General features: G+C 42.8%; 2 protein-coding genes, 1 long non-coding RNA gene and 2 other non-coding genes across 14 annotated transcripts in view; all 5 read left to right on the top strand.

Moving 5' to 3' along the window:
- Positions 1-31,798, top strand: part of FKTN (fukutin) — a 75,398-nt gene extending 43,600 nt beyond the window's left edge. For all 9 annotated transcript variants that reach the window (XM_004462345.5, XM_004462344.5, XM_004462343.5 and 6 more), the window contains 4 exons: positions 3,581-3,710; positions 5,818-5,951; positions 7,413-7,540; positions 27,439-31,798. In XM_004462345.5, the coding sequence (XP_004462402.1) occupies positions 3,581-3,710; positions 5,818-5,951; positions 7,413-7,540; positions 27,439-27,652 (606 nt within the window). In that variant the 3' untranslated portion in view covers positions 27,653-31,798. The remainder of the gene's footprint in view (positions 1-3,580; positions 3,711-5,817; positions 5,952-7,412; positions 7,541-27,438) is intronic.
- On the top strand, positions 753-916 carry LOC111765090 (U1 spliceosomal RNA). The gene has a single exon (XR_002797528.2). It is a non-coding gene; the product is annotated as a U1 spliceosomal RNA (small nuclear RNA).
- A 16,807-nt stretch (positions 31,799-48,605) lies between the features above and the next one.
- Positions 48,606-55,367, top strand: LOC101424036 (uncharacterized). Of its 2 annotated transcripts, XR_011649502.1 has the most exons (4): positions 48,616-48,659; positions 53,826-53,899; positions 54,301-54,479; positions 55,208-55,367. It is a non-coding gene; the product is annotated as an uncharacterized protein (transcript). The 2 variants fall into 2 exon arrangements; XR_011649501.1 differs by lacking the exon at positions 53,826-53,899 and having other exon boundaries at positions 48,606-48,659.
- Positions 55,368-56,563: 1,196 nt separating this feature from the next.
- TAL2 (TAL bHLH transcription factor 2) lies at positions 56,564-56,890 on the top strand. The gene has a single exon (XM_071216539.1). It carries the CDS (start codon positions 56,564-56,566, stop codon positions 56,888-56,890), a length of 327 nt encoding a protein of 108 aa, XP_071072640.1.
- A 5-nt stretch (positions 56,891-56,895) lies between these two features.
- Positions 56,896-60,452, top strand: LOC139439524 (uncharacterized). The gene is made up of 2 exons (XR_011649503.1): positions 56,896-57,462; positions 58,769-60,452. It is a non-coding gene; the product is annotated as an uncharacterized lncRNA (long non-coding RNA).
- Positions 60,453-71,650: the final 11,198 nt, after the last annotated feature.

Here is a 71,650-nt window from a genome sequence, read left to right as displayed (position 1 = left end):
TAATCCATTCCTTCATTTCTTCCATATTTGGCCAGTGGGAATGCCTTCATGTTGGTTTTTGTGTCTTTTTGACATGTCTCTATCGTTTCTGGGGTAATGTCTTACTTCCTGAGGCAAGATGTTGAGGTTTATTTTACAATCTCTTTGTCCCAATCCTGGAATTAACCATTTCTACATGTCCTGGTTCCTTTTAGAATCAAGTATCTGAATGTCAGGTATGTTCATTGCAGTTTAGGTATTGCTCTCCACACAATGACAGGTAGGATGTGTCGTGTGTTTATGTGTATTTCTTTGTCTATATATTTATTGAAATCCCAGAATTCACTTCAATGTCTTTAGGTCCTATTAAACACCATAGGGATTCATTCTAAAGTTTACTTTTCCATATCTGTGGTCCCCTTCTCCCACTGACTCCCATTATCATATATTACTAATTTGTTCAATCTCCCTGTATGTTACTAATACTTTACCACTGCTGCTGTCCCCTGCCCCACGTGGATCCTCACCTGCTACAGGTCTGACAGGCCATCCCACGCCATCCCTCTACAGGGAAGCCTCTCTCGTTCTGCCCTGCCTCTAGGCTCTAGTACTCAATCGTTCAGGAAGGGAGGGAGAGTTAAAGGAGTAGTGCTCTCCTGTCTTTATCTACTTTTAATTCTCACAATCTCCCATGAAGAACAAAATTAGGATAATATGTATATTTTCCTGAACTTGATTTATTTCAGCATAAACTGTCAAAAAGTAATCAATGAATACTTACCTGGCAGGGGAGATACCATGATCAAGAAGGTGGTTTTCCCTGGGTGAGAATTATCCATTGCACTACAGATGTGCTGACCCCTGCGATTTTTCCAAATGTGGGAAACTTGACTGCATAATTTGTGGTAGTAGGGGACGTCATTTGCATTCTCCCCTGTTTAAAAAAATATATAATTCATGGGGAGCAGAAGTGGCTCAAGCAGTTGAGCACCTGCTTCCTATATGAGTGGTCCCTGGTTCAGTTCCTGGTGTCCCCTCAAAATAAGAAAAAAATAAACGAAAAAAACAACTTAGGGGAGCCTATGTGGCTCAGTTGTTGAGCGCTGGTTTCCCACATGCAGTTTCAATTCCTGGCCCCGGTACCACATGCAGGTTCAATTCCTGGCCCTGGTACCTCAAAAAAGAAAAAGGAATTCATGAGTTCCAGTGTTTTGAATTTTATTATAAACCAGAGGGTAATATGGGAATGTCTAGACACCTGGCCTGGGAATATCTAGACAGCTACATTCTTGTCCTCTTTCTTCCATTAATTTGTTCTGAGACCTTGAGCAAATTTCTGAACCTCAGTTTCCTCATCTATAAAATGAGTAGGTACTTTCTGTCATTCTATGATGTTGTAGGGGAAGGTTTTGTCCTTTTGGATTCCAGGGTTCCTCCTGAATTTGATGTTGTCATTTCTTGGATGAACAGGAAACCTTAAATGGACATGATATTTAAATTAGGACTTTGTCTTTTTCTAGAGGCTTGGTAACCTCAAAATTTATATAAGATCTTTATAAATGCAAAAAGTGTGTATGCTTAAATTTTAAAACTCAGTAACAGATATAGAATGAATATGTATAGGTGTATACATATATGCACCTTAACACAAGTAAGGGTCAGTTCTAAGAAATGGAATTTCTGAGAGTGTCATGGTAGGAAAAGTATGTTAGGGGTGGGCATATGCCCAGGCAGGGGGCAGGCTCTGGAAGATATCACTTTGGGGCCTGATGTTTTATGGAGCCCAAAGTCTCTATATCTGTTCATTTGATCCTTTACCTCACTTTGGGAAGTAAGATATGTATTCTTTAACAGATAAGGAAATTATGGCTTCAAGAAGTGGGTTACACAGTCATCAGTGGCTGAGTGTGAACTAAATTCTGCATCTTCAAACTTGTACCTGCAGGCTTTTCCCACTATAACATGGTGCTGGTGTTTGCCAAAGGATAAGAAGTTATAGCTCTGAAGAAAGGGATGTTTCCATCCAGAAGGGATCACATATAATTTGTATATTCTATAGAAGGCATCTTATCTTCAAAAACCTCATTTTTTTCGTAGGGGTACTTTTTGCTATAGTCCTCTAGGACTTATATTCCCTCCTGCAGTATTGTAAAAGAATGAAGGATTTTAGGAATCCTTCTAAAATCCTTAAGGAAGGGGCTTAGTCAATCATTTATTTACCCATTCATCAATTTGTATTCATCACGTACTAAGTACCACCAAGTACCATTCTAGACCTGTGGATGTAGTGATGGAGACATTCAATACCTGCCTTCAGGAAACCATCTTTATGGTCTAGTGGAGGAAATATAAATACAATCAACAATTGGAATTAGATATGATAAGAATTATAGTAAAAGTATGTTCTGGGGCAACTGTTTTCAGTTCGTTGAGGGAATGAACAGGTTATTTCATCGTTCTTTTTATGTCTAACATTAAACATATGTTGTTGCTCTGTAAACATTGAACTATTGAATAGGAGCACTGGGAGAAGAAACACATACAGCTTCTTGGGAAAATCCAGGAATGTTTCTCAGAGGGTGGAGCTGAGACCTAAAAGATTTTGTTAGTCAAGGGCAATCCAGGCAAAGGAAACAATATGTTTAAGGCAAAGAGGTTTGAAAAGTTGTGGTTTATTTGAGGAGTTGAAGTTACTGCTGGAATGTGAAATGCCAGGAGGAGAGAGATGAGGCTGGACCAGTAGTAAGGGGCCAGAACACAAATGTGTTTGTCTGCTCTGCCAAGAAGTTTAAGTCTGATCCCATAGTAGTGAGGCATCACTGAAGGATTTATGGTGTTTTCCTCATTTCCATAACACTAAGTAAAGAAAATTAGAAAAGCAAGAAGACTACAGGAAAATGATACTATTTGTATAGGACTTCGCAATTGGCAAGGCATTTTTCTCTCATCCATTATCTCAGTAAATCTTCCCCAGAGTCCTGCAAAGTATAATTATGATCCTTAAATTACAGTTGAGGAAACAAGTCTCAGAGAGGTTTGTTTAATATTTCATTCTCTCACTCATTCAGCATATCTTTAGGCAACCTTCTAGGTACTGGGATAATAGTGACAAATTAAACAGTCACTTTCCTCATGGCCTGTATTGGTGATATGTCCAGGATCATGTAGCTAAAAAGAAGGTGAACAAGGGTTGAATGCAGATAATCTGATTCAAAAATCCATGCGCTTTCTACCATACTAGACAGTCTCTAAAGACCACAAGTATAAATCAGTGAATGATGATGTCATTGAATGCATTTTGCTTCGGCTGTGTTTGTAGCTCTCATAATTAGTTCCCTTTCCCCCCTAACTTCCCAAACTGCTCAGTTGTGACATGGAGGAGGGGGCTGATAAATCTCACCCTTTGGAAATCCATTATGTTCCTTCCTTTTTAACTTGCCTCTTCTATAATCTATTCCTATGTTCATTTTTTTAAATGTGTGACTAACAAAAAACTATAAAGCTATAACACAGTTAATTTTCAAATTAATTCAGATGTTACAGAAATGTTTCAAGCAATTTAGATATGCATCTAATGGCTAACTATTAATGACATCTGCAGCAGTACCTTGATGATAACACTGTGGAAGCTATGACCTTTCGGAAGAGCGCAAAGGAACTATTGCATTTAGCAGCCAAAACGTTAAAAAAATTGAGAGTACGATTCTGGCTAAGCAGTGGAACTTGTCTAGGTAAAGTTCTTGTTACTTTACACTTGTCATTTTGTCTTTTAGGTTTTAGGGATGACTGCTTGAGATGAGAAAACATTGGTGATATTCAAAGTGTTGTATTTATAGACCTAATAAACAGTGCATGGAACAGTGATTTATTGATTTCTTTAAAGAAATTAATTTCAGAAACAGAAAATAAACAGCTAGGAAGGCCTTATTTGTGGTTACCAAAAATTCCAAGTAATGTATATAAAATTTATATTGGAACAGGAAGGCTACAGATAAGATTGAGTAATCCTTACATTATATTTTGAAAATTTTCTTTTCCCAAAGATTGTTACTGCTTTTAAAAAAAAAAAAACTATTCCATTTCTTTACTTACACATTTTGCAAATTGATTGCCTTTCACCAAAAGTTTCTAATGAGATGAAGATTGAAGGGAGTTTCATAAGATCTCCTACAACCCTTTTCCAGACCGTTGACAGTATCACTGATTGGACATCACTGCATTACCATGTTCTCTTATTTCTGAGATGGGAAAATATAGACTTTCCTAGAGTCCTTAGGCAAATTGCTGTTGAAAGAGAAATCTGAGAAAGATTTCTGCTTCTCCATCCAGTGTACCATTCATTAGATCAAACTTGTTTGGAATTTAGAATTAGAGTTTTAAATTTTGTTCTGTTTTTATTTGTTGCCTTTTGATTATAATTTTTAGTTGATTATAATTGTATTTGGTTTTTCTTGATTATAACCGTATTTGTATGAAAGTTAATTCAGCCCCTGCTTTTATAGAATGGCCATTTAATTTATTGTCCAACTCGGGATGCTTTTGAGAGTGAAAGAGAGTGCCATTAATAGTTATGTGATTTAACAGGCATAAACTGCGAATATATGGTTGATCCTTTCCATTAGACATTGTGGAGAGTTATTATGGTTCTTTCTGTGAAGGAGCTTATAGCTCGAGTAAGTCAAAAGAGAGTACATGTCACACATTTATGTGATGTATGCTTTAAAGTTTACCTTTTTAGAAGGGGATTGCTTTACAGAACATATCAAAACTATTTCTTAAAAAATATATATATATATACACACACATATATATATAATTCTTAATCATTTGCCATGGTTTGTTTTGAGTTCATAGCCCTATAGATTTCTTGAATTAAGGGGCATTTATCAAACACATTTATCAAAGTGAGTTGTATTAGATATTTAAGACTCTTTCTACTTTCAATAGTTGATGATTCTTCAGTAGATGTGGATTGCTTCAGCAAAATTAAGAGCTACTTATCTATAGGTTTTTCTCAAACTGGAGGGAACCCTATCTTAGGCATCTTTGAAATCTGCTGCTATGTTAAAATGAATTAAAAGATGTAGAAATTCCAGACAATATTGCCTGACACAGTAATGCCCATAGAGATAAAAACATTCATTTACTTTTTACTTTGAATGGAAGAATAATAGGAGCGATCCAGGAGCCCATAGAATTATGATGTAGATTTTATTTTTTTAGAACAATGTTCTAGCACCTAACTGGAAATAGATAAGTAGTAAATACCTAGAAATAATTTTTGACAATGTATTGAAAATTGAGGCTGAAATTGTTTTTCTTTTTTATATGACCCAGCAGACCAGAGCTGTTCAGTTATTGCATTCTATCAGTTACTGCTGAGGAAAGGAAGATTGGTCAAGCAAAAGAATTAAATCATGTTTCTTTAAACAAATCTTAAAGATAGCTTCTACCATTAGAGATTATGATTTAAAATTCTGAACAATAGCCAAATCTTTTCTTGTATAGCCTCATTAACATTATTAAAGCCAATGCTTTATTCAGAAATTAAAATATATATCATCAGTGTTTTTAAGGAAGATGAGTGCTTGGACCAGCAAAAAATAATATAATTAATTAATTAATTAATTAAAAATATATTCTTCAACAGGGGACTCTTATGACCACAGATAGTGTTTGAGTTTGGTATTTAATTTAAAAGTAGTAGTTTTGGTAATGCACCCTGTATCTAATCCTATGAAATGAAATCTGTTGTAAAAAAGATCATCTGTTATATTGACTAATTTTGTATAAATTTAAGTTAAAAAATTTTTTTTTTAATTTATTCTTTCCTTTTAGGATGGTATCGGCAGTGCAACATTATTCCTTATAGCAAAGATGTCGACCTAGGGATTTTCATACAAGATTACAAATCTGATATTGTTATAGCCTTTAAGGATGCAGGACTTCCACTCAAACACAAATTTGGGAAGGTCAGTAATAAAAATCTGCTTTATTTTATAATTAAGATTTCTTAAAAGTAAAGTTTATATTAAGTAACTCAGGGATAGTTAAGAATGTTTCATGAATCATTTAATCACTCGGTATTGGCCAGGATGAGTTCAACAGAAGCTTGTTACCACTATTTAAGGAAAACCTAGAAAATCAGACTTACTATTGACAATGAGGAGAGAAGGATTTTGGACTCTTGGAGATGAATGTATTGCCACCATTATAGGGAAAAATACAATAGTTTATATAATATGCAATTAATTTAGTGAGAATCATACCCATCCTCCCTGAAGTTATATTGTTTCTCATGAGTCATTTAATTTTATGTTTAGGCATAGGTTTCATTACCAACCTGAAATAATCCATTTATTGCTAAGGAGCAGAAATATAGAACCATTTCAGATAAATACTTGAATTTCTTGTTTATCCCACATTGTCCAAGGAAGACCATCCTAGGTCCAAGCAGTTTTCTCAGAGGTCAAGTAGGGACAGGTCATCATAGTCTGAATGAACTCTCAGTGTGCATCCATGGCCCCTTGTAATCATCTTGCTATTAATTTGTAACTTCCCAGGAAGCTGTTACCCTGAAAGCAAATGAATGTTTAGTTATTGGTAAAGTATTTCCCCCATCATAAATACTAGTTCTAGTATATTAAAAATCGCAGTAAAATATTTTTTTGAGATCAAAGTTAAAGCAGTGGAATTTTATTCATCAGGCACACATTTGTTGAATACTCCCTGGATTCCTACCACTGGGCTCCACACCTGGAACACAAAGGCGTGGAAATTACAGTCCTTACCCTTGAGGAGCTCCTTGCCTAATTGGGAGATAAAAACGCATGGGCAAACAATTATTATGTGATTAGTGCTGTAACAGATAAATGCACCAAGTCCAAAGGGAAGACAATTATTTTTAGGATAGGTTTCTTTAGGGAAATGCTCTCAGAATTTTTTTTTTTTCTAGCTTAATTTTTATTTTTTTTTCATTTATATAATTCAATGATTTATTGTATTTTTGTGTGTGTGTTCATATAATGTCACATTTACTTAAGTATTTGTTTAGTGATAGTGATGAGAGACATTTCCTGATAGTTTTATTTGGTTAATAAAGAGAATAATTTTTCTTTGGTTCTTTTCCTTCTTTAGTCAGGAAGGGGCTCTAGAGCAGAGTGTTTCTATTTTTACTGCAGAGTGATAATTTAAGTACTGTAAGTCACTTATTCTAGTTGCCAACATTTTTAAGAAGCAACATTTTATATGCATTTAAGAAAGAAATTAGACAGTGGTATGCTACTGATTGTAACATGCATCCTTATTTCTGAGGCATTCCAGCATTGAAAAAATGTGAAAAATGTAAAACATAGTCTTTTTCTTTTTTAAAAGAATTGTTTTTATTGAATTTCCTTTGTTTCAGTCTTTGAAGGTTTTCATCTTACCCTTAGGTAGAAGATAGCTTGGAACTATCCTTCCAGGGAAAAGACAATATAAAACTAGACATTTTTTTCTTCTATGAAGAGACTGACCACATGTGGAATGGAGGCACTCAGGCCAAAACGGGAAAAAAATATAGGTATGAATCAGATAAGTACTTATAAAAGAGGCTATAGAAATAACTTCAGAAGGTAGAAATAAGGAAGTAACTGAAAATAGGAGTAGAGGAAAAGGCTCTGTTAAGTCTCCACTTTTTGCTTATACTTTCTCAGTTTACCTATTAGAGTCCAGCTATTGCTGCCTATTGAGAACTGCCTGTAAGGACAGTCTGGGAGGAAGGAGTGTCCTGGCCTTGTCATTCCAAGGAATGTTAAGATTACAAGTCCTTGAGTCATCAGAAAACAAGGAATACAAAAATCAGGGCCAGAGCCTGAGCCAAGAAATGGATTGGTATTAGAGGAGTGGGGTCTTGATAATTCCATAAGGAATGAGAATGGTCAGTAAGATGGAGATAGTCAAGGTGAAGGGAAGTTTAAGTGGGAAAATTGGTATCGATTGGGGCTTAGGCCATGTATGTTGGGGAAGCTCTGGAATGTTCCTTTAATACGATGGATCCTTAAAGGATACTCATTGGGCTTAACAGCGACCATATGTTATCACATGTAAAATGATATCGATTGTAAGATGCACTGTTATTTTATGTTCAACTAAGAAAGGAAGAGCACTGCCAATTATAATTGTAAAACACAGGAATGGTTCACAGATGGAAAATTGGGGAGAAAAGTGTCCCAACTGATAAAATGTAATATGTTGGATTGGCATTTTTAATGTTTAGATTTTAATCTGTGACCTTTTGCTTTTATGAACATTAATCTCATTTATAACATTTAGGTAGTATCACTAATCTCATTAGGTGTTTGGGATGATTAAAGATGATGAATGTGTGTATGTGCATGCATGCTTGTGAAAAAAACTTTTCTTCCAGGCTCTTTTATTGTGTCAGGCACTGTTCTGTGTATTTTATATATATTAACACATTTAATTCTCACAACCACCTTAGGAGGTAGATATTCTGTGAGGCACTGAAAATTTAAGTAATTTGTTCAAGATCACGCAGTAAATAAGGGAAGAAGTCAGATAGACAGCATTCTATCTCTAGAGTTTCTGCCTGTAACCCCTGTTCCCTTCCTAATATGCCTGACAGTATGAAGCACTTAGCATGGTGCTTGGTACTTAGTAAGTTATCAGTAAATGGTGATTGTTATTATTATTTCATTAATATTTTATGATTATTAATGTCATTACCACTATTCCTGCCCTTGTAACTACAGTAGTCATGTGACTACCATGTGGATATAAATTTACCTCAGCAGCTACCTGAGATTGGAGTTTCTGTAGGTGAATGAATTTGAGCCATTGGACAAAATGAGGAGTATTCTTTGAACACAGAGGAAAAATACTAAACTCAGAGGTTTTCCCTGGGTACCTTCACACAACGCTCCTAGGATCCCTGAATCCTTATTTGAAGGCAGGGTACTTTCTCATATGGTTAAAATTGTTGGAGGTTTGAAAGTAATTCAGACCTTTTCCACAAAGTCATGAGGTATCCCCAAATTAACACTGATACCAGGGCATAGTCTTAATTTTATTTATTATAGAAATTATTTTTCTTTATGACAACAGACTCCTTCATGCTGGGTAAACTCTGATCATAAAACACTCAATTTAATGAGTGTATCATTGACAGTTTCATTCAAGCTAAGTGAGTGGGAGTGAGGGGTAATTGACTTTGAAATTGAACTACAGCTTATTCAAGATGTGGTAAAGATGCCAAATTTAATATATAATTTAGAGGCTTTAAAAAAAAACAACTCTAAGATAAAGTATAGCATAGAAATAACTGGCATGGAGCTAGCCTACTTGGATTTAAATCCCAGCTCCACATTTTACCAGCTCTATTACCTTGAGCAAATTACTTACCCTCTCTGTGCCTGTTTCCTCGACTTTAAAATGGCAATAATAGGGAAACAGACTTGGCCCAGTGGTTAGGGCGTCCGTCTACCACATGGGAGGCCCGCGGTTCAAACCCCGGGCCTCCTGGACCTGTGTGGAGCTGGCGCATGTGCAGTACTGATGCGCGCAAGGAGTGCCCTGCCACGCAGGGGTGTCCCCCGCGTAGGGGAGCCCCACGCGCAAGGAGTGCACCCCGTAAGGAGAGCCACCCAGCGTTAAAGAAAGTGCAGCCTGCCCAGGAATGGCGCCGCCCACACTTCCCGTGCTGCTGACAACAACAGAAATGGACAAAGAAACAAGACGCAGCAAATAGACACAGAGAACAGACAACCGAGGGAGGGAGGGGTTTTAAATAAATAAATAAATCTTTAAAATAAAAATAAAATGGCAATAATAATAGAAATTGCCACAGAGGCTTGTTTTAAGGAGTAAATATGTCAGTACATGAAACGGGCTTTGAACATTGTCTGGCATGCCCCAAGGCTCAGGAATTATTAGTTGCTATTATTACTCCTCCTACTACTAGTACAGCTCCTAATAGAAGTAGTAAAGAAAACTCTTCTTTAGTCTTATGAGAAATTTGTAAGTTAGAAACCTGTCTAATTATCTCAGTATTAAACTGCTCCATCTCTTCTTGGGGAACTCATGAGAGTGTCATCTTTTTTCTAAGAAAGTTATAACTTTTAGAACTACTGTTAGAATCTGGTTATTCTTAAATGTCCTTCTAAGGCTTGAACTTTATTCTTATTGACATGATCTGAAACCTGCAAACCTCAAAAGAACTGTTCATTTCCAACCACTACATTTCTGGATAGAAAAAGCTTCTTTCATCCTACTTTAACTGCTTTTTATAGTAGCAGCATTTGGGAAGTGTGAAGTGTTCTGATTATTTAACAAGAGAAATGAGCAGTGATAGAACTATCCAGACAGATGGTGTAAGTCCCAGATTTTCTATCATGTTACCATGACCTTAAAAGGCAGAGAAAAGAACAGGGGATGGCTGCACTGAGTAGATTCTTTGGAAGATTCCTCCAAACATATGCCATTTTTATTCTTTTCAGCATAATTTACTTTAAGGAACTGCAGAGCATTAGCTTTATATATTTCATCTAAGGGGGAAAATCCTTCAAAGCTAGCCTAAGGATCTTTTTATCTTTTTAGGATTCTATTTTTTCATTACATTACATGTATAGTGCATTCTGAGAAAAATTTAGTGATATCATGAAATGCTTACCATTTTTTAAAATGTTGAAGAGGAACTCAGGAAAGGAGAAAAAAGATTTTCCCCTTTCTAAACTTTATTCTGCATGCCTTAGAATGATGTCTCTGGTCCTAAGATTTAATAATAATTATAATATTAATAGGAATAATGAAGATATAGCTGCCAATGCATCTGCTTGATGTCAGGCACTCTGGTAGGTATTTTACATATATCACCTCGATCATCCTTGCACTATCCCTGGGGCTTGGGTATTTTCATCCCCAGTTATATGAGAAAATTGAGTTTCAGAGAAGTAAAGGAACTGGGATAATGAAAAAAATGTGGAAAAAAAGTTAACCGAAGGAACTATCAATGGAGTCACTTCATAACTATAATTCCAATGAAAAACTCAGTATACACTCTCATTCACTGTTGGTGATTGTATAAAAATTTGCACAATCTTTTAGGAAGGCAGTCTGGCAGTTAAATATCAAAACTCTTTAAGAGACTCATCATACTTCTTGTCTAAATAATTTCACTTCTGGGAATCTATTCAAGGAAATAATCCCTAATTTTTTTTCCCTTATATAAAAGTACTCACAGAGTATTTTTTAATCAAAACAAAACAAAACAAAAACAAAAACAAAAAAACTGGAAACAATCTAAAAGAAAAATAGTTAAGTAAACTTGTTATTAGACCTTTTTCCATATTCCTCCTAATTCTACCTAACAAACATTAAGCCGCACGTCCTTGCTGCTGTTTCCAGATAGAGTTGCTTTGGTACCTCAACTGTACACTATACATACCGTAATTACTGTACTGCTGAAGGAGTACTTTAAATTTGTGCATGGTCTAGAGACTAAGGGATCCCTCAGAGCAGAAACTAAGTTATATTCACATTAGTGTCCTTAGCACATAGCATTTCTAATTTTGTAGAAATGAAATGATAAATTATACAGAAACCACATTTGGAGGGAGTTCAGACCCACTGAGACTAATCCAAATTCTCTTGAAAACTATACAATAAGCAGGAACTAAAAATATCAGAAGGTATAAGGAACCTACTGTTAGCCCAAGGGGAAGAGTCACAGTGTGGTTTTTGGTAGATTCCCTATTAGAAGATGCAGAGGTAATTAAGGGCTGTTTTCATGGAAGAAGCATTAACAATAATAGATAGAAATCATGGTGACACTAATATCACGGATGGATCAGAACTCCGGCTCTGAAGTGACTTGGATCTAGGTTTGAGTCTTTACTTCTGCCTTAATTTCTTCATCAGTAAAATGAAGATGGCAATAATATCTCCTTTATAAACTTATGAGGTTTAAGTGAGATGATACATATAAAATCTACCACAGTAACTGACACATACAAAATATTTGATAAAAGTTAACTATTATTATTACCTCTCAAACTTCTGGCCTCTACCCATATCACTTGATTCAGATTGTGTTTTAGTTTGCCAAAAGCTGCCCAAAACAATATACCCAGAAATGGGTTGGCAGTTACAGTGGGGGTTTACTAGGTTGTAAGTTTATAGTGCCGAGGCCGAGGATCGTGTCCACGAAATCATCATGCAACCCTCTCTCTCTCTTTCTCTCCCCTAAGATGGGTTGTGGGCGATCCTGGACTCCTCTGTCACAAGGGAAGGCACATGGTGACACCTGTTCTGCTGTGTCTTCTTATTTTCTCTCCTCTGTGTCTCTTGTCCCATCATCTTGCTGCCCCAGCTCTCCGTGGCTTTCCCGTGCTGGGCGACATTCCCACGCAGGGCAGCACTCCAGCATGGGGTCAACACTCCATGTGGGCAAGCTTGCCCTCACTAGGAGACCCTGGGCATCAAACCCTGGACCTCCTGTATGGTAGACAGGAGCCCAATTGGTTGAGCCACATCCATTTCCCAAACTTAAATGTTGAGCTTGTTCTGACTTGCACTGACCAGCCATTCCCCTGCCTCCCCCTCCTCGGGACTCCCTATTCCTTGAGACACAATATTGGAATTAGGCCAATTAGTAACCCTACAATAGCCTCTAAGCTTTCAAGTGAAAGGAAGTGTCTTTCCTCTGACTTTAAATCAAAAGTCACGAGGAAGGCATGTTGAAAGCTGAGGTAGGCTGAAAGCTGGGCCTCTTGCACCAAACAGTTAAGCAGGTTGTGAGTACAAAGGAAAAGTTCTTGAAGGAAATTAAAACTACACAAATGAATAGACAAATGATAAGAAAGCGAAACAGCCTTATTGCTAATCTGGAGAAAGTTTTAGTGGTCTAGATAGAAGACCAAACCAGCCATAATATTACCATAAGCCAAAGCATGGTTCTCTCTTCAATTCTGTGAAGGCTGAGAGAGACAAGGAAGCTACAGAAGAAAAGTTTGGAGCTATCAGAAGTTGGCTTATGAGGTTTAAGGAAAGAAGTCTCCCTAACATAAAATGCAGCATAAAGCAGCAAGTGCTAATGTAGAAGCTACAGCAAGTTATTCAGATCTAGTTAAAACAATTGATTTTCAGTGTAGTTGAAACAACCCTCTGTTGGAGGGAGATGCCATCTAGGACTTTCATAGCTAGAGAGGAAAAGTCAATGCCTGGCTTCAAAGGACAGGCTGATTCTCTTGTTAGGGGCTAATGAAGCTGGTTACTTTTAAATTGAAGCCAATGCTCATTTACTGTTACAAAACTCATAGTGCCCTTAAGAATTATGCTGAATCTACTCTGCCTGTGTTCTGTAAATGGAACAACAAAGCCTAGATGGCAGCACTTCTGTTTACAACATGGTTTACTGTCTATTTTAAGTCCACTGTTGAGACCTACTGCTCAGAAAAAAAAGATTCCTTTGAAAAATAGTACTGCTCATTGACAATGTACCTGGTCACCCAAGAGCTCTGATGGAAATGTACGGTGATATTAATGTTGCTTTCATGCCTGCCAATACAGCATCCATTCTGCAGCCCATGGACCAAAGAGTCATTTTGACTTTCAAGTCTTATTATTTCAGAAATATATTTTATAAGGCTATAATAGCTGCCATAGATAGTACTTCTAATGAGTTTGGGCAACATAAATTGAAAACCTTTTGGGAAAGATTCACCATTCTAGATGTCATTAAGATCATTTGTGATTCATGGGGGAGGTCAAAATATCAACAGGAGTTTGGAAGAAGTTGATTCCAACCCTCATGGATGACTTTGAGGGGTTCAAGATTTAGTGGAGGAGGTAACTACAGATATGGTAGAAAGAGCAAGAGAACTAGAATTAGAAGTGGAGCCTAGAGATGTGACTGAATTGTTGCAATCTCATGATAAAACTTTAAGGATGAGGAGTTGCTTCTTATGGATGAGACTATTAAATAAATTTAGTTGATAAACCAGCAGCAGGACTTGAGAGGATTGACTCCAATTTTTTTTTTTTTGACTCCAACTTTGAAAGAGGTTCAAACTAACCTCCTCCTATGCTGTCAAACAGCTTAGCATGCTACAGAGAAATCTTTTGTAAAAGGAAGGGTCAATTGATATGCCAAACTTCATTATTGTCTTACTTTAAGAAATTGCCATAGCCACTCCAACCCTCAGCAGCCACCACCCTGATTAGTCACCAGACATCAACATCAAGGCAAGACCCTCCACCAGCAAAAAGGTTACAACTTTCTGAGAACTCAGATTATGGTTAACATTTTTGAGCAATAAAGTATATCTTAAGTAATGTATGTACATTGTTTGTTTAGACATAATGCTATTGCACACTTAATAGACTACAGTATATTATAAACATAACTTCTATATGCTCTAGGAAACAAAACATTTGCATGACTTGCTTTATTGCAGTATTTGCTTTATTGCAATATTCATTTTATTGCGGTAATCCGGAACTAAATCTGCATTATCTCCAAGGCATGACTGGATAAGCAACACCAGCTTCCTTTTAGATATTATTTGCATAATATAGCCTTTTCTGTCGTTTACTTTCAGCCTTTCTGTGTCCTAGTATTTAAGCTGCATTTCTTATAAGCAACATAGGTTACCTTTGTTTTGTTTTTTAATTCTGACAGTCTTTGTGCTTTACTTGGAGTGTGTTTACATCAAATGTAATTTGTTATGTTGGGGTTTAAATCTGCCATTTAACTGTTTGCATGTTTGTTGTTTTTCTAACTTACCTTGTTATTCTTTTTTCCTTACTGTTTTTTTAGTGGTTGTCCTGAAAATTACAATATGGATCCTCTAATATTAAAGTCTAATAAAAATTAGTTACAGGCCATTATATATCTTGCCATAACCTACAGAATTGGGTGGTAGAGAGTGTAAACTGCAATGTAAGCTATAATCCATGCTTAGTGGCAATGCTCCAAAATGTGTTCATCAATTGCAATGAATGTACCACACTAATGAAGGATGTTGTTAATGTGGAAAAATGTTGTTAATGTGGAAAATGTTCATCAATTGTAATAAATGTACCACGCTAATGAAGGATGTTGTTAATGTGGGAAAGTGTGGGAAAGGTAGGGAGTGGGACATATGGGAATCCCCTACACTTTTTATGTTACATTTATGTAATCTAAGTATCTTTTAAAAAAAAAAAAAGATAAAAAATAATTAGTATCCTTACCATTTCATAATGTGAACTCTACACTGTGTATTTTTTTCCATGTATTTTAAATTTCACAACTGAAGATTTTCACTGCTATTTTAAGTATTATTTATTTTGGTTTACCACATTTTTACTCTTTCCATTGTTCTCTGGTCTTTCCTGCATCTCCAGGTTTCCATCTAGTGCCATTTTCTTTTTATCTGGGATCATTTTTCTTCTGCCAGAAGGAAATATTTAATATTTCTTTTATTGCTGGTCTGCTAGAAGTGAATCCTCTTAAGTTTTTGTTATCTAAAAATGTCTTTAGGTCGGTGTACTGAATGAGTAATTGTACATTGGCAGTCATTTGCACTCAGCCCTTTGAAGGTCATTCTGTTATCTCTTGACTTTTGTTGTTTCTGTTGAAAAGGCAGCTTTCAGTCTATGAAGGCAATGTCTATTTTTTGCTCTTCATAAAAGCTTTGCCTTGTCTTTGGTGTTCATCAGTTCTACTAGGACATGCTTAAGTGTTGTTTTCTTACCTGTGACTTGATTTGAAATTTTTCAGCCATTGTCTTTTCAAATATTATTTCTGCCTAACTCCCACTAGATTGTTTTGCCTTTAGCCCCCAGCGAATTCTCAAAAGCTCTGCTTATCTTCTCACCCTATCAGCTACTTCTTTGGAAATTGGCAGGTGCTCTAGGTGGGAAGCTGCCTGAAATGCCAGGCATGCTTCTTTTTTTTTATTTCCTAGATGTTGATCCTGCAATTCTTCACTGCCTTCTTAGCTCTCAAGCCTGCCTTCAAGCAGGGTTGAAAACATTTTGTATAGCTTTTCTAGTTACTGTATGAGGGAGAGTTGGTTCAAATTTCTTGCTCCACTATTACCAGAAGCTGAAAGCCACAATCATGTCAGTTTTTTCCTTTTTTTTTAAAGATTTTTTATTTCTGTCCCCTTCCCCCACCCCCCACCCCCATTGTCTGTTCTCTGTGTCCATTTGCTGTGTGTTCTTCTGTGTCCGCTTGCATTCTTGTCATGTGGCACCTGGAATCTGTGCCTCTTTTTGTTGCGTCATCTTGCTGCATCAGCTCTCCGTGTGTGCGGCACCATTCCTGGGCAGACTGCACTTTTCTTGCACGGGGCAGCTCTCCTTATGGGGTGCACTCCTTGCGCATGGGATTCCCCTACGCAAGGGACACCCCTGCGTGGTACGGCACTCTTAGCATACATCAGCACTGCGCATGGGCGAGCTCACCACACAGGTCAGGAGGCCCTGGGTTTGAACCCTGGACCTCCCGTACGGTAGGTGGATGCTCTATCAGTTGAGCCAAATCCGCTTCCCCAAGTCAGTTTTTAATAATAAGAAGGCATGCAGGTAGATAAAGCCATGCAAATAGATAAAACAAAGTAAGTGAATCATGAGAAGAAATTAAATGACTTAATCCCATTTCAGTGACATGGGATGAATTATAACCTGAATTAGAAAGTGCTAAGTAGTATCACTTTCTCACCAATAATCCAGAAAATTATTACAGCCGAGTATTCTTGTGGCCTGCATGAACATAATGCTAAGGACAGAGTTTGCCCAACTTCTAAGTGGAGCAAGTTTCAGGATAGCAGGTGGGTATCTGAGACTATTGGCAAAAATAGAAGCTAAATCACAGATTCAGTGGATGTATTAAATATTAATGCCTAAACTCTTCTTGATAAAATTCTTCCTGGATTCAAAGAACTTTGGTGAGTCCTAAGCAAAGAAAAGGGTTCTCTTTATAATATTTGAAAGCTAAGAAATAGAGGTATTTGAGATAAATAGTAGTGGGAATCTCATGGATTGGATCTTTACTTTTTATTTGACTGTGCTGTTTGATAGGTAGGCATGTAAGTGAGCAATATTCCAATCCAGTAAATAAACAGAGGTTTATTTCTCAATGTCTTGTTTTTCCTTTAACTCTTTAAGGTTTACCAGTTGTACCATCCATTTAAATTTTCCTTGTCAGCACCTTTGTTCTACCCTTTTTTTCCCACTCATTTTTTTTTAATATACTTTTTTTTTTTTAGATACTTAGATTACATAAGTGTTACATTAAAAATGTAGGGGATTCCCATTTCCCATATGCCCCACTCCTTACTCCTCCCACACTTTCCCATATTAACAACATCCTTCATTGGTGTGGTACATTTGTTACAATTGATGTACACATATTGGAGCATTCCCACTAAGTGTGGATTATAGTTAATATTATAGTTTAATCTCTAATGTTAGAAAAACAATAAGTCTATAGTAGAATAACGGTACGTCTACTCTCGTCCATTGTTCATTCCCCAATCCTAAGGATTCTGCCACCCATATTTTTAAATTTTTAATTTGGGAATAATTTTAGATTTACAGAAAAGTTATAAAGATAATACAGTGTTCTCTTATACCCCTCATCCAATTTTCCCTAATCTGAATTTATTATGTTACCATGGCCAATTTGTCAAAACTAGATTGATGTGTTACATTTAACTAGACTTCATGCAAATTTCACCAGTTTTTCCACTAATGTCCTTTTTCTGTTCTAGGAGCCAATCTAGGATACCACATTGCTTGAAAACACCTTGCTTCTTGAAACTAGCTTTAGTCCAAGATCTTAAGCATGTCACTGGTAGTACCAGATTATCATACATCACCACCTGTCCAGATTCTGCCCATTCAAGGGCATTAAGTTGCCTCCTTTTTAAAGTCACTCCTCAGTACCTCTAGTTGGAAATAATCTGTTCCTCTGAATTTCCATTGATGTTTTTCTTTTTCTTTTCTCTCAGACGTTATTGGGTTGCTTTTGTGTATTTTTCTGTCCTTCTTGGGTAATAAATAGATAGACTCAGATCTGGTAAATCTGTCAGGTTGAGTGAAACCCGAGCCCTCCTTAAAACTAAAATTAGTCCCTCTTCTTGTGCTGAGTTTGTTTGCATGACATAGGGTGACACCAAATTAATGACCTGATCTACCCTGTTATCTTTGGAGAATTAAGGCCATAAAGTTAAGAGTTAGGTGTTGAAACCTCACTCATAGGTTCTTTCAGCTTCATAGATTGATACTATGATCCTATAGTTTTAACTATCAATAAACATTTGTCTTTTTAGTTCTTAGAGCTGTGATGCTAAAAAAGCAAATTTGAATAATTTATTTAAATGAGTTTATTTAAAACATTGCCTTCTCTAAAAAGTCTCACATTTCCTGCTCCTTGTACCTTTATATTTTGCAACATATAGATTATGTCGGAGGTCTCCTTAATTACACCTCCAAACCTCTAAGTGAATAGCAGTGCAAAACTGAGGGATTGAGAGAACTTTGAATGCATGTTAATATGTTAACTGTATACTTAGACAGTATACAGAAGTGGCAGTATTTATATAGTGAGCTTTGTTTCAGAAAAGATTGCCTTAGAATAAATAGCAAATCTTTCTTTTATGTGAAGTAACATATTTTTAAGACTGCCATTTATTTTCTTGTTTGAACATAATTCTATAAGATATATATATTTTTAATGTTTTTATTTATTTTTAAAAGATACACAGATCACACAAAATGTCACATTAAAAAAATATAGGGGATTCTCATGTGCCCCACTCCACAACCCCCACTTTTCTCACATCAACAACTTCTTTCATTAGTGTGGTGCATTCATTGCAATTGATGAATATATTTTGGAGCACTGCTACTCAGCATGGATTATAGTTTACATTGTAGTTTTCACTCTCCCAGTTGGTTGGATAGGTTATAGCAGGATATATAATGTCCTGCATCTATCCCTGCAGTCTTTCAGGACATCTCCAAGTCCCGAAAATGCCCGCATATTACACCTCTTTTTCCCTCTCCCTGCCTTCAGCAACTCCAGTGGCCACTGTCTCCATATCATTGATATCATTTCTACCATTTCTTTTTTTTTTTTTAAAGATTTATTTATTTATTTATTTCTCTCCCCTTCCCCCCCACCCCGGTTGTCTATTCTCTGTGTCTATTTGCTGCGTCTTCTTTGTCCTCTTCTGTTGTTGTCAGTGGCACAGGAATCTGTGATTCTTTTTGTTGCGTCATCTTGTTGTGTCATCTCTCTGTGCATGCGGCACCATTCCTGGGTAGGCTGCACTTTCTTTTGTGCTGGGTGGCTCTCTTTACGGGACGCACTCCTTACACATGGGGCTCCTCTACGCGGGGGACACCCCTGCATGGCATGGCACTCCTTGCGCACATCAGCACTGCGCGTGGGCCAGCTGCACACAGGTCAAGGAGGCCCGGGGTTTGAACCGCAGACCTCCCATGTGGTAGGCGGACGCCCTAACCACTGGGCCAAGTCCGCTGCCTTCTTCCATTTCTTGACTCACAATAATTCCATAGTAGAATACCAGTGAGTCCACTCTAGTCTACATTTTATTCCCAATCCTGAGGACTCTGGGATGGGGATGGCCACTCCACCATCTTAATTGAGAAGGGGCTTCGATCCCACCTGGCTGATGGACAGGACTCTCCTCCTTGCAGTTGTAGATTCTCTCAGTTCCTTGGTGTGGTGGTTGTCCATCATACCAAGGAACCACCTTGTTAGCTGTCCTGTGTGAGTCCAACAAACTGGAGAGTAGGTGTTGCAACTCCACTGAGGCTCAGGGCCCAGCTGGCACATGGACAGCCCAAAGATTCAAGTCTTCTGGATAAATACCCACCAACCTCAGCACCAACCACAGGTTCAATAAAAGGATCAGAAGAGGGTGTATAGAGAAGTCATATCTGAATCCAACGCCATCACACTTAGGAACACAAACTCCAAAGTAGGGCCTACCGGCAAGGTACCAAACTCTGGAGGCATCTGCCATGACTGTAGGACCTGGGTGTCTCCATAGCCCTCGGGAGCACCACTGCCTGAAGTAGTATCTACTTTGGCTGTCTATGGGATCCTGCTGAGATGTGCATAAGCATGACCCCTCTGATGACCTCCCGACTCATTTTGAAGTCCCTTAGCCATATACACTCATTTGTCTTTACTATTTCCCCCTTTTATTCAAGGTCTTTTTCCAGTTGCATCACCACCTGGTACTTCGTAGTAATCCCTTGGAGCCAGGGAGGCTCCTCCCCGGGAGTCATGTCTCATACTGGGGAAAAGGTAATGCATTTATATGCTGAATTTGGCTAGAGAGTGGCCACATTTGAGCAACATGGAGGCTCTCAGGAGGTAACTCTTAGGCATCCTGAAACTCTAGGACAAGTTGAAATTTCAAGCGCAAAAGGTTCATAAGCATAATCGTCAGTATCAAGGGCCCATCAGTGGACCATCCTTCTTCACTGGTCATTACCCCTGTACTTGTGCGATTGTTGCTGTTTCATTGAAGAATGCAGAGAGCTCCCCAGGATGGGAACCCAGCACTCCCTCAGTTGTCGCATGAATTTCTCCTCACTGTGGCAATACCCACAGAACATCCGAACATATCTATATACCCTAAATGCATGCCCAGGTGAACGCCCTCCCATGCATTCCCCCATCAATGACATTCCACACCAGTGCTCCTCCCCTCCCATAGTGGAACGCCTCTGTGATCCAAAACTTCTTAAAAAATATGATGTATTTTAAAAATGAAAAATATTTTTAAAAAATTTTTTGGCATTTTGCCTTTCATCTCTTTAATAACTGTTGTCCTTTATGTTCAGTGGTAATTTCTTCCTTGGTGTCTTACTTTTTTTTTTTGCTATGTCTTCAAAAAAGTTTTAGGTCACAGTAAAGTAACATACAGAATATAGAGGACTCCCATATACCCAGCATCCTCCCCCTTTTCCTCCCTTCCCTATTAATGATCTTTTTACATGTTGATGGTACATTTGTTACAACTGATGTACAAATATTGAAACATCGCTACTAAGCATGGTCAGTAGTTTACATTATGGTTTACATTTTAGATCATATACTTTTATAAATCTTTGGCAAAATTGAACACATCCTGTATCCATCATTGCAAGATCATGTAGAACATTTCCATTGCCCCCTAACTACCCCCTCTTCCATCTATTCTATTCTTCCCGCCCCCTCCCCTCAGGCCCACAACGACCACCAGGCTTCACTGCCTGAAGGACTAGATGCATAGATACTTGAAACAACGCTGAGGGCTTGACACACTAGTCTGTTCTCCCCTATTAGGAGCCACCCATGCTTTCAAGAGATACCCTCCCCTCTGAGAACATATTGGGCCTTCCCAGGATGGGAGGACAATACCTTCCTGTTCATTATATGGGTCTTCTCCACCCAGTAATATAATGCACTATGACAGGATGAGCATGCACGCACTCCCTAGAAGCCTGTCCCAGGTGCTCCCTGTGCTGAATGCCCCCTGCCACCCAGCACCTTAAACCAGTAGCCCTTCCTTGTCATATTGCCAAAAGAGTTTTCTCTACATTGTAGTTTCTACCAAGTACCCGCCAGTCCCCATGTTCACCTGCTCCCTTCCCCAAACCTCCCCCCAGTTCTGTGGAAATAAAAACTTACATACTCAAATGTTTATAGCAGCCTAATTCATACTAGTCAAATATTGGAAACAACCCAGATGTCCATCTTCGGATGACCAGATAAATTATGGTATATTCAGACAATGGAATACTACTCAAAAATAAAGAAAAATGCATTGTTGGTATACACAGTAAAATTTATGACTCTCCAAAATATGCTAAGTGAAAGAAGTTAGATAAGAACAGTACATAAGATTTAATTCCCTTTATTTGATCAGGCAAAACTGATCAAGAGGGAAATAAGAGCAGTGATTGCATAGGGCCAGGATGGGGGAAAAGATTGCATGACTGCAAGGGAGTGGTAGAAAGGCCATCTGTTTTTAGCTTGATTGTGGTGGTGGTGACATAGATAGATACATTTGCAAAACTCATCAAATGGTACATTAAAAATTGGGTGCACACAGCTGGGTTCATCTGACACCAGTTGCCACCGCCATGCTTCCCTAGAGCTACCCTAACCCGGTCAAAGTTGGACCTAAGGAAGTGGGGAAGTTGGTGCCACGTCTGCTCTGGCCCCCAAGATCAACTCCCTGGGTCTGTCTCTACAGAATATTGGTTATAACAGATTGAGGTATTACCTTCTGCCTCTTCCCTGATCAAAACCTTCAAGGAACTGCCCAGAGACAGAAGGAAGCAGAAAAACATTAAGTACAGTGAAACTTTCACTTTTGATGAGATTTTCAACATTGCTGGACAAATGTGGCACTGATCTTTAGCCACAGAACTCTCTGAAACCATTATTCTGGGGACTGCCTGGTCTGTGTGCTGCAAAGTTGATGGCTGCCATCCTCATGACACCAAATATGATAGCAATGGTGGTGCAATGGAATGCCCAGCTAGTTAAGAACTACAACAGAAAACATTCAATAAAAGATCATTTAACAAAAACATTTAAGAACAATAGGATCAGCCTAAAGAAAGCTAAGAAAATAAGAAAGGAAGCCAAGAAAGTAAATGAATGAAATAGAAAACAAACAGTATCAAAGATCAGCAAATCCAAATGCTGGTTCTTAAAAAAATAAATTAAAAATTAATAAACAGGGAAGCGGATTTGACTCAAGCGGTTGAGCTCCTACCTACCACGTAGGAGGTCCAGGGTTTGGTTTCCAGTGCCTTCTGGAGAAGACAAGACAACAAGCTACAATGATGTGCTGGCTTGATGGGCTGGCATGGTGAGGTGATGCAACAAGATGATGCAACAAGGAGACACAAAAAGGAAACAAAATGAGAGACAACAAAAAGCAGTGAGTGGAGATGGCTCAAGTAATTGAACACCTTCCCACATGGGAGGTCCCAGGTTCTGTTTCCTGTGCCTCCTAAAGAGAAGACAAGCAGACCCAGAGCACACAGCCAATGGACACAACACACAGTGAGCACAAACAATGGGGGGAATAAATTAAGAAAAACAACTAATAGACATCTGACAAGATAATTAAGAAAAAGAAAGAATAAAAGTAATATTCTGAATGAAAAGGGGGTCTCAAATACAGCCTGTTTAACAAACACTTGTATAATGTTTAGTATGTAACAGGTACTGTTCATTCCATTTGAAATATTAACTGATTTACAGCCATAAGAAGGAAGTAAAATCATTATCTCTGTTTTACAAATGAGGCACTGAGGTTTTGTCATTTATGCAACATCTCCTAGCTAGTAACTGACAGGCCAGCAGTCAAACCCAGGGTGTCTGGTTTTGCAGTTCTTGCACTTATCTGTGTTACGTTGACTCTGTCAGAACTCTAGGTTAATAAATGTGATAATTAGGTAAAATGTGAAAATGATACAGTTTTCTAGAAAAATGTAACACCAAAATCAACTAAACATGAGCTAGATAACCAATTCTCACTAAGGATACTGAATTAGTACTCAAATATCCTTCTTTCCCCCTCTTTTCCCTATCAAGAGATACCAAGTCCTAGAGAGTTTGCCTGGAAATTTCACCATGCCTTCATAGAATAAATTTCTACATTAAATAACCTATTTCAGAGATTAGGAAAAGAGAAAACTAAGCAACCCATTTTATGAGACTAATGGCAAAACTGGATATGGAGAGTACCAAAAAAGAGGGAAATTACAGTCAAATCACCAATGAATACAGATGAAAATACCCTAAATGAAACACAAGTGAATAGAATTTTATAGTGCATGTGTATAATAGTATAATTCTCCACATTAGAAGATTAAAGGGGGGAAAAACTTACATGACTATTTTGGTAGGTAACTTTAAAAACTTTTGATAAATCTCACAATTAACAATAATGATAAAAACCTTTGTGCAAACTTGAAATAGTAGAGATCTGGAATTTCTTCAGCCTAATAAAGAATATGTACCAGAAACCTGGAGTAAGCTATGACATTTAATGATGAAACTTTAGAAGCCTTTCCATTAAAATCAGAAGAAAAAAAAAAACACAAAAATACATAAGAATGACTGCTATCCCTGCTTATTTTACTAGTGGGCTTAGACAATGGAATAACACAAGAAAAACTAAGAGTTAAAAGAGAGACAAAATTGGTAACAAGAAATGACCATTTGTGCTATTTTGCAGGGAATTCTTGTGAAAGAATTGCTGTGTTGCTCCAGTTCCAAAATTTAATGCAGACTTAATGTTTGAAAAGGGAGAGTTCATTTGTCGTTGATGGAGTCTCTATCCCACCTAACCTAGCTAACTAATAATAAAAACAGAATATTCTTCTAGGGTGGTGGGCAGGCTTCCTTTTCATTTAGCAATTAGGTACATGGGTTCAACAATTAGGCTGATCAAAGTACTTTATCCAATCATCAATAACTGGTTTTGCAGATTTTAAGGATGTCTGTGAGGAAAAATTATCTAATCCTTTTTGACTACAGTTTTATACAAAATCAAAATAATTAAAAGTGATGTGGAATAGAAAATTAATGGAATGGATTTTTGTGATGACACCTTAGGAGTGCTTAAACTTAAATTCTGATTTAGGGTTTCCTTAATTTAAATCTGTTCACATGTTGGGCCTATCTCAGGGCCTTAAAAATGCAAATGGCTTAGCTGAACTTCATATAGCTCTAAAAGCCCAGGCAGTATTGCATATCATGGTGGCTTTTATTCTCAGTCTTTATTTGCTGGTAACCTGGATAGGGGATGTGGCATGTGCTGTTCTCTTGTCACTCACTGCCCCCTTCCTCTCCACAATCCCATTTTATAGTCAGTTTTCACATTTTATGGTTTGTTTATCTTTCTTCTTCTCTTAGGAAACTGGAATTTTCTTTTTGCTGAATGGAGTAAATGAAATATTTGGGGGGGGAAACGACCCACAAACTTTCAGAATGTTTTTGTTTAGGGACAAGAATTAACAGTTGAGTTAGATGGTCTTCAAGTTATTTTCACATTAAAAAAAAATGTTCTAAAAATGTTTAGGTTTATGGATCCATGTTCACATATTTTTGTTCATAAATTCTTCATTGTTCAAAACACTGCTTTTATAAAATTTGTAGTCTTCGCATCCACCCTATCTATCCTGGACCTATGACTTCTCCCTTTCAGTTCTTTGATGAGACTATCAAGGCTAGTATTTAAGAGAGAAAAGTTTCTTGAATGATGTTACTAAACTAACAGTGGTTTCTCCCTCATTTCAACCTCAGTATATCAACTGGATAGTATGGGACAGGTGGACATTCTGCTGACCAGCATCTCATTGGGAAGGGAGGGGGCTGATGATGGATGGATGTGTCTGGTGACAAAATAAGCAATTCCATGAATATGAGTGTACAGAGTAAAATTGGGAACAGCAGATGGTAGAGCTAAACTGTATCTTATTTCTTCCTCAGCTATGAGAGTTGCCTTGGCCGCCTATTCACAGAAGCCAGCTGGGCTTGTCCATTAACTGCCAGCACCTATTGGTTTGGGTAGAAGGGGCTTACTGCTTTCTTTAGAATTTGTTTAGTCTTTCATTTCTGGGTGTGACTTCATGTTCATCTGATGGTAAAACATGATATTCAAGAGCAGAATATTTGACACCTGAGAACATCCCAGTTAGATCCCACTTCCACAATATGATCACACTTTGACAACTCACTTTTCCTGTTCATTTTGTTCTATAATCCGATCTCTGCCATTGTCACTTCAAATCTCATCACTGAGTGTTCTTCCCATGTTGTGAAGAGAAGAAACATTTCTCAGAAAACACCAAAGTAGAATATAGGACTATAATGCAAACAAAGTAAATCTAACACACCTGTTTTAGCTTTCCTTTGTAACAGAATTTACTTGATCCAAACTACCTTCAAGTTCTGGTTTAATTTCTGAAACTCGCCTCTTAATCAAAATAGTTCTGCAGTGGATACAGTTAAGTTCTTTATAACTAATATCCTTGGGCTGGTTTAGAGATGTTCTGCAGTTATTTGAGTGAAAGGGAAAAAGACAGAAACTGTAGTTTCATGCAATGTGTGGACCGGGGCAAAGCCTAGGAATGCACTTTGGACTCCTGGTTGCTCTGTATCCTTGGGAAGTCCTAGTTGTGGCAGAAAATGAGATTCATCTTGACATGTGAGCTGTTTATTTTAGTGTGTTCTTTAGTTAGGTTCTTTTAGTAACAGTTTGAATTTGATGGGGATTTAATAATATGTAAACCTATTGGGAATAGTTAGAAACAAGTAGGTTTAGGACTGAGTACAAGAAGATAAGAGAAGGGGCAGGTGGTAAAGTGAAAGGCAGAGCAGGAAAAAGATGCGTTAGATTAGTTTTCCTTTAGGAGTTGATTGTGGAAGAGTAGTATACTCCAGCATTAGATCTCTATTCCTGCATCTTTGGGGGAGGGTTGTGTGAAAGGGGGCATGAAGTTTTACTTAGGAAACCAGCTTAAAGGGTCCTATGATGTTCATGTGCTCTGGTATGAAATTCTCACTATACTATTGCATGAGTTAGGAAAAGTGTTTGAGAAATGCCCTGGAAATTTCTTCCCAAGGTACCTGAGCTAAGTATATTATCAGAAGTCATCTGGGATCTCGGTGAAATCCAGGCCACAGGAATTAACATGACCTATCTCAAGGCAGGCCACTTTCAGAGAAAAGTCAACCATCACCATGATGGGTTCAGATCATCTAAAGGAGGGTTTCCTTTCTTTTCTCATTGCGGCACATCTCTTTTCATGTATTGAGTATGACAAGTGTTAAAAACGTAGTCAAAAGGAATATTGGTTCACTCAACTGAGATATTTAAGGAGTGACCACAGCCGAATCCACAGACTTTCCCAGGATTTTCAAGACTGTCAGTTTCCCTCCATTTTTGGGCAACTTTTTGCATTGACTGCATTTGTGGACAGGCTCTCCCTGATAATAGCAAAGATGGCCACCAGCTTCTGTCCTACCAGCTCAGAAATCTCAGCAAAAAGAGCACCTTTGCCTGGTAGTTTTCACAGAAATCCCAGGACTGGCCTTCATTAGCCTAACCTGGGGCTGTTCCCATCTCTGAACCGGTCACCCAACCACTATAACTTACTGACCAGGCCTGGGTCTTTTTGCCCATGTCAAAAACTTAGGAGTGGAGTCAGCCTCTTCAGAATCATATGAACTGGGAATGGGGGAGGATGATTCACCAAAGGAAAACTGGGGTGCTGTTAACATTAGAAGGGGGAAGTCAAACCAAGATGTCCACGTTATCTAGCCCCAAGGCTTTTTAGTGGAAGAGTTCTGTTCAACCTTGGATGCACTGGAACTTGCACTGTTGAAGCCTAACCCCTCTCCACCTTGCCTCTGTTTTGCCACAGGTACCTGTTTCCCAAGTTTACACTGTGCTGGACAGAGTTTTTAGACATGAAGGTTCATGTGCCCTGTGAAACCATCGAATATATTGAAGCCAACTATGGTAAGACCTGGAAGATTCCTGTGAAGACGTGGGACTGGAAGCACTCTCCCCCCAATGTGCAGCCCAATGGAATCTGGCCCATTTCTGAGTGGGATGAGGTTATCCAGTTATACTGAGACACTAGGTTGAAATGGGAGAGTTCCTCCCATTGGAAAAAGTAGATAGCAATTTGTCACATATCTGTGGGAATCAAAGAAAAATGACAAGCTTGAAGACACAGAAGGCGGCCCACCTCCTGAACCATCAGATTTATACTCTTGTTCCATTCAGCATTTATTGAGGAGTTGCTGAGTGCCTGTCTCCTTTTCCTCTCCCTTTGGTAGCACTCCAGTTTTACTTTGAGGGAAACACTCCCTCTCTCTGAAGAGTTCAGATGGAATGTGATATGTTCTTTAAGGATTTAAAATGTTAGGTAGTGTTTGAACTGGAAGAGGAACTAATCAGGCAAAACTGAGGAAGGCTATGCTAGTTGAAAAGAAGAACCTGTTCCTGTTCTCAGCATTTAAGCTGCTTGGTTCATGCCACTTTAAAATTGTGGAGGTCTGAGTTAATATTCAAGTGGTTAAACTTAAGGTGGCATCAAGAAAAGACGCTAGCATATTAGTTTACAAGCAACCTGATGTAGAGTTTATTTAGAGGTTAAGTCATTGTTAGGAGGAGGAAAGAGCTTATTTCTGGCCTTGTCAAAGATAGTGTGATGGTTAAGTTTCCATTACCAGATATTTTCACTGACCTCTGATGATCCTGTTGACAATTTGTTCAAGTGAGACCATGCTACAAGACATGATTTTGAAAGGGTTATGGTTTTCTCAAAGCTTATTTTTCTAATTTCATTCTTAACCACTCTGTTAAGTAAAAATATGAGCTAATCCTGTACATTTCATGTTTTTCTGAATTTACAATCCTGAGTGAACTGAAATGGCTCTGCCTCCCCCAGCTCTTCACAAGTCACTTTAATTGTATTTTCCAAGTAAGAGAGATAAAAGGAAACACAGGCAGGATAAATCCTGCTGCCTTTTTCCTTGTCCTGGAAAGGAAACTAAGTCTCATATGTTATCTAGACTGCTTAGGACTACTTTTGGGCCAGCTTGACAGATTTTTCCCTAAGACTCTGGAAATGGAAATGGAAATTAGAAGGTCTGAAGGAATGGGCTGACATTTTCCCTAAAACAAGGGAGAAATACCTTCTGACTTCATTTGGAATTTAAAAAATAACAACAGAAACCTTTGACAGATGATGTCCAACAGCCTTCCTCTCTTAAGATGAGCTTTCAACACAAAATCATTGGGTCATTTCATAAATAATAATCAGGTTTTCAAGAACTTTTATAGATTATCAGCAAACTTGTCCCAAACTGTCAGGCCATTGTAATCAGCTCTCTTTGCTAGAAAATCAGCGCATACAATTCACATCCAAATTCTAAATAGCTGGTCCTATTTTCATTTTTTATGTCAAAAAATAATAAATAATAAAAGTATTCCTGGGCAAAATCCACCCCACTAGCTGAGGATCATTTGCTTGTGTTCAGCTTCTAAAAATGCATATCTTGCACATTTCTACCTATTCCTATGAGAGCTCCACTGTTTGCCAGGGGATCTGTCTTATGCCATTCAAGTTAGAGCTCTTATCTGTCCTTGGAGTCCAAGGTTTTGGAGTGTTAAAAATCCAAGATATCTTGACCCTGTTGATAGAGGTTCCATATCCTTCCCTCCATAGACCACTGGCTGCTTCTTGTCTGTCTTCTAGCGTCACAGGCTTTAGCTCCTGGGTTCCACCCTAACTCAGAGTATGAAAACCTTTCCTGTACACACTGAAGGCCAGGCTTGCCTCCAGTACAGATTCAACCAAGCTTAATCCTCTGCTTCTTAACTGCTGCCCTTTGCTTGAGTGGCCACAGACCTTGGACCAGGTGAATCCATGATTAACACCTTATCAGATCGCTTTTCTTTTCTCACCTGAGTAATTAATGTGTTGGAAGTTAGGCCCCCAGGGATGTCACCAGAGAGATCCTGAGAGGCAAGATCCCCCTCAGTTGACATCCAGGTAGCATATGATCATGTCATCTGCAGATCAATATAGTTTTGCTTCTTCCTTTCTAATTTGGATGCCTTTTGTTTCTTTTCCTTGACTAATTTCACTGGCTGAAATTCTGGGGCAATGTTGAATAGCAGTTGTGAGCTCAGGTGTTCTTGACTTATTCCTGATCTTAGAGAGAGAGTTTTCATATTTTCACCCTTGAGTGTGAAGTGTTGGCTGTGGGTTTTTCACATATGCCCTTTATCATCCTCTTATTTTATAACTAAAGAAATAAGAAATGAGTAGGAGCCAGAATTTTAGATGACTTCTAGCCCAGTGATTATTTCATTATGTCCTGACACAGTATCTTTCATCCTGCTTGAGAGGCTTTGCAGAGAAGCCATGCAGCTCCTCGGTGGGACAAGTTTCAGGGAATTTCTGCCATTCCCTACTTAATATCTTTTAGCTCATGTTGAGAGCCTGAGGTGACAAAGTAGTCAAGGAGGAGTGTTTTCTTCTTGTCCAGAATCCTTAGGCACCTTCAAACCTTTATCTGAAAAATGCCTTATTCCCAAAAGATGAAGTAGTTCGTGTCTGGAGATAGCAATCAGGGCCTCTCTCTAGTTCCACCTTCTGGTAAATGAGCGATTCTTCCATCCTCAGTGTTATAAGTCCCCAGGGGAGATCGGCTCTTAAAACCTAGTAGAGAAAGTACCACATTCCCACTTCCTAACACATAGCCGTCAGCTCTAACAGCTTTAAGGACTGGAAAAACTCTAGTTACTGATCAATCAAAACAGTTTCTCTGAAGCAGTGTCCCAGCAGCTATTTCTGTCCTCCTCTTCATCCTCCGTCGTTAAGACCTGGGCTAGGTCGTCTCTACCTTCTCACTTAGGGAAAGTGGCCTGGTGCCGTGAACAGACCACAAGCTTTTGAGTAAGGCCCGAGTTTAAATCCTAGCTTCATCCTGTAGGATTTATGGTGGTGGACCTCTCAGCCTAAATTTCCATGTGAGCAAATTAGGGAAATGATGTATACTTCTAAGGGTTCTTAGAAGGACAAAATGAAGTGATTATAAAGGCCTGTGGTTTAAGTAAGCACTCAGTAAATGTTCTGTTTCTGAGTAGTCTTCAAATGGGATTAAACAAACTGTGGGTCAGGACACTCAGAAGGTTGCCTGGCTAAATTTACTTAAGAAAAAGAAAATTTAATTCTCTATCAGATCTTTGGACACCAAATTGTCTGCTACCCAGCTTCTTTGTCCCAAGCAATTCATCTCTGTATCTGTATCTTGATGTAGTGCCTAGTTCTGTCCTAGACTTCCCTTTCAGTGTTGTGGCTTTTCCTAGAAGTGAGTTCTCCGCTCCTTGTTAGTGAATCTGCCCAGCCAAAATCAGATATGTCATGATTTGGAGATTTGGAGAGGGAAAGAATCACTTGTGTCACTGATTTGTCTATGCCAATGAATATATCAGTGTTAATAAAGGAAAATTGAAAATACACCCACACCCCAATTTGTGTTTCTCTCTCATACATGGACAAGTTCATTTGCATACCTAATCAACCAGGCAAGAATCAGCAGGGTATATGTAATGCCATTTTAAGCTGTCCTGCATCAGAATGAAATCCTAATTATAGTTTATAAGTCAAGCAGACCAAATAAATGATGGTACCTTTTATACAGGACTAGTGCTAAAGTAGATAAGCATACTTTTTCTAACAAGAAATCTCTGTTTCTATCTTCATAGAACTTCTAACCTAAAATGTCCCCACCCTCAACCCAACCCACTACAGAGATTATGTACAGGCACATCAACCAGCCAAGCTGTGTATACTTCTGACTATCTCACAGTGGGATTGAAAGGGAGTATGAGAATTCAAAGTACTGTATTGTGTTCAATGAAATGAGATGCTATTTCATGCACCTTTTAAAAAATATATAAGATTTTGCAGCCTTTTGATGATTCATTCGGTGCATGGGGAATTGTTAGATGAAAATCATGTATAGCTATTTGAATCCATTCTACATCATAACTAGAAAAACATGTATATTAATTTTTTTTAAAGTAATGTTTTAAACATGAATAGATTTCAGTATATGCTTACCAGTTTACTATTTGGTTTTATCTTCAGGTATACAGACAGTTTGTGGTACTACTGAAAATATATTTAATATTATTTTGATCAGAATTTATAATATATAATCCAGTTTGAGGTGATGAATACAATTTTTCTAATCTCTTGAGATGTTCTGTGTTTATTTTCATAGCCACTAACATACATAAACAATCCAATAAAATCATAGTTTTGCCACCAGTACAATATTTCTAAATATTGAAGTCAAAGAACCCCATAAATATGCATTCATAGACTTGGGAATCCAAAGGTTCTCAGTGTTAAAGCCTGCCAGCCACAGACCACCACACAAAGTCCGATTTATTAGCTTGTGGCAGGAAGGAGAGCACCCACCATAGGGAACCATAGCATGGCTAGAAAGAAGGAACTAGGGAGGGTTTTTATAATTTTGAACTAAAGTTAGAATTAGTGAATAGTAGCTGTGGTGGAGTGGAAATAACACAGGACACCAAGGAAAAAATCATAGGTTGTTTAAATCCAATAGTATCTAAGCACGAATTATACACCATGACCAAGTGGGATTTATTCCAGGTATACAAGACTGGTTCAACATTCAAAAAATCAATCACTCTAATCCACCACACCAACATGCTAAAGAAGAAAAAATCATATGATTGTATCAATTAACACAGAAAATTAATTTGACAAAATCCAATCTCTCCATTCATGATAAAAAAAAAAAACCTCTCAGCAAGTTAAAAATAGAGGGGAATTACCTCAACTTGATAAAAAAAAAAAAAGCATCCTAAAACCTATATATTATAGTTATTGTTGAAAGACTGAATGCTTTCCCTCCAAGACTGGGAACAAGGCATGGATGTCTGTTCTCTAATTCTTCAACTAGAACGTCTAGCCACTGCAGTAAGGCAAGAAAAAGAAATAAAAGGCATATGGATTGAAAGGAAGATATAAAATTGTCTTTACTTGGAGGTAGCATGATTGTCTACATAGATAATATGAAAGAATATTTTTTTTAAAAAAAACAAAAACTAGAGCTAATAAGTATAAGTGAGTTCATAATGTCACAGTATACAAGATCAGTACTCAAAAATCAATTGCATTTCTGTATCTGGACAATGAACATATATATAGAAATAAGTTTGAAACACAGTGCCCTTTACAATCACTCCAAAGAAAATAAAGTACTTAGGTATATGCTTAACAAAATATGTATAGGATCTGTTTGCTGACAATGCTGATGAAAGAAAGCAAAGATGACCTAAATGAATAACTTCCTATGCTCATAGACTGGAAAACGCAACATAGTAAAGATGTCAGTTCCATCCAAATTGATCTATGGGCTTAATGCAATTCCTATCAAAATCTCAGCCAATTTTTTTAGACATTAACAAACTTGTTCTAAAATTATGGGGAAAGGCAAACTCTAGAATAGCGCAAACAATCTTGACGAAGAATAAAGCAGCAGGAAGATTCACAATCAGAATTTGTGCATATGAGTGTGTCCTCTCCTTTCAGTAGAAATCTCATCTGATCTCATAAGGTAGGTATTATTAGCCTTTGCTTTGCAGAGAAGCAAGCTGCAATTCAGAGGTCCCCCCGTCTTCTGACTTGAAATCCAGTGATCACTCTCTCTAGTTAATTGCTGATCTGAGAAAAATATTTTAAAATTGTATCTTGAAAGCTGCCTCTTGGAGGAATCACTCTACCCAATATTCAGGCTTGCTATATAGCTATAGTAGTCAAGACATAGTGGTACTAGGAGAGGAATACACACAATGGAGCAGAATAAAGAGCCCAGAAATAGATCTTCAGAAATAGGCTCAACTCATTTTTGACAAAGGTGTAAAAGCAATTCATGGAGGAAGGGTAGCATTTTCAACAAATGGTGTGGTAGCAATTAGACATCTATAGGCTATAAAGTGAACCTTGGTCTGAGCCTCACATTTATACAAAAATTAACTCAAAATGGATTGCGTACTTAAACATGTAAAAGTATGAAACTTTTAGGAAAAAAAGGAGAAACCCTTCAGGATTCAGACAAAGCATTCTTAAACCTGATCTGTAAAAAGAAAAATTGATAAATTGGACTTTATCAAATTTTAAAACTTGTGTTTTTTTTTAAACCTGCGATTTTATCTTGAGCAATCACTTTTTTTTAAAAGATTTATTTATTTATTTCTCTCCCCTTTCCCCCACCCCGGTTGTCTTTTCGCTGTGTCTATTTGCTGAGTCTTTGTCTACTTCTGTTGTCAGCGGCACGGGAATCTGTGTTTCTTTTTGTTGCGTCATCTTGTGTCAGCTCTCCGTGTGTGCGGTGCCATTCCTGGGCAGGCTGCACTTTCTTTCGCGCTGGGCGGCTCTCCTTACGGGGCGCACTCCTTGGGCATGGGGCTTCCCTACGCAGGGGACAACCCTGCGTGGCAGGGCACTCCTTGCGTGCATCAGCACTGCGCATGGGCCAGCTCCACACGGGTCAAGGAGGCCTGGGGTTTGAACCACGTACCTCCCACGTGGTAGATGGACGCCCTAACCACTGGGCCAAGTCTGATTCCCGAAAACTTGTGTTTTTTAAAAGCCCATGTGGGGAGCAGATGTGGCTCAAGTGGTTGAGCACCTGCTTCTCACTTGGGAGTTCCTGGGTTCAGTTCCTGGTGTCTCCTAAAGAAAAAAACAAAAGCAAACAAACGAAAATACCAACTCTGGGGAACCGGTGTGGCTCAGTGGTTGAGCACCACAGAAATGCAAACTGAAACCATGAGATAGTACTACATACCTATTAGAATGATTAAAATTTAAAATTTTTTTGGTAACACCAAATGCTGTTAGTTGTCTCTTTTATATGGTTTTCTTTTTAAATATGCACCATACACCTTTGTTTTTATGATGATTTTACTAGGGAGTGTCTTTAAACATTTTGCAAGCATTCATAATACTCTTTTTTTTTTTTAAAGATTTATTTATTTATTTCTCTCCCTTCCCCCCACCCACCACCCCAGTTGTATGTTCTCTGTGTCTGTTTGCTGCTTGGTCTTTGTCCGCTTCTGTTGTTGTCAACGGCATGGGAATCTGTTTCTTTTTGTTGCATCATCTTGTGTCAGCTCTCCATGTGTGCGGCACCATTCCTGGGCAGGCTGCACTTTCTTTCGCGCTGGGCGGCTCTCCTTACAGGGCACACTCCTTGCGCGTGGGGCTCCCCTAGGCAGGGGACACCCCAGCGTGGCAGGGCACTCCTTGCGCACATCAGCATTGCACGTGGGCCAGCTCCACACGGGTCAAGGAGGCCCGGGGTTTGAACCGCTGACCTCCCATGTGGTAGACGGACACCCTAACCACTGGGCTAAGTCCGCCACCTCATAATAACTCTTTATAATAAATTCAAAAGGGATCATTTTGTCTCGTTTCTTTGAAGATGGATTTTTAGCTTTTTTCTCCTTCCACATTTTAATTGATTTATTCTATAGATTTAATAACCTCTCTTGTAAAAATTTATTTCCTCATTTATTTTGCATGCTTGTGTCCTTTGTGCTTCAGTTTTCTCCAGTTAGATTTATTAGCAAAAACTCTTTAGTGACTACTGTGTTTATCTTAGGTCTCTGTAACCTTAATTAATTTCTTATTTATCACCTGTGTTTTTTCATCTTAAACTTCCAAATTAAAGATTGTTTTCTCTAACCTCAATATTTTGGAAACTTTTCTAGTAAATATTATAGGAAAAGTAATCGAGTGCCCAATTTCCTGAAGTTTTTATGGAAAGGCATTAAATGCCTTTCAGGCAAGTATCTTTGTAGAAGATACTCACGGTTGGAATATGGTGTTTGTTTTGGAGCCTTAACTGAGCAATCCTCTAATCCAGCCAGCATCCTGCTTAGTAGGAAAGCCAAGTTTCTGGCTTGTGGCCTCACAAACACTAAAAGCTGAAGGGGAGAGCTATGCCTTTAGGATGATGCCCTATGAATCCTCTCAGTCATAATTTGTCTGGAACCATCTTACCCCATATACTTGGGGGAGATCAGACAACATCTAGGGCAGCTCCATCCAATAGAACATTCTGTGATGGTGGAAATGACCTATAACTGTATAGTAGACCCTAACCATATGCAACTGTTGTGCACTTCAAATGTGGTGGGTGTAACTGGTTGTAATTTAAATAGCGTCATATGGGATATAGCATATTAGACTATGCAGCCTTAGAGGGTTTGATGGGTCCAGGAAGGGCTTTGGGGTTGTAGAGATCTGCACTCAAGTTCAGACTTTGCCACTTGATATTCTATTCTGATGTTTGTGTAGTTATTTATCCTCTGAGTTCCAGTTTTTTCCTAAGTAAAATGAGGCTAAAATTAAAACCTTCCTTTAAGTGTAATTATAAGAATTAGAGGAAATCTGTAGTACATGGTATATTGCCTACTTTGCTTAACATATAGCAGATGCTCAATGATAGTTACGGGAAATATTCATTTCATTTCCTTTTATTTATGTCTTGGGCATAAATTCTATAAACTTGTATTTTCCCAATAATCCCTTATAATTCTTCTGTAAGACTTGGTAATTCAGAGCCCTCCTGCATAGAGAGCCCTGTCCTAGGGAATTGTTATGAGTGACCCTTGCCTTTCCTTTGTGGAAAGAAGACTCCACAAGGCTTAAAACATAACACTTCACAGAACTGTGGGGGCTCAAAGACCAGGCTTAGGTCAGGGCACTGAAGGTCCCAGATTTTGTAGCAAGCAGCCTGCACACCCAGACTGGGAAAACTCCAGGCAAGAGGGCAAGGAGGCAGGCAGTGGGTTCAGCTGGGGCTTAGGATTTAAAGAATAGACAGAAATGGAATAAATGAAATAAGGGAAGAAAGCATTCCTAAAAAAAAGAGTAAAGTCACAGCATGGACCTTATGGTAAAGGAAGTAAGGCCATCTGGCCCATGTGGGTAAACAGTAAAAAATACTACTAGTAAATTGAGCAAGGAGCAGAAGGGTGGGGTGAAGGACTGAATATCCTGCTAAGAAGCTTGAATAAGGAGAGGTGGAGAAAGGTTCTGAGCAGGGTATGGGGCCTCCCTCCACGCTCTTGGCATTATTACTATTCACCGGGCACTGTGCTGATGACCGAGGTTCATTCATTGATTCAACAATAAACTGAACAAATATTCATGAAGCCTCTTCAAGGCCAGAGGAATAATTGGGGAGAATTATGGTGTAATCACTGAGGCTGATCCCAGGGACCCTAGGGTCCCTACAGCAGCGGGGACCAGGACGTGGCGTAGCAAGGAGTGCAAAGGACCGCAGGCATTGCAGGTGTGGTTCCTCCTAGGAGCTCCAGCCAGTGCCAGGCAGGGGCAACAGGGTGTCCAGGGGCGCGAATGCTTGGAGGTCGGGGGCAGTGGGCTCCTGGGGGGGGCGGGGCTCAGGTGCAGCGACGCAGGACACAGAGAGGAAATGGGATGGGACTAAGGCAGGCTCTTTTTTTTTTTCTTAATCCCCCCGCCTTGTGGCTTTTTTTGCCTTCTGTCTGCTCTCTCTGTCCATTCGCTGTGCGTTCTTCTGTGTCTGTATTTTATTTTATTTTTATTTCCTCTCCCCCCCTTGCAGCTTGCTTGCTGTCTGCTCTTTGTGTCCATTCGCTGCAGACTCTTCTCTGTTCTCACTTGTCTCCTTTTTTGTTGTTGTTGAGTCACCTTGTTGAGTTGGCTCCCGGCGGCGTCTGCGGGCCAGGCGGCGCTCCGCGGCATGCAGGCGAGCCTGCCTTCACGAGGAGGCCACGGGACGGGGACCGCGGGCCTCCCATAGGGTAGACTCATCTGATTAAGCCACAGCCCCTTCCCCAAGGCAGGCTCTTGTCCAGACGGAACTAGCATAGGGACCTGAGAGCAAAGGCAAAAACTCAAGAAGAATTGGGACAGGAGAACTATTAGTGAAGTCCTAGGCTCTGGGGATTGAATGAAGGCAATTTCTGGAATGGTGTAGGGAACTGAAGCTTCGAGGAACACAGTGGCCAGTGCTGTGCCCGCCACCTCCACACAGACGATCTGGAAGCTGAGGAAGGGGCTGGAGCAGTTTCTGTACCTGCTGCTGCAATCCGGACCCGGGGCAGATGGACTCTCCTTGTGGGGACCCCTGAGGTCTCCACTAAGGAGAGCAGAGGCCAGGAAAGGAAATGGGCCCAGGAGAGATTTTAAATTCTGGGTCTTAACTGAGACCTTGTTTCCTCCTTGCCCGGTCACCTCTGGAGACTATGGGTTCCAAAGGGTAGAAAGGAGCTGCCCCCGTTGTGCTAGGAGGGCAGCCCACGCTAACACCTGATCTCTCACGCCCCACAACTGGGGAGAAGGCTACTAAATCAGCCAGGCACGTCCATCCTGTTTTCACTCCTCCCCACTCCTGCTCAGCCAGAATCTGCTGCTCGGGGCATGAGCCCAAGAGGGACTGCTGGCTGATGGGGTCTGCGCCAGCCACTAATCCCTGGGTTGACGCCAAACCCAGGTTGAATCTTGTTAAAAAACAGTCACTTCAGGTACAGTGTGAGTCTCAGAAAGGGGCTGGAAACCCCAGCTAGTGACCTACTTATTTCAGACAATTTGCAAAGCAACCAAATCCCCCCCAGCTAGCCAATAAAGAGGTGTTCTTGACCAGAGGGGAAAAGTACGGTTCCCACTAGAGGTTTTTTATTGGGGGCAGAGTGAAGGTTGGGTTTAAATTAAGGTGATAAACTCTAATTTTCCTAAGAAGCCCCCATGGGGCCTCCTGGAAACACCTGCTGGAGTTGAGGAGTGGAGGTGTCGGCCTCACCGCCAGCGGCTGGGGTTTGGTTTGCGATTCGTTCACCTGGGACTGAGGGCTCCGGACAGCTCCATCCTGGCAGATCTCCCCCACCTGCCTGAGATGCGGCCCAGCAGGTCGCGGGCCCCTCCCGGCCCACACCCCCCACTCCCGCAAGCCCCCTGCCCAGGCCCTAGAGCTGCGGCCTGTATTTCAAGGCCAGTCCCCAGGGGGCTGAGTGGGGACTGAGGACAGCTGATAAGCCTGACAGTATTGACTTTCTGGGGAGGAGTCAATGAGTTCCTCTCAGTAAGGAGGCTGTTCTCTTATCTGCTGCCCACAGAGCATCTAAATCCTCATCTAAGGGACAGGGGTGGGGGCGAGTGGGGGATGGATCCGGCCTCTTACACAAAGACCAGAGGATAAGGAGGGAAGGGGGGGCCTGCCCGCCGCGCCCTGTCTTTTCTGCAGTGCCTGGGCCTGCCCGGCCTCCTCACCTCCCCACCGTCCTTGGTTTGCTGGCTGCAAGGTCAGGGCCTGGCTAGCCGTGCTGTGAGAGCGGCTGTGCAGGTCTCTGTTGGTAACTAGGGGAGGAAAAGCCCGCTCACGGGGGGCAGTTGCGTGCCCGTTCTCAGCTGCAATGGTCAACATTTGCTCTGGGCAGAAACCCCCACCCGGTCTCCACACCTGGTGCTTTGGGTGGGGGGTGGTCGATGCGTGTGCTGTGGGCGCATGGGTGCTACCAAGAGGTCCTGGCTCTGGGGAGCCAGAGAGTAGAAGTTGATTGTGAGAGAAAGGCCTGATGCTCAAGAGATTTTCTTTCCCTACTCTCACATCGCCCTCATCCAGCCCCGGGCTCTGATGCTGCAGACAGCGGACGGAAATAAACGCTTTTAGTAGCACAGGACCCAAAACAACTGGAAGGAGGGAAGTGAGGGCCAGAATACCGGACGGGGCAGAAAAAGAAAACGGGCATGGGTTTGGGTTTCCCACCTAGCTTTCTCTAAAGAGTTTTTCTGGTAATTAAAATAATAAAATATTTATTGAGTGACTATGATTTCGTTAGATGTCCATTACTACCATTTTTTAGTATTTTTCTCAAATTACCTATTTCACATACATTAGCTCACTGAATCTTCTCAATAACCCATGGAGTTGATACTATTCCCAATTTTCAGCTGAGTAAACTAAGGCTGGGAGTGAAGAGGGGCCGGGTGGACCCCTGCTGGGTTAGTCCCTCAGCACAGCTGACTAGACAGACACACCAAACTAGGCTAGGAAGGAAAATAGGGTTTATTCCCTGATGGGATACCAGAGATGCACAATCTCAAATCCGCTTCCCCGACTGCAGAAAATCTCATATTTTATACCATCGGGGTGCTAATGAATAATTGGGCCAGACTGGACACAGGTTCCTTCATTAATAAACATTAAGGGGTTGGACATGGCGGGGTGGGCACCAAACCAAGGTGAGTTACAAAGTTGTAATTATCAGAGATCAAGGTTCTGGGATAGGAAAGGACAGAGCAGAGGTCAGTCCCATGGTTTTCCATATGGATATCAAAAGGGGGTGGAGTGGCTATCATCATGAAGGCAAGTATACACAAATGTGAGTCTCATTCTGCAATAACCATAAACAAAGGTAAGTTCAAGCTAGAAATACCATCTTAATAGCACACACAAGGATGAGGCTAAGTGTAGAGTAACCATGAACAGGGGTGAGACCTATTTAGAATGACCATCACGAGAGCAGGTCTAGGCTAAATCCAGCCAGTTCTCGGCAATTTCAGATATTATCCTTTTGCTATTTTATAAAATAAAGGCATCTATGTCATGGTTTCATAATCATAATTATTTGTTAATTCTTAACTTTCAGTTACAGTTTCAGGCTTCATTTTCACTTCAGAACAAACTGGGCACTTCTGTCAGCAAGCAGGCAACTAAAACTATTTTAGTATTAAGATTATGGAGAACAGGTTGACCTCAATCCAGACCCTGGTGTTGGCAGAAACCAAAGTGGGGCTGGATTTAAACTGCTATAGTTCAGGAGAAGTTAGGTAATGTGCCTGGGATGTCACCTGCTATCAGAGCAGATTCCAGCGCAGGCTAGTGTGCCTCCAAAGCCTAACCTGGGTTACTACCCTGAACTGCCTCCTACTTGGCGTTTCCCAACATCTTATCTCACTTAATCCACAGCAAATCAAAGAGTATTCCTTATACCCATTTTAGAGGAAACAGACTCAGAAGGATACCATGTTCTACCTGGGTTCCCGAACCAGGGACTAGCAGATTCGAGCAGCTCTCCTTCTCTGCCATTCTACCACATGGCACCACGAAGTCCAGAAAAGACCAACCAGGCAGATCTCTCTTTCCTTATGAGAGAAGACCAAAGAGCGCCCTGCTCTGGAGCCCCTCCACTGCTCAGGCCCTGGTTTCCCACCTCACCAGGTGTCCTCTGCAGAGGCTTGTTGTATGACTTCTTTATGTGAGGGAGGTTGGAGTGAGGGGAGACAGAAGGGGACTCGGAGCATGCAAACTGGTCACTAAGTGTCCCTGTGGGCTCTGTGAATCGAGTGATGTAAACACCCGTGAGAGTGCACAGCCTCTGCTGGCCCTGGAAGGGTGGTTGTCTAAGAGCCACCAGTAAATTGTAGTCAGCTGCATGCTAGAGGCTTGATTCTTTGGGTATAGCTTTTAGTATTTGGGAGTAATATTTTGTCTAAGATGATAACGATATTTGATATAATTAAAATATAAAATTTCTCATTAAATGTCAAAGCTTGGGTGAGGTGCCACTAGAGAATTCCCTCCCTGGCCCTGGCTCTCAGCACCACCCATTAGGCAAAGCCACCATCCCCTCTTACCTGCATTCCTGTCACAGCCTCCTAAAAGGCCCCATGTCCTTTGTCTCCCTCCATACAGCTGCCAGAATGCTCTACTCTCCTTAAAAGACAAAGAAACAATCAGTAAAAACTTTCTCCCATGGCCTTGGAAGCATGCACTTCATGGAGAAACACGCTTTGTATCTGCTGACAGAATGCAGACCAGGCAGGAGGCAGCTGCTTATAGAAATGAGTCAGATCTAGGTGCCCCAAGGCACAGGCTCCTTAGGCCTTCCTGTCTTGCCTTCACTCAACCAATGTCTTACCAAGCACCTCTTACATGCAGTGAAGGCCCAGTGCACCAGGCCTATGTGTCAAGGAAACTAAGTTCTTGGCCTCATAAAGCTTACACACTAGTAGGCAAACCACACAGTAAGCAAGTAAACTAGAATGAGATTTATTTTGAATAGTTCAACAAGGAAATCAAATCTCCTTAAAAAACCAGAGAACTAAGGGAGTTTAAATTTACCCAAAAAAAAAGGTTCCTAAAAAGATAAAACCCATCACCAAAAGTCATGCATTTTTTGTTTTGTTTTGTTTTCAGGAAAATGTATATATTAAAAAACAGAGGGAAGCGGCTGTGGCTCGATCAGTTGGGCTCCCATCTGCCATATGGAAGGCCCTGGGTTCGCGTCCCAGGGCCTCCTGGTGAAGGCAGGCTCGCCCACACACTGTGGAGAGCCTCCCAGCCTGCAAGCACCGTAGAGAGCTGACTCAGCAAGGTGATGCAACAAAAAGGGAGACGAACAAAAAGCGCAAAAGAGTGCAGTGACGGACGCAGCAGACAGCAAGCAAGCTGCAAGGGGAGGAGGGGAAGTGAAAACAAACAAACCAAAAAAACAGGAGGATTAGCGGATGGGACTGGGCTCCCATCTACCATATGGGAGATCCCAGGTTCAGTTCCCAGGGCTTCCTGGTAAAGGAGAGCAGCCCCATGTGGTGAGCTGGCACACTGGCCCATACAGCAAGCTGACACAACAGGATGACACAAAAAAAAGAGACACGGGGGAAAAAACGATGAGAGACACAACAAACCAGGAAGCCGAGGTGGCTCAAGCAATTGAGTGCCTCTCTCCCACATCAGAAGGTCCCAGGATTGGTTCCTGGTGCCTCCTAGAGAGAAGGTGAGAAGGCAAAGCAGACACAGAAGAACATGCAGTGAATGGACACAGAGAACAGACAGCAAGTACAGGCGGCAAAGGCGGAGGGAAAAATAAATTTTAAAAATGTTTTAAAAAAAGAGGTAATATTAATATAAAACTAAATGGAATTCATGGCAAAAAGCAGGACAAAGAGGGTCATTTTATAATGAGATAGGGTACAATTTACTAAGTGAGTAAAATTCCATGAGCCTTTATGCATCAAATGTAATGCATTGAAAGTTATAAATGTCTAAAGCATATATTCCTGGAAAAACAAAAATGGGGAAGCAGCTGTGGCTCAATCAGTTGGGCTCCCGTCTACCAGATGGGAGGCCCTGGGTCCGTGTCTCGGGGCCTCTGTGTGAAGGCAGGCTCACGCGCACGCTGCGGAGAGCCAACTCAGCAAGGTGATGCAACGAAAAGGGAGACAAGGAAAAAACGCAGAAGAGCGCAGCGATGGACACAGAGAGCAGCCAGCAAGCAAGTCGTTGGGGGCGGGGGGGGTGGGGGGGGAATAAAATAAATACAAACACAGAAGAATGCACAGCGAATGGACACAGAACAGACAGCATGCAAAAAAAAAAAAAAGCCTCAAATCGGGGAGGATTTAAAAAAAAAAAAATGAAGGAACGAACACAAAACAGTAGAGCAGGGGTTCTTAACCAGGGTTTGTATGCTTTAATTGAAATTCAAGAAAACATTATTCTTGTGGGGACATATTGGTGCAGTGTGATGTATTTATTAAATAACACACAGTACAGTGTGGACTTAGTAAGAGGTCCGTGGTTTCCACCTGACTGGCAGAGGGGCCCATGGAACACAAAAGGTTAAGAACCCCTGCAATAAAGATTTTCACACACTTTTCTCTGTAATTGACCAACTAGGGAGCTGGTAAAGTTCAGTGGTTGAGTGCCTGCTTCGCATATATGAGGTCCCAGGTTTAATCTCCAGTACCTCCTTTAAAAAAAAAAAAGACCAATAGATAGATTAAAATGCCAAGAAGAGAGAAGATTGATTTAACAGATATGTATAAATATTTCTCACCTTTAAAACAGAGAATATACTTCCTTTTCTAATTCCCATGGAACATTTATGAAAGTTGATCGTTTGTCTTATCAAGGAGAAAATCTCAGTAACTATCCCAAAGCAGAATGTGTACAGGGCATATCTTGGACTACATTGCTAGAAAATAATAACAAATTGTTACCAAAAAAAAGCAGGGGGAGGGAGGAGGATTTTAAAAGTAATTTTTAAAAGAAAATTTAAAATAAATTACAGATGTTAGAAAGTAATGACAATGTTAATCCAAATAGAAACTTACAGGCCGTGACCAAAGGTATATCAGAAGAAAGCTCATAGCCTAGAATGATTTTCTTCCTAAACAACAAAAATATGAAAATATATAAAATAAGTATTCATTCCAAGAAGGGAGGTAGAAGGAAGTGGATGTAGCTCAGGCAGTTGAGCGCCTGCTTCCCACATGGGAGGTCCCAGGTTTCGTTCCAGTGCCTCCTAAAAACAATAACAACAACAAACAACAAGCAAAACAAATGAAAAAACCAACTCAAGGGACCCAATGTGCTTCAGTGGTTGAGCAACAGCTTCCCACATACGAGGTCGGGGGTTCAATACCTGGCCTCCTGTACCTCAAAAAAAGAAAGGGGGGTGGGGAGAGGTGGAGAGAAATTAAACAAAGCAGAAAGGGCAGATTTAGTCAAGATGTAGTAGAAATTAATGCATTAGGAAATCACAAAAACAAGTGAATCCAGAGTTAGTTCTTTTAGAAGAACAATAAACTGGACAGACTGCTGTGAAGAAGAGAGAAAGTCAACATAGCCACATAACATTAGGAATGAGGAAAGGGAAACTACAGTTTTTAATATCACAGAATAACTGTATGTAACACTCAATTTATGAATCTGAAAATGCCTGTTTATAGTACCAAAATTGGCATAAGAAGAGAGAGAAAACTTAAAGGAACAATACCTATCTGAAAGGATACACCACTAACTTCAAATAACCATCAAGAACCAACTAATTTGTGTGATGGATAAATTATTAGATTTACTTATTGACTGATTGACAAAATGACGGGATGAATGAAGAGATGGCTGAGTTGGGGCCTGGATATGCAGAATTAGGGACTGGGAAGGGATGGGGAGAGGGAGTTTTAAGACTGGATAAGACTGATACTTGACCTCCAGCCAAAATTACCTTGACCTAACCCTTACCTGGGCTGGCAGAAGTCCCTTCTAAAAGCCCCAGGGTTGGTCTTTCCGGAAGGCGGCCACCCCTGCACTCAGACGGAGAGGTCCAGCATTCACAGGCTAATCTAGACAGATCAATTAAAACAGCAGAGCCACAGAGCCGGGCAAGCCCTCCTAGCGACCTGCCCTTCCCTCCCCAGCCCTCGCTCCCCTTCCCAGGAGCCTGCAGGTGCAGACTCTCCAGGGGGCAGTGAGAGCCATGAATAGTAAGGGTTTTAGCTCAAGCACACAGAGGCATTTAGCTGCCCAAACCTAATCCCCCAGTAATCGGATTATGTAAATTCCTACTTCACCCCGCTCCCCAGCACGGACTTGGCCCCTCTGCTCTCCGGCTGGGAGACTGGGACGCGAGGAGCCAGCACCCTGAAGGCTGACTGCTCCCCCGGAACGGCGCATCAAAACTCTTGCCCTGGCTTTGAAATTACAAAATCAACAATAACATTTTAGAAAGTTTTGAAATGAAAAGCGTCAACCCCAGCCCCAGTGTGCCAGCCAACTTTGCTGCTTTCTCTGTAACCACCGAGTCCTTGTCCAATTGCACAAAGGTCCTATTTTACAGGGTATCGTTTCATGTAGCGGCACACATTTCCAGTCTTGCTGCCCAGGTGCCCCCATTCTTTTTGTAGTTTTCTGTTTGTTTGTTTGTTTTACAGCTGTAGACTATTCCATTGAGAGGCTACATCCCCACTTAGGTTTCCCGCTAAGAAGAAGGGTAATGTAGGTTCTCGGTTTAAACTGTAGCACCTGCTCTCTTGGAGTTATGCTACTAGAGGGCGAGATGGGGAGAGCCTGGGCGTCCTTCCGCAGGGATTCCCCTGCCACAGCACACAAAGGCGACAGAAGGGCAGGAAGAGGAGCCACTCGGGGATATTTGCTGGGATATTAGGTGACGTTTCTCAAGTTCTCTTTTGTGCCTAGGCACAATGTGACCTATGGATTCTCTTCGATCCACCCTACACTCCATCCTCTAAACTGCCTCCAGAAGGAGCCTTCCAGCCTAAATCTAAACATATGACTCCCATGTTTAAAAGTACACAGGGGTGCTTTGTTCTCCCTTCACCTGAATGCCCTCTCCATCCCTACCTGTGTAATTCCCACCTGTCCTTCACTGCCTTAGACCCAGGCATCCAGGCCACTGGGACCCAGGCCTTGGCTTTTGTGCTTTCGATGGCCCCGCCCTGGCCCTCCTCCAGTCTCCATGGGTTACCAGTCACCCTGTCCCTCCTACACTCTGGGTCACTGGGACCCCTGGATTTCATGCTCAAGTGGCCCTGAGCCCACTTTCGGGTTCTCTTTGATTTGGGCATGTCATGCCCACCAGGTCCTTGACAGGGCAGGACACAGCTGGAGAGTGGGGAAAGAATGGGGAAGGGGATGGGCCAGGAATTGTCATTTGCACTCTTGTCCTGGGCCCCACAAATGTCAGAGGCAGGCCTGCTTCAAGGTCTAGTTTCAATTCCACCTCTTCCACAAGCGTGTTCTGATCCTCCAACAGGAATCTTTTCCCTCCCTTTTCCTAACTCCTGAGCTCCTGGAAGGCAGATCAGAGCTTTCTTCACCCTCCTGCCCCACCTACCCACCTAGCCAAGAACCTAGTAATTCATGCAACTCCTTTTTTATTTATAACAAGTACAGTATTCATTAGATCTGGGGGGAGAGGGCCAAGCAACCCCAAAGTCTCAGCAGCACACAAGACCAAAGATTGACTTCTCACTCGTGTTTCATGAGGTCAGGGGGTGGGCTACGGGTTTGCTCCAAGGCATCCAGGCTGAAAAGCTCGACACTCTCATGGCTGAGCCCAGATGCAATGAAAACCTCCGCTCCATGGGGACGTGTGGCCAGTCTTCCATGGGCTGATGCAAATCACATGATGCCTTGGTTTGCCAGAGCTGCTATGATAAATATCACGCAATATATTGCCAGAAACAATAGGAATTTACTGTTTCACAGCTAGGGAGGCTATAAGTCTCACACCAAGGTATTGGCAGGGTTAACTTTCTCCTGGATACTATAGCATTCCAGGAATCCTCTGTCACATGGCCAGCTCTCTTTCTCTTTGCATCTGCCCCTCTGATTTCTGTGGACTTCTGGCCTCCAATAACTTCTGGTTTCTACTTCCATGTTCAGTTTCCTTTGCTTAGAAGGATTCTAAGGCCCACCCTGATTCAATTTAGCCTCATCTGAATAGTATCTCCCAAGATCCTATTCACAAGTGAGTCCGGGCCTAAACTAATAATAGTACCTTCAAAGAGCCTACTTACAAATGGGTTCACTCCCACAGGACCAGGGGATAGGACTTGAACATGTCTTTATAGGGGACATGCTTCTATCCCATCACATGGCCAGGCCTGCCAAGGGGGCAGGAAAGTACACTCCCTCCACCTACAGGCGGGCACTGAAGGCCACAAGGCAAAGAGTAGGGCTACATAATTCTGAGTGAAGGAAGCCAATAGTTGGAAACAATAATACAATCAAACACAATAGAACTTACAATATACTGACTATGTGCTAAGTACAATGCTAAGTGCTTTGCCTGCCTTTTCTCACAATCTTATTGTCCCCACTTTACAGATGAGGAAACTGGGAGTCAGAGAAGGTAAATAATTTGCCTAGTATCACAAAAGGGACTAGACCAGGGATTTCAACCCAGGTAATGCAACTCTAGAGCCCTTTGTTCTTATCCAGTAAGCTGTAATGCATTTCTGAATTTTTCATGTCACATTCTGTGCTGGGGTCTCAGCAAGTTACTTATTCATTCATTAATCAGCTAACATTTAATAAAACCTACTGGTTGTGGGAAGCATGGGGGCAGGGAGACAAATGGGATAAGTAAAATAGTATTAATGGGGGTGAGTGCTAAGGAGATGAGCAAAGCAGAGAAAGACAATGGAAAGTCTTTGGGTGGGAGGGCAATTTTAGATAAGATAGTCAGGGAAGCTTCACTGAGAAGGTGACATTTGAATAAAGACCTGTAGCACAGTCAGCTCCTTGAGGGCAGGGATTTGTGTCTGTCTCATTCACAGTAGTGTCAGAGCACCTAGCACAGGATCTAGGCTGTAGGAAGAACTCAGAAACAATTGGTTGAATGATTAAAGGAAGGTAAGGGAGGGAGTCATGTGGATAACTTGGGGAAAGAGTGTTCCTGGTAGATGAAAGAGCTGGTGCAAAGGTCCTGAGGCAGGACGTGCCCTGATGCATTACAAAGTGGCCAAAGCCCCAGGAGCTGAGACCATCACAGAGGGCAAGGGAAGCTTGGGACACATAGGACATGGCTTAACTTTGATCAAAATGGGGAAACACTGAGTGGTAATGAGCAGCCATGACTGGAATCTAACTTGGGTTTTCATAGGATCATTCTGCGTAATTTTTGGAGAATAGATTGAAGGGGCCAAGGACAGAGAAGGAAGAGCACTTGGGAGGCTCCTCTGTGAAAGGTAACCATGTGTTGTGCTGGGACTGTGAAGACAGGTGAAAAAAATCCCGGAATCTGTCCAGCGCAGCCATGCATGGGGCATCTTAACCCCCCGGGGTACTTGTAAAAATAAACACGCAGATTTCAGACCCTGGCCCCCGAATTCCAGATTCAGTGGGCCTGGGGTATTTGGTCCTGGGATCTGCCTGTCAGCCCCCCTCTCCTCTTCTTGGTGAAACTACATCGGGGACGCGCTGGGTTCTTAAGTATCTAACCTCTGGTGAAGTCACGAGTGGGCACGGACCTTCTGCGGTTTGTGTACCTGGCGGAAAGGAGCTGCTAAATGGCACCCGGGTGGGTGGCAGGGACCCCTCCCGCCCCGGGCTGGTCGCAGGAGGCGGGGAGCGCGGGGAGGGGCCGGCGGCGCTCCCAGGCGGGCGGGGTCCCCGGGCCTCCGCGGGACAAAGGGTGGTGTCCTATAAAGCGGGGCGCGGCCAGGCGAGGGCGCACACGGGCGGCGGCGGCGGCGGCGGCGCGGGCTCCGGCTCCGGCGACGAGGTGCGTCGACCCGGGGTCGTGGGCGCCGCGGGGACCCGGCTCGTGGGCCCGGGGCTCCCCCACGTAGCCTCCTGAATTCGAGCCGCACTCGCCCGGGAGGGCAGGAGGGTGGACGACTTGGTGGCCGCCCCCACGACGCCTCGGTGGGACGACGCGGGGCTTTCCGCGAGGACGGCGCCCGCGCGCAGCTCCCCGGCACCAGGCAGGCGCCCAGCGCGGGTGGCGGGGTGGCCCCCCGTGGTGCCGGAGTTCGGGGCGCGCGTGCATCTCCGTGAGCGACTCCCAGACACGACACTTCAGCCGCCAGATGCTTTGCCAGGCGCCTGAACACTTAGCGGGACCAGGGGTGCTTAGCAGGGGGTCGGTGGGCTTGAATTGAAATTCCAAAACACCTTACTCTCGGTGGGCGCGTGTTGGTGCGGGTGTCATCTAGTTATTTAATAATACGCAGGGAGGTGTGGACTTAGTAGGGGTCCGTGGTTTTCACCTGGCTAGCAGAGGGGTCTGTGGAACCCAAAAAGTTAAGAACCCAAGAGAGGGACGCTTGGCAGTGTGAAGCAAAGGTTACACCAACCATCCCAGAGTCTACAGGCTGGTGGAATAGAGTATGGATTAGAGTGGACTTAATGGTGTTCTGCTGGGGAACTATTGTGACTAGTAATGGAAGAAATTGTAGCATTGATGTGGAGAAACTGGCCATTGTGGCTGCTGAGGGAGAGGGAAGAAGAGATATGATGTGGGGCATCTTCAGGACTTGGAGTTGTCCTGGCTGGTGCTGCAGGGACAGATGCTGGACATTGTATGTCCTGCCATGGCCCACAGGGTGGGCTGGGGGAGAGTGTAAACTACAATGCAAACCACTATCCAAGTGGTGCAGCAGTGCTCCAAAATGTAGTCACCAAATGCATTGAATGTCCCATGATGATGAAAGAGGTTTTGATGTGGGAGGAGTGGAATTAGGGGGTGGAGGATATTTGGGGGCCTCATATTTTTTTAATGTAACATAAAAAAATAATAATAGAGAAAAAAAAGAATAAGGGGACCTGGGGAAGGTGGCCGCAAGGGTGCAGGGGGCAGGATGGGTGGCGAGTTCCAGGCGCTCTGGGCTGGAGGCACCCACATGGGGCCTCTTGGAACCAGCAGGTGGGCGTCCCGGGTGTCGGGTGGGTGCCCGCGTAGGGGCCCATCTGAAGGAGTGTGCAACGTGTGTGTCCTTACGTGACTTGTGGACTCGCAGAGTCATCAAAGTGAGAAAAGACAGTTGCATAGTGATTTTTAAAAGGCTGTGTATGAATGTATGTTGATAATGATGGAGAGGTAGATAGAAGAGGGAGATGATAGATGGTAGACAGACAGACAGAGATACACAAAGAGGAAAAGACACTTTCAGCAGCCTGGGAGGTGGGATAACTGGTAGCTGCTGGGTGGGGACCTTTGACTTTGTGCACTTGTGTACTCCTTGATATGCTTTTTCTTAATGAGCCTGTGTTACTCTTGTAATAATTTAAAAAGCCGAGCTGTGCCTGAAAGTTAGGCACCTTCTTCCCATCCCAACTCTATATAAACCTCCCTTCTTCTCTTGCTGGAGGCGTCCTCACTACTTTCACGGGCAAATGAAAGAAGGAACAAGTACATGGGACCAAAGGCCAGGAAAGTGAAGAAAAGTCTCGTGGGTCCTAGAGCTCGGGGTGAGCGGCTCCGGGCAGGCTGGCAGGGAGCCCTTGCTGCAGGTTTCCCGGTTCGCGGGAGCTTTGTGTCCAGGTGCTGCTGGGGGCATTGGTCACCTTCTCCCCGGGTGTATTTCCTTCTTTTCTCTGAAAGCATGTGCCTTTCGTGGTGGCAATATAAATGGAGACACCTGTGCACATCTGTATTCATCCTGGCATTCCTGCAGCCCAGGTGGGCTTCACCTGGTCCATGCTCCCCACCCGCCCAGGGGTTTGTATTTGAATAGGGGAAAAAAATTGTCCCCCTGAATCTGAATGGGGAAAAATGGTCCTCATTTCCACTAACCTTTGACCTGGATTTAGCATTTCCTTCATAAATATGGGCAAAAAGTTCAGTAGTATGAGGAGTACCTGTGACTTTGTCACCATCAGAAATCTTATTTTCAGATCATGTTACAAGTGTTGTAGATCTTTTGAAAAACATATTTCTACATGCCTACTTAGAGGTTAGGTAATACAGCTAGTTAATGTGTTAGAAGGAAGTGTATGTATTACTCTTACATTTTACATTATTTTAATAACCATTATATGTAACTGGCCACTTTATGGGTCTATGGATTTTATTATGTCCATTTTGTTATTCTGAGTGGGGAGCTCAAGGCTTTTCACTTTATGCATTTAACATCAGTCCTGGGAGAAGACATCCGTCCCCAAAAGGTCCGCAGTACAAGAAGAGGCTACGAATCCCCACCCAGCCGAGTCGTCGTTGGTAACAGAGGTGACTAAACACCCAGATTCAGGACGCAGGCTCAGCTGCGGCTCCCCTGCACCACCGAGGACAAAATGCTTCACCCCTGTTTTGACATCTACTGAATGTGCTCTGATTATATGGCCTCCAGTGTACTTTTTTAGTCCTTAAATGGCTCTGAAATCAAGATTAGCAGCAATCAGCAACTGGTAAAACACTCACTGCAATTGTCCCTTGATTTATTAAGTACTTGAGTGATTTCCCAGTGACCTCTACTTTGAACTTCTCCAGCTTGTTCAATCACTGATTTCTACTTCCCCCTGTGGAGAAGGAGAGCAATACACTTGAGGATAAATCAACAAGGAATTATTTATTCAGCACCTCCTAGGATAGAAGGCGACGGTGCAAAGCCTGTCTTCTCTTCTGTTTGCTTCTATGCAATCGGATGGAGCCCTCTTCGGGGAGAACACCACATTTTGTTTCAGTTAGCTGTCCTGCCTAATCTTTTTTCCTCCCAGCATGGGACAGACCCCCACAGGACTGGAGAGGATTTAGTGAGTGCGCTAACCGCTCTCCTGACAAGAGAAGCCTGAGAGCAGCTTTCCTCCCCCAGGACTTGCTGCCGAGAGTTGGTGAGGAAACACCAACTTGATCGTTTTCTTTTTATCTTAGAGTCCCTTTGATTTAGCCCCCGCGTGCATATTTTGGGTACAGCTGGATGCTAGACTCACCACACTCATCATGCCATTGCAGAGGCCAAGGCCCCCGTTATAGAGACATGACTTAGGGCAGATAAAAGGTAGTGAGCAGGGGATCGTGTCATTTCAGAGCAGAGAGACGCCGCGGGCGTCACCTGCTGCCCACCGTCCCTTCTGAAGGGATCCGTGGTGTGCCTGGACCCCTCGCGCCACCAAAGCCTGCTCGGGAGCCGTTCCTCCACCCTGCGCTTCCCTCTCCTGACTCCCCCAGGCCGCGCGCCTTCCTCCGGGCTCCCGGCCGCCAGCGTTAGGGCGCGTGGTCGGGGGACCTTGGCTCAGGGCCGATGCCAAAGCGCGGGGTGCGAGTTTTGCCAGCAGGGTGATGGGTCGAACTGCGAGTGTCTCCGCGGATGTCCCAAGATAGGAGAGACGGAGGGGCGGGGGTTTACGCGTTGGTGCCTGGGGCTGGAGCCCGCCGGTGAACGTCGCCCCACGCCGCCCGCTGGTGCTGGGGGGTCCGCGGAGAAGCAGGCAGGAGCGGGGAGCGCGACAGGCCCCGGGCGCGCGGGGCTGGGGAAGGCTGGCGCCTCCCGTCGGTGCAGAAAGGGAGCCCTCGCGTTTGGGAGGGGCGCCTGGGGGCCGGGTGTTTGCAGAGCGGCTCGAACCCAGCTCGTGGTCTAATCTCTGGGGCTCAGAAAAGAGCCCCCGGGTTTACCAGCTGCACTGGTTTTCGCAGAATCCTATAGCAGGGAAATGGAGAGGTGAGCTTAAGAGGCGGGCGTTTTGCTTTCAAGCCTATATATATACTTTCTTAATTTTTTTCTTTTAATTAAGCAAATAATATGTGAATACTCTCTTATTATAAAAAATTAAAAGAGGACCAAAGTATGCTGGAATAATAGAATAAAACCTGGAAGTTCCCCTTTATAATCTTCCCTCAACTCACTGTGGTCCCCAACCCACTGAGTTGAGAGTTTGGCCTGAATCCTCCCAGACGTTTTGCTTTTCATTTGCACTCAGGTGCTAGAGACGGAAACAAACATAAATAAAACCCAGGTTGTTGTTGTTTTTTTCCTACTGCACTGTAGCTTCTTAATTAGGAAGAATAGTTATAAATTACAACAAACACTTTTCTGTTTGATTTGTAGACAATAGTTGTAATCATTTAACATGTATTGTGCACTTACTGTGTGCCAGGCACTGTGCTAAGGCCCTAGACACACTTCATTTCATGTATCCTTACAAGAGCAGAGTGAAGAAGAAATATCTGGAGCCTTTTTTTTTTTTTTTAGGTACCAGGACTGAGGATTGAACCCCGGACCTCATATGTGGGAAGCTGGCGCTCAACTACTGAGCCACATCAGCTCCCCTGAGTTGTTGGTTTTTTCATTTGTTTGCTTATTGTTTGTTTCTTAGCAGACACCGGGAAACGAACCTGGGACCTTCCAGGTGGGAAGCAGGCACTCAACTGCTTGAGTCACATCCACTCCCTCTCTCTTTACTGACCAGGCCATTTGAAGCACAGAGAGGTTAAGTAGGTGGCTCAAGGTCACACAGCCAGGAGGAGTAGAGCCAAACCAGGGTTTGGCTGCAGAGCCTGTGCTCTTGATTCCTATGGGAGCCTCCTCTGATGGCTGAAGGCCGTGAAGATGCCTGTAGATCCAGGCTTGGTGGTAAAGGACAGAGTGGCTTACTCCAGTCTCCTGGGATCATCGTTCGGTTCCTCCTGGAGGGCAGGGACAAGGTCCACAGCTATCACTCCCCAGCACCGTCTATATGCCCGTAGCATGGGTTAATACACAGGAGCAGAGCTGGCCCAGAAGAGCGGCTCTGTCTGCGTCTATTTCCCTTACTTTAGAGTTCGCGGCATGCTTTCTCGTCTGGTACTTCTACAGCCCTGCGGGAGAGAATGGCCTGGCTACCCCCATTTTATAGCCAGGAACCTGAGGCTGGGAACTGAGGGTTGCAAAGCTGCAGCTAGAACACAGGCCTCCTGAGAGAGGGTGGTTTCCCCCTATTTTGACGATTGCCATTCCTTCCCCCGTGATGGCAGGTACCCGGCGTGTGAAGAGCCTGCTTCTTTACTGAAATGGCCTTGCTAAGGATGAGAGTTTCCCAGCTTGGAGAGTGAGTGGTGGGTCTCAACTTTGGCTGCACGCTGAGCTCACTGGGCATGGGCAGCCAAGGCGGTGAGCCGCTCGGCTCTCCCTTCGAGAAAGACCTGGCTGCTCCCTTCCAGGGCTGCGCTTCCTTCCGCCTTCAGCTGCAGCGCCTTCGCGAGGCAGCCCCCAGCCAGTGACGGGACACGCGGGGTACCGGGATCTGGCCATCTCTGCCCCACGGGGTCTCCTCTAACGGGCACTTCTTGCTCCAGAGCTCCCTGTCGGGCTACCCGTCTCCTTTGCAGGGGTGGCTGGTCCTGAGCAGCCCTGCTTCCTTCCTGCTTTCTTTCACAAGGGCCAGGCAGGCTTTGCAGTCCAAAGGCACCCCCACCCACTGTGACTTTCTTCCCCTTTTATCTCTCACAGGCATTGCTCCCCCAAACCACCCAGCTCCAACGCAGGTTCTGCTTTCTGGAGAAACACCTGGGACTTTTATACAGTACTGACGCCCAGAGATTTGAATTCAACTGTTCTGGAGTGCAGGTGGGGTGATTGCAATGAGTGGCCAAAGTTGAAAACCACCGGAAGGGAGGAAATGTTGAGAGGTAAGGGTTTCAAGAATTTTTTTTTTTTAAGATTTATTTTTTATTTATTTCTCTCCCCTTCCCCCTGCCCCTGTTGTCTGCTCTCTGTGTCCATTTGCTGTGTGTGTTCTTCTGTGTCCACTTGTATTCTTGTCAGTGGCACTGGGAATCTGTGTCTCTTTTTGTTGCATCATCTGGCTGCGTCAGCTCTCCGTGTGTGCAGCGCCACTCCTGGCCAGGCTGCACTTTCTTTCACTCTGGGCTGCTGTGCATCAGCACTGCGCATGGGCCAGCTCACCATGCGGGTCAGCAGGCCCTGGGTTTGAACCCTGGACCTCCCATGTGGAAGGTGGACACTCTATCCATTGAACCAAATCTGCTTCCCTCCAAGAGTTTTAAATCAGGAAAAGATTGGCTTCCTCACAATTCACTGGGGCCTCAAGTTATTTAAGTTCATTTCAAATAAGCAGCCCTACCCTTTTCCATCTTGAAGCCACTTCCATAACTTCCTCCTCCATCCTGCAATGTGGGATGTTAACATAAGCAACAGGGGTGGGGGCACCTAATAAGTTCCTGGCACTTTATGTGACATTTTATATAACTTATTTCAGATACGCAGAATGTTTAGCCACAAACTCCCCTCCTCATAAAAACCCAGACAAAAAGAAAAGGGAGGCCGAGGTTAGGGAAAAGTTCCATCACCGTTGCCAGATCATATTAACCCTGACTTGATGTATACCTCTCGTCAGCAAAAGTTGTTCTGGACACAGCCTGGCACACAACGGGCGCACACGAAGGGTTAAACTGAAAACCAGACGCACCAAGCGCCAAGGGATTCTCGCAGGCTTGGTTAGAGAAGAAACAAGATCTCTCCCTCCCAGGATGCTCCAATACCCTACCAGTCATTTTTAATTTGTAAGCGTATTTATTATTTTGATATCTATTTAGCAGATACTTTTATAGCAATTACTGTGTGTCAGGCACTGTGAAAAAAAATTTACAATTTTATTCATAATAAAATTAACTATATTAAGTTTTATATATTACATAAAATAATTAAGTAACATTGATATTTTGACCACTACTAACTTATTTCATTCTCCTACAGCCTTGGTCTACCACCAGAGGAGGACAGTGAGGGGAGGGCTCAGGGGTGCTCTGGGGTGGCCTGGAAGACTTCATGGGGAAGGAGAATTTAAGTTGCTCTTTAAGGACAGTGTATAATTAGACAGGAGAGCCAGGGAGGGAAGCTTGCCACTGGATCGCAAAGCTTCACACTAATGCACGTTAATCCCAGCCACTTGAAAAAGCGGCCCATACCTCCAAGTGCCAGATAAGATTTGGCAATGTAGGGAGATAACCACCTTTTCTAGGGTTGGGACTGCCACCCACGCCAGCCTCGCAGAGGCTCGAGTATCTTCTACAGCGTTCACGCCACATTGTTACCCCCGCCTGCTCCTTGTCTTTTGTGCTTCGTCAGACGAAATAGCCCCAGTTTTCTTCTTAATATAACATGGTTTCCAGATCCCTTATCATCCTGTTCCTCTCCTCTACGTGGGGACCTGTCTGGATATTTTACCTCTCACACAGTGGGGCCCAGTCCCGCAGGCGAGGTCCGGCAGCTAAGGGGAGAGCTGTTCTATCATCTTCGTTCCAAATACTACGTTACGGATGAAACCCAGGCTCACAGCTCCTTGCTCTTAATAATCCTTAACCACAGTTGACTCATATTCAGCTAACTCCCTGCCGGCTACATAGATGTATATTTTCTCATATGGACTCAGTCCTATACAGTATCTGATTTTGAACAATTAGGAAGAATTGGTTGTAAGAGTGACGGTGGTATTAGGATAAAGCAAACTTGTAAATGGAGGCTTCAACACAGCCAGGGAGAAAAAGGCTGAAAAGCCTTTTATTTTTGCCACAGTCCCTTCTCTTATCAAGAGGAAGGTTCAAAAATTTGAAAAGCAGGAAATGAATTCCCTACGATCTGGGTGGAGAAGAGCTGCCCTCGCAGGTTCTTGGCAGGACGCGCGGTCCCCGGGGTCGCCCTCACGGTGTTGGGCCTTGGCGCCCTTTCTCTTTCTCGTCCCAGAGACCCAGACATGACCCGGAAGATCTTCACCAACACCAGGGAGCGGTGGAGGCAGCAGAATGTCAACAGTGCCTTCGCCAGGCTGAGGAAGCTCATCCCCACGCACCCTCCGGACAAGAAGCTGAGCAAAAACGAAACGCTCCGCCTGGCCATGAAGTACATCAACTTCTTGGTCAAGGTCTTGGGGGAGCAGGGCCTGCAGCAGACGGGAGGGGGCGCGTCAGGAAACCTTCTGGAGCTCCTCCCCCAGGCACCCCACCTGCCGGGCCCTGAGGGCAGGAGCCTGCCCGACGGCGGCGCCGCCCCCTCGCCCTGCCCAGGCTACCACGCCTCCTAGTGGGGCTGCGTGTCCCCAGCCGGGCAGCCCTGGATCAGAAGGCACCGGCTGCCGGCAGCCTTTCTCTTGTTCCAGAGTCAATCGCATGAATTATCTGTGAGGCCTGAACTGACACTTGATAAGCGGTGGCTCAGGGACAGCCGCAGGGAGCCCAGAGGAGGCCGAGCGGAATCCAGTCTGCCTTCCCCAGCCTCCCGCAGGGCAGCCTGCCTCTGTCTGCCTTATATGTCTGGGGTCAGCATCAGGTGTCTGGGGGCAATGGGTAAAAAAGGTTTGAAAATCATTGTTTTACTCTATAGGCCTTCAGGATTTTTTTCCATAGTGGAGCTCAGACGAACGAATAGAAAATGCTTCTCTCAGAACATTTTTTTAAAAGTGTGTTTTTTGTAGAACGAGGCACAGTTGATCAAGGATGAACAAAATAAAATTTAAGGTTGATGAATGCAGACAGAATCCCTGAGGAAACCAACCTGGGAGACTTGTGGGGAAATCTCCTGAGGCGTGAGGACCCAGCAGATCGATGATGCGTGGAAGAAGAGCCCTGCAGCCTTTAAACTCCGTGGAAACATGAGGTGCTACTTGTATTGTGACATTTATACTTACAGTTACCTCTAAAGCCGAACAGTGGGTATCTGTCAGAGAAAAGGAGAGGATAATTTATGAATTAGACTTCAGGGTTCTTTTTTGAAAAACAGTTAGTTAAAATGGGTTGGTTAATCTCTTCATTTCACATGCCAGGATTAAAATTTGTAACTTGGCCTGAGTTCCTGCTGATTGAAGATTCAAATATAATTATGAAAATCCAAATGTTATCATTTACCAACTCATTTGACAAAGAGGGAGCTTAGCTGAAACAAAACATTTAGTGTAGGCAATAGAAATGCATTAATGTCTTCCCTGTGGAAGCATTAGTTCAGCTTTGTGCTAGGAGGAATTGTACCCAACAAATCGATGAAGCATCATAGGTAGGTCTGCAGAATTCTCTACCACATGCCCTGAAGATGCTTGAATTCAAACATGAATCCTATAGCTGAACCCAGAATACCAATAATTTCATTTGATTTTCTCGGGGACATTTTATTTCCCCAGCACATTGGTTTTAAAACCTTCTGAATTGCAGGTAGGAAACCAATGGATTTGAGATTAGGGCTTTTTAGTGTATATAAAATTGGAATTTAAATCTGTTGCCACTCGAGAATGAGGTATTTTTATTTATGAAAGGTTGAAAAGCACCTCCTTGGTTTGGTGATGAGAAGAAAGCTGGATGAAGCTTCCTTCCAATGGTATTCCCCGCAAAGAGCAAGGTCATTGTGTCATATTCTCTACAGCATTCTCACTTGTAGCACAAGTGTTTCCCAGGAGTAGGACATTTGCCTTCAAGGTCTGTTATTTTAGTGCACTTGGTAAACTTTCTCCACAGACCAGGAATCACATAGGCCCACAGACCAGGGGATTTCTCCCCACGTGTGCATTTCTTACATGGACTCAAGTCTGTCCCAAAGCTATCAGGTGATTTTACATTTCAAAGCGTTAGACAGTTTATTAAGAAATATTACTTATTCATTCATCTGACATGGAATCAAAATAACACTTCATTTTAGATCTATTTTAATGCGTTGCCAAGGAAGGCAAAGAGGATCTCTGCTTGAATATAGGACTTTACTGCACTTTCCTGTAAAAGGGTGTGTACAACAAAGGCTGTTCCATGAAATGTGACAGAGTGCTCCTGGACAGGCTTGAGAAGAGTGAGTTATCATGTAACCCTATGAGGGGGATAATTTTAAAAACCTTTCAGGGAATCCTATAGACTATTACTTTATGTAACACATTTTTCAAATTATTTCTTTTGCAAGCTTGTCTTTTTATATATTAACCTAGGTTAAAGTGACAGTCAAGAGGACTTGTAGGCAAACGTGGAGCAAAACCTTGACAAGGTGTCCATGAGACTGGAAACTCATTCAAAAGCCAGTCCCAGGAAGTGGATGTAGCTCAAGTGATAGGACTTCCGCCTATCATATGGAAGAACTTGGGTTCGATCCCTCGGACCTCCTGGTGAAAAAGAAGAGAAAGTGTGCCCGTGCAGCGAGCCAGTGCCCGCGCAAGTGCCCGCGTGGTGAGCCAGTGCTCCGTGCAAGTGAGTCACACAGCAAGATGATGACGCATCAAAAGACAAGGGGAGGGAAACGGACTTTGGCCCAGTGGTTAGGGCGTCCGTCTACCACATGGGAGGTCCGCGGTTCAAACCCCGGGCCTCCTTGACCCGTGTGGAGCTGGCCCATGCGCAGCGCTGATGCGCGCAAGGAGTGCCGTGCCACGCAAGGGTGTCCCCCGCATGGGGGAGCCCCACACGCAAGGAGTGCGCCCGTGAGGAAAGCCGCCCAGCGTGAAAAGAAAGAGCAGCCTGCCCAGGAATGGCGCCGCCCACACTTCCTGTGCCGCTGACGACAACAGAAGCGGACAAAGAAACAAGACGCAGCAAATAGACACCAAGAACAGACAACCAGGGGAGGGGGGGGAATTAAATAAATAAATAAATCTTAAAAAAAAAAAAAAAAGACAAGGGGAAAGTCAAGGTGAAGCACAGCAGAAACCAGGAACTGAGGGGATGCAACTGACAGGGAACCTCTCTCCCCATCAGGGAGCACAAGGATCCAATCCTGGTGAATCCTAGAGGAGAGAAAATGAGAAGAGAAGACAACACAGACAGCAAAAAACAGCAGGGCGGGAGGAGGGGAAGGGGGAAAAAATAAATAATCTTGAAAAAAAAAAGCCAGTCCTCGAGTCGTCCTTGGCAACTTTTATTTGGAGATTGCGCAGTAGGAATTCATGTTCAAGGAGTGGCTGATACTCAGTGGTGGAGGAGCTGCTTCCCTTGTATGAGGTCCTGGGTTCAGTCCCTGGTATGTCCTAAAGAAAAAGAAAAAAAGAAGAAGAATTCATGTTTAAACTCATTATAGTTCACTGGATTGTTATCGCCTTATGGATTCTTTAAAGCCCAACAGAAAAGTTTAAGCAGTTTATATATAATATATGCTATTCCTTTGCTTGAAAAAAGGGAAGCACTTAATCTGCTGTGGACACCACTGGGAACTTCTGGGATCATGTATAAACAGGTGCATTGATTGACAGAGTATCAGAACTTAAAGATACTTTTGATGTTGATAGTTCTTTTCCCTCATTTTACAGAGGAGTAAACAGGTTCACAGGGTTTTAAGGTGGCCTTCCCAAAGTCCCATGGACAGTTAATAGAAACCCTTACATCCAGGGTAAGGGCTCCTGGCTCCGTGTCTAGTCTTTCTACAGTCTTGTTCAGCCACTGAATATTTTGGGATTGAAAATGGACAAGCGCCTTACTATCATGCTTCTCTCTTTTCTATAATGTTTGGTAATCTTCCCCACACAATATTGTTATTGAAATAGAATTATGGTGCTTTGTAGAATGTGATTAGATGTATCAACCAAAGACTTTATTTATGGATGTGTTTTGTGAGTTTTAAACCATTGATTATAATCTGCTATATAACTGTTAATTTATTGCAAATAAATTATTTAAGGAAAGAAAGGCTTCTTCCTTTTTTAAAAAAAAGTTCACAAATTTACCAAGCACATCCACCCCTTCTTTTCTTTTCTTTTCTTTTCTTTTCTTTTTTCTTTTGGTCTTTATTTTTTTAATATTACATTCAAAAAATATAAGGCCCCATATACCCCCCACCCCCCTCACCCCACTCCTCCCCTCATAACAACAATCTCCTCCATCATCATGAGACATTCATTGCATTTGGTGAATACTTCTCTGAGCACCGCTGCACCTCATGGTCAATGGTCCACATCATAGCCCACACTCTCCCACATTCCACCTAGTGGGCCATGGGAGGACATACAATGTCAAGTAACTGTCCCTGCAGCACCACCCAGGACAACTCCAAGTCCCGAAAATACCCCCACATCTCATCTCTTCCTCCCACTCCCTACCCCCAGCAGCCACCATGGCCACTTTCTCCACATCAATGCCACATTTTCTTTGATTACTAATCATAATAGTTCATGAATAGAATATCAGTAAGTCCACTCTAATCCATACTCTATTCCTCCATCCTGTGGACCTTGGAATGGTTGTGTCCACTCCACATCTATATCAAGAGGGGGCTTAGATTCCACATGGATGCTGGATGCAGTCCTGCTTTCAGTTGTAGGCACTCTTGGCTCCCTGGTGTGGTGGTTGACCTTCTTCAACTTCATATTAGCTGAGTGGCCACCCCTTCTTTTCATCTGCCACCACCCTGCCTTTGACCCCCTTGTCATCTTTAGTCTAGAGAAAACCCGGCACCCCTCTCTGGTCTCTCTCCCCCACCTCACTCCACCCTTCATACTGCTCCCCAGTTGTCCTAATCAGAGCTGTGGTAGGATCTCAGGCCTGCCACGAAACCTTCAGTGTCTCATCTACCAGACTGGGACAAATACCCAACCCAGGGAAGCAGGCCCCCCGCAGCCTGGCTCCAAAGTGCCCTGCCCCCTTCCTTCCACAAGCCCCTGCGTGGATTGCACATTCTAATGAAACTACTCCACTTGATGTCCCCAAACGTGCTCTGCTCAGTTTTACCTCTGTGATTCCATTGCTTGGATAAATGTCCCCATTCTCACTTGTTCTATTCACCCCTCCACCTGTGCCCAATTCCACTTGCTAAACTCTCTCATGACTCACCTGAAAACCTCTCCTTCCACGAAGCTTGACTCATCTTTGACACCCTCTCTTACGTGAAGCCCTCCCAGATGTCCGCTACTGGATCTCAGCTCCCCTTCCTCAGAACCCTCTGCTGTTCCCTATAGCCATTGCTTGCTCTGCTCCGTGATACAGACATCTGTGTCTATTCTGCCCTCACCTCGACAACAAGCTGAAGGCTCCTGGAAGAAATGAACAGTTTCTAACGTTTAATCCATATGATAGCCCTAAAGGTGACCCCCATTTTTGAGATGAGAAAGGACTCTCCTGTGGCTTCCCTTAAATGTTGACACTGAAATGAAATTTGAACAGGCTGAAGTTTCCTCAGAAATGCAAAGTCTAAACTCTTTGTAAACGCTTGTTTCTCGTTTCCATTCAATGATACTCCTTGCACCAGTTGCCTTATAAGGTTTCATCATCTAAGAATGGACGAAGATGGTCAAAATAAGTGTAAATTATGCACAACTGGCTCTGTTCCTTAAAAAAGGCAAAGGATGAAAGGGGTCTGGCAGAATGAACAGCTTAACTGCTGACCCACAAGTCAAAGGTTAGCTAAAAGTCACATCCTTAAATAAAAAGGTCAAAGTTAAGGAGGGAATCTGAAAGTCCAATGGTCATGCAAAGTGAGGGATTTGGAGCGGCAGGTGTTAGGAAAGGAATGCTAGGAACGAATGTTGTTCAAGGATTATAGGAAGCCGGGAGAAAGGTCCTCTGAGCCAGATTTTCACTTCAGTGTGTGTTGGGGCTCGCTGTAAACACAGAAACCATTTTATTTTCTCCTGATTGCTAATGGCCCATCACAGAGAGATTTGAAAGAGCTCTAGCTTTTTATATTAGCCTTAGCTAGGTAATCTACCAAATAATAGTCGCCATAAAATTTAATTTCCAGAGCCCAAGAATTCCCTTGGAGGTCTAATGAAGCAAGCTGTTGAATTGCCGATTCTGGGTAACTTTAGAAAAATAGACTGTGTTCAATATGTTCATACATTTTGGACAAAATAATGTTCTTCTAGGAATCTATCATAAAGAAATAGTCAGAATTATGGTCAAAGAATTATGTACATGGATAGCCATTATTTAATAGAAACATAAAATGGTAAAAACTCTTCAGTGTTATATGCCCGGCGCTGAGCCAGAGTTTCAAGTATATCAACTCACCTTATTTTTTTTTTTCCCAGCTCACCTAATCTTCATAAAAGTCCTCTAGGGCAGGGGTTCTTTTTTTTTTTTTTTTTTTTTTTAATGTAAATTTATTTTTAAAGAGGTTTTAGATTAGAAAAGTTACATCAAAAGTATGAGGGTTTCACAGTTACCCCCTCCCTCTCCCATATCATCCCCTAATTTTTTTTAAAGGTAGCAGTATAATTTATTATGATGTGTCTGTAAAAGCCATTCATTTAAAAAATGCATGGGGAAGTAGATGTGCCTCAAGTGATACCACATGGGAGGTCCCTGGTTTGGTTCCTGGTGTCTCCTAAAGAAGACAGTGAGCTGATGCGACCGGCAGGCACAACAAGATGACGCAACAAGAGATGTGGGGAGGAAAAACATAATGAGACACACAACAAAACAGGAAGTGGAGGTGGCTCAAGTGATTAGTCTCCTCCCTCCCACATTGGAGGTATTGGGTTCAGTTCCTGGTGCCTCCTAAAGAAACAAAGAAGATGAACAGACAAAGCAAGTGCAAAACAATGAGGGGGTGGGGAGAAATAAATTTAAAAAAAGAATAAAATGCACATTTAAAAACTGACTTACTTGTGGAAATGACTAACCTACCTACAATAATAACCTAAAAATTAAAATCATCATTGTGACACTTTTCAGTACTTCATATATCTAACAAATACTGAAGGAGGCAACTACCATTGTTATAAGTTAATTAAAGCCAAACATTTAAGCATATATCAGAATTGAGACTTCAGAATGTTCACATTTGCATGCATTTTTGCCTGAACTTTCAAAGATTCCACATATAACAAAACCACAACTTTGAACCAAAATGAATATTAAAAACATTTAAGCCTTGTTACAAACTTACTCCACAAAAACAAGGAAAACAGAATGAATAGAACAGCAGTATATTTCTAGAAGAGAAAGCAATCACTTATATCCCTTATCAAAAAACAAAAGTCAATGAGTTAAATTTTAATAACACTGACCAAGTTACTTACTATTCAAGAATTTACTTTTCAAGTTGTGATTTCAAAATGTATCCATCCATATATTTGGATTAAATTTATACATCAAAAACATTTTGCTCAGAATTCTAATCTTAAGTATAAATCATAACTTATCAAAGCATAGTCCAAACACTGTACAATAATGCTACCATTTAGATTTACATGCTTCATCTGAAAAACTTATCTTAACAAACAGGAGTTTTGCCCTGTTTCTCCAGAATAAGTATCCTTATGTCTAAAATTTTAAATGATAATGAAAAAAAACCAGATTCAAATAATTCATGCTATGCATTTTCCTTTATCAGGCTTTGATAAAAACAGAGCCATCTGGTGTTGGAGCACCATCTTCTCTCTCAGTTATAGTCTCTGCAGTCCCAGAAGCAGACACAGTAACCATTGCTTTATTTGCTGAAACTGTCTTCTGTTTCTCAGTAATAGCTGCACAAATAGCACAATCTCATCCCTTTCAAAGTCAGCCAGGAATTGACTTTGGTGAGAAATGTGTACGTCTACTGATGATTCATTCTATTTAATCCTCTGTGCCACTTTCTGCTGCTCCTGGAGTGTTCTTGCCCAAGAAACATCTCTCCATATTTCAGGGTTCATAGATGTGAAAGGTTCATTGAAAACTTCAAATTCCTTCATCCATTTTGTCCTTTGGCTCTCAATTGTCATATTGTTCTATTGTCTGTCATCTTATCCTTTAGTTTACCCTTCCTAATAATCTTCATTTCTAAACTCTTCTCAGAATCTCTAGCCCTTGTTTTTTCCTTATAGGCTGTAGCACCCCCTTTCGTATCTCTTTCAGATCTGGTCTTTTGGTAACATTCTATCAGTTTTTGTCTGTCTGTGAAGACTTTGAACTCATCCTCATTTTTGAAGGACAGCTTTGCTGGATACCGTATTTTTGGCTGGCAGCTTTTCTCTTTCAGTGCCTTAAATACATCGTACCACTTTCTTCTCTCCTCCATGGTTTCTGATGAGAGGTCGGCACTTAATCTTATTGAGTTTCCCTTGCATGTGATGCTTTGCTTTTCTCTTGCTGCTTTCAGAATCCTCTCTTTATCTCTGATATTTGTCATTCTGAATAGTAGGAGTCTCAGGATATGTCTATTCAGATTTATTCTGTTTGGGGTATGTAGTCCTTCTTGGGATATTGATATTTATGTCCTGCATAAGGGTTGGGAAGTTCTTAGTCTTTGTTTCCTCAAATATTCTTTCTGCCCATTTTCTATTCTCTTCTCCTTCTGGGACACCAATAATGTGATGGTTATGTGTTTCACATTGTCATTCAATTCCCTGAGACTCTGTTCCATTTTTTTCCATTCTCTTCTCTTTCTCTTCACCTGTCTTTTCCAGTTCAGATGTTCTGTCTTCAAGCAATTAAAATCTGCTCCTATGTGCCTCTAAGGTACTTTTTAAAATTTCTCTCCCCTTCCCCCCGCTCCCCCAGTTGTCTGTTCTCTGTGTCCATTCACTGTGTGTTCTTTTGTGACCGCTTCTATCCTTATCAGCAGCACTGGGAATATGTGTTTCTTTTTGTTGCATCATCTTGTTGTGTCAGCTCTCTGTGTGTGCAGTGCCATTCTTGGGCAGGCTGCACTTTCTTTCATGCTGGGCGGCTCTCCTTACTGGGGGCACTCCTTGTGCGTGGAGCTCCCCTACACGGGGGACACCCCTGTGTGGCACGGCACTCCTTGCACGCATCAGCACTGCGCATGGGCCAGCTCCACACGGGTCAAGGAGGCCCGGGGTTTGAACTGGGGATCTCCCATGTAGTAGGCAGACACTCTATCCATTGGTCCAAGTCTGCTTCCCTCTAATGTATTTTTAATCTCGTCCATTGTGTCTTTTATTCCTATAAGGTCTGTTACTTTTCTTTGAAGACTTTCAAAGAAAGCTCTCTCTGTCTTATTATTGTCCTTTATTTCTTCAGTCATATTTTCTTTAAGTTCTTTGAAGTGATTTAGGAGAATTATGTAATTATTGCTCATTAATTGTATTAAATCCTGTATCTCTTTAGGATTTTTGTTTTGTTCTTTTGGCTGGGCCATCTCTTCCTGTTTCCTAGTATGGCTTGTAATGTTTTGCTGATGTCTAGGCATCTGAATATGTTGGTAAAATTAATCTGATGGCTATTTTCTCTCTCTTGACTATTGCTTTTTTCCCCCACAGCTCTTCTTTGATATTTGGTTCAACTTATTCTCAATCTTTAAAATTACCCAGCTTAGGGAAGTGGACTTGGCCCAATGGATAGGGCATCTGTCTACCACGGGATGTCCGTGATTCAAACCCCGGGCCTCCTTGGCCCTTGTGGAGCTGGCCCATACGCAGTACTGATGCGTGCAAGGAGTGCCCTGCCACAGGGGTGTCCCCCGTGTACAGGAGCCTCGCGTACAAGGATTGCACCTGGTAAAGAGAGCCACCCAGCGTGAAAGAAAGTTCAGCCTGCCCAGGAGTGGCACCGCACACACGGAGAACTGATGCAGCAAGATGACGCAACAAAAAGAGACACAGATTCCCGTGCCACTGACAACAACAGAAGTGGACAGGGAAGAACGGGCGGCAAATGGACACAGAGAACAGACAACTTGGGTGGGGGGAAGGGGAGAGAAATTTTTGTTTTTAAAGATTAAAAAAAAAATTACCCAGCTTAAGTTTTGAAAATCAGGCCAGGTACTCACAAGTGGGGCACAAATTTTCTCCCAGGGGTTGATATAAAGAGAGTGCAGTTTTTGTCCATGCAATTTACAGACAGGCCAATAGATGGTGCTGGTCAGTGCACCTTTACACGGAGCCATTTCAGTCTTGGCTTTCCTGTGTTCCTGTGTTGAATATCCAATTTGGAGATTCAAAGTGGGCTCTGCTGGCCGAATTCACTGAAGAAAAGCACCATGACCTCTCCTCCCTTTTCCCTTCAAAGAGCTGACAGGGAGGAAGGTGTCTATTCCCCTCTCAGGTTGCTACAGTGAGCCAGGGGTTTTACCCCAACTCAATATCTTGGAGGTGGGGTAGGGGAGCCCTTCCTGGTGGCCATTGGGGTTTGGTAACTCACATTTGTCTTTTTGGTTTCTTCATCTCTCTGTCCATCCCCCTCCTGGAAGTTGTGTAGCACTGTCCTGGTCTGCTGACCCCCAAAGCAGGTCCCTTGGGCAGCTTTTGGCTCTTTCTCCATTGTTTTAGTGAGAGCATGCAGCCCTGCCTGTTAGTCCATCACCATCTTCCCACAATCCTTCGGAAGGGGTTCTTAACCTTTTTTGTTCCATGGACCCCTTTGCCAGTCAGATGAAAATCACAGACCCCTTCCTAAGTCCACATTATATTGTGTATTATTTAATAAGTATATCACACCCATACCAACACATCCCCACAAGAATAATGTTTATTTGAAATTCAAGTCAAGCTCATGGACCCCTTGTTAAGAACTCCTGCTCTAAGGCACTTAGTATTATTATTCCCATTTCATAGACAAGGAAAAACTGAAGTGTAGAAGGTTCTTTAATTTATCCAAGTTCTCACTGTAGGGTCAGAATTTGAACCAGAATTACTCAAAATCACCACATGACGTAGAAGCAGGGAGATGCCACACAGATCTCGCTTTACACGAGCCTTCTTAATTCTGCTCTAATGAGCCAGGTTAATGAAACTCATGAACCAGGTACTTTATACAACAATAGTCTTAAGTCACAAAACCCCTGGGGAGGAAAAAAAGCCTCGTGTCACAAAACCCCTCGGGAGAAGAAAAAGCCTCCTGTTGCAAAGCCTGGGGCTCAGGATAATAGCTCCGGGGAGGTGAGCAGACCGCCCTGGCAGGCAGGCCGGGTGTGGTGCCTGCGTCCTGGACGTGGCTGGGGCCCCTACGAGATGGTTTTGTTTTCCCAATCACTGCCTTCAACCGTGCTCTGTCTAATGTTCCTTTCCCAGGCAGAGCCCAGCCTTTCCAGTGTAGGATTCTAAAAACCAGTTCAGACCAATTCAAAAGCCTGTCTCAGTAACTTCCCACCGGACGGTTCCAGGCGTTTGTACTGGTGAGTGTGTGTGTACATGAGTGTGTGAGACTGCATGAGTGGGTATGCATGAGTGTGTGTGTGTACACGAGTGTGTGAGACTGTGTGCATGTGAGTGTGTATGCGTAGGTATGCATGAGTGTGTGTGTACACGAGTGTGAGACTGTGTGCATGTGAGTGTGTAGGAGTGTGTGTACATGGGTGTGTGAGATAGTGTGCATGTGTGTATGAGTGGGTATGCATGAGTGTGTGTGTACACGAGTGTGTGAGACTTTGTGCATGTGAGTGTGTATGCGTGGGTATGCATGAGTGTGTGTGTACACGACTGTGTGAGACTGTGCATGTGAGTGTGTATGCGTGGGTATGCATGAGTGTGTGTGTGTACACACATTCGTGGGGTGGGAGCCGTTCCTTCACGTCTCCCTCCTCGCCTCCTGCTGGCTTTAGCTCCTCGAGCTGAGGAGGGAGGAGAGGCCAAGGGAATGGGCTAAGGGTTTCCCGTCACTGGACACAGGACCGTGTGCTCTGGGCGGCAGGGGCTTCTCTGGCTAGCGCTGGCGGTCCTCGCCGTGGCGGCCTCCCAGCTGGTTCCGGAGGTGCGTGTGAGCGCGGGAGGACGGCTCTCACTGCCCCTCATCTCCCTCCTCGGTGCCTCTTCTTCCCGGGCCTCCTCTCCAGGGTGCGGCCCTCCTAGCTGAGGCGCTGACCAGATGGCTCAAGCTCGTTACCTCCCATAGAAGCCGCGGGAAACCTTCGTGCTCTTGCTGGACCCTCTCTTCTCCCTGTCCTGTCTCTCCAATTCTCCTTTCTCTTCCATGATTTACCCCTGCTCAGAGGCAGATCAAGAAAAGCAGGCTTCTGTCCTTCTTCTTTAGGAATTGTTTTGGAAACTTCCCCTCACTAGGCTTGATGGGAATGTGGGAGAGCCACTTCACTCTTTGCTAGGCTGACAATTCAGGACACTGACTCTCTCCTTCCACTCTTTATTTCCCACAGTCATTTGCTTCCAAAGGCCACGATATTGGCTTGCAGTGTCAGTTTTGCTGCTTCTCACTAAATCCTGGGATCTGGCCCCAGTGGGTCGTATCCTGGCGTTTAACTCCCATTAGCACATGAGTTCAAATGTGGGTTATTTAATTGCTCTTTCTCCTTAGCTTCCGGCTCTCGTTGCTGATTCTGGGGTGACTGGAGAAACCCCACTTAACTTTTTACTGCACTACTTCCTGGACATTGGGCAAGAGGAGAAGTAAGTGAGACCCCACGGAACCTTGCTTCCTGAGGGCCAGCAGCGTCTGCAGACACAGACCGAGTTGGAAGGGCTGGGAGTGAGCAGGCTCTCGGGTCTTTCGTCCTGACGGCCTGGTGGCTTGAGAGTCCAGCCTTGGGCCTCTGGTTTTTTGGGGTGATAACTCAAATTCTAGGACAACCAAGGAAAAGGAACCCGGGAAGAATCCCATTTCTGTGGACAGGACCAACCCAAAGAGGGCTAAGAGATGGCACTAGATGGATAATGAGCCCTAACAGATCTGGATCTCTTTTGCAGTGAAAGAAGTTTTTAGAGGGTTGAGGAAGGAGGTGCTCTGGGGTGCTGTGGGTGGAACTGTGTTCCCAAAGAAGACACGCTGAAGTCCTAACCCCTCGTACCTGTGAATGGAGCTTATCTGGAAATAAGGTCTTTGCAGATATATTCAAGTTAAGATGAGGCGATACTGGATTTGGGTGGGCCCTAAATGCGATAGGAAGGTGTCCTGTAAGAAGAGGAGGAGGGACACAGCAGGAGGACGGCCAAGTGAAAACGGAGGCACAGATGTGTCACAAGCCAAGGAACACCAAGAATTGAGGCAAACATGGGAAGCTGGAAGGGACAGGGAAGGATTCTCCCCTCCTCCCCCTCCCCATGCTTCTGAGAAAGCCTGGTCCTGTGACTCCTCGATTTGGGGCTGTGAGGTGATACATTCCTGGAGACAGTTTGTGGTCCTTACTTATGGCAGTCCTAGCAAACAAAGACGGGGCAACTGAGGAGCCCAGGAAATGTCCTTATGCAGTGGCTCTTTCCTTTCCTTATCTTTAATTATTCCTTAGGATAAACCTCCAGGAGTAAGACTACTAAACCAAAGGATGTGAAAAATTATATGCTCCTTGATATACACTTCGTTAGCAGGATATTTCTTTAAAGCAAATGCTGGCATTGTTCATGTTCATTTTTTTCATTCAGTCACTCAATGAACATTTATTGAGCACGTGCTATGTACTGCAAAGCGCTAGGTGCTGGGGATACAAAACTGAACAAGGGATGCTCTCTACCGACAAGAAGCTTATTAACTCATGGGAGAGACAGCCAAGTAAACAACTGCTCCCAAGTTTCCATGACATCATGATAGAGAGGGAAAGGAGGAGAGAAGGAAAGGCATCCCGTATCAATCATGGAAGTATCTGTTCATGCTCTTGACCCATATTTCTATTGAGGTGCAAGTATTTTCTCTTAATGATCTGAATGATTTCTTTTTTTAAAGATATACTTTATATATTTGTTCCCCTCCCTCATTGTTTACACTCGCTGTCTGCCCTCTGTTCTATCTGCTCTCTGTGTCTATTCGTCGTGTGCTCATCTTCTTTTTAGGAGGCACTGGGAACCAAACCCGGGACCTCCTATGTGGGAGGGAGGCACCCAATCACTTCAGCCAGCTCTGCTTCCTGCTTGTTGTGTCTCTTTGTTGTGTCAGCTTGCCATGCCAGCCTGTTGTGTCAGCTTGCTGTCTTGCTCATCTTAGTTAGGAGGCCCTGGGAACCGACTGGAACCTCCCATGTGGTAGGCAGGTGTCCAGCTGCTTGAACCATATCTACTTCCCCATGATTTCTTTTTTTTTTTAAAGATTTATTTATTTCTCTCCCCTACCCACTGCCCCTCCATTGTCTGTTCTCTGTGTCCACTTGCTGTGTGTTCTTCTGTGTCATTTTGTACCCTCGGTGGCACTGGGAAACTGTGTCTCTTTTTTGTTGCGTCACCTTGCCACATCAGCTCTCGGTGTGTGCGGCGCCACTCCTGGACTGGCTGCGCTTTTTTCATGTGGGGCAGCTCTCCTTGCAGGGTGCACTCTGCGTGGGGGTGCCCCTGCGTGGCATGGCATTCTTTGCACGTGGCAGCACTGCATGTGGGCCAGCTTACCACACAAGTCAGGAGGCCCTGAGCATTGAACCCTGGACCTTCCCATATGGTAGGCAGACACTCTATCAGTTGAGCCACATCTGCTTTTCCTATGATATTTTTTTTAGACTTAAAAAAAAATTTCTTTCCCCTTCTCTGCCACGCCCCGCCCCCCCTCAGTTGTCTGTGTTCTATGCCCATTTGCAGTGTGTTCTTCTGTGTCCACTTTGTATTCTTGTCAGCAGCACTGGGAATCTGTATCTCTTTTTGTTGTGTCATCTTGCTGCGTCAGCTCTCCATGTGTGCGGCGCCATTCCTGGGCAGGCTGCACTTTTTTCATGCTGGGCAGCTCTCCTTATGGGGTTTCTTCTTTGAGCATGGGGCTCCCCTCCACAGGGGACACCCCTGTGTGGCATAGCACTCCTTGCACGCATCAGCACTGCGCGTGGGCCAGCTTATCACATGGGTCAGGAGGCCCTGGGTTTGAACCCTGGACCTCCCATGTGGTAGGCAGATGCTCTATCCATTGAGCCAAATCTGCGTCCCCCTACCCTCCCGTGATTTCTTAATGTATTGATCCTTTGTTATAAATGTTTTTGCAGCATATTTTTCTTTTTGTTTATTATATTTTTTGATGTATACAAATATTTAACAATTACTTTTAAGGTGTCTTTTATTTATTTGATATTTAGAAATTCTTTCACTTAG

This window comes from Dasypus novemcinctus, chromosome 8 (genome assembly GCF_030445035.2).
Source record: "Dasypus novemcinctus isolate mDasNov1 chromosome 8, mDasNov1.1.hap2, whole genome shotgun sequence".
Lineage (NCBI taxonomy): Eukaryota > Metazoa > Chordata > Mammalia > Cingulata > Dasypodidae > Dasypus > Dasypus novemcinctus.
This window is presented reverse-complemented; position numbering and strand designations above follow the sequence as displayed.

Coding starts and splice junctions, on each gene's coding strand:
- TAL2 (XM_071216539.1), top strand. CDS start 56,564: ATGACCCGGAAGATCTTCACCAACACCAGGGAGCGGTGGAGGCAGCAG.